At 32.7% G+C, this 72,089-nt stretch overlaps 1 protein-coding gene and 2 pseudogenes across 1 annotated transcript; 1 reads left to right on the top strand and 2 right to left on the bottom strand.

Moving 5' to 3' along the window:
* Nucleotides 1-33,620: 33,620 nt before the first annotated feature.
* LOC145276613 (uncharacterized) lies at nucleotides 33,621-34,262 on the bottom strand. Its single transcript, XM_080127806.1, has one exon. The coding sequence runs from the start codon at nucleotides 34,260-34,262 to the stop codon at nucleotides 33,621-33,623; it is 642 nt and encodes a 213-aa protein (XP_079983932.1).
* Nucleotides 34,263-52,090: 17,828 nt separating this feature from the next.
* On the top strand, nucleotides 52,091-52,215 carry LOC145277290 (U2 spliceosomal RNA; annotated as a pseudogene).
* A 10,786-nt stretch (nucleotides 52,216-63,001) lies between these two features.
* On the bottom strand, nucleotides 63,002-63,138 carry LOC145277177 (U2 spliceosomal RNA; annotated as a pseudogene).
* Between the last annotated feature and the right edge of the window lie 8,951 nt (nucleotides 63,139-72,089).

Genomic DNA, 72,089 nt, shown 5'->3' with positions numbered 1-72,089 from the left:
CTAAAATTCTAGTATAAACCAATGGCCACTTCCAGCGATTAATCAATGGTAAGAGGCTGTTGCGATGATGCAAATTTATTTGCAAATGCTATCGAAGGAGGAGGAGACAGCTGGACGTCTGGAGAAACTTGTTGTCACTCAGCTTCCAGAGAATACCACAGGTCTCCAATCAGATCGTTTGCTGACTTGTGTGAAAGCTCCATGTGAGCCAATAATAATAATAATAATAATAATAATAATAATGTTTTGACCTTTAGCTCTACTTGCCTTAGTTAACACAGATACTACGCTATGATCACAGCCAAAGGGCCACAACATTATAAAGGGACTGATATATAAACAGGAGAAAGTGTGTATTATTGATAATGCTCGACGTCCCTGTGTTTAGATTATACAATTAGTTCACTACAACAATTGCCAGCTGGAAAAAAGTATTTAGTGACCTATCCGTGTTAATGTTTTTTGTTGTTTTTTGTTGTTTTTTGACTGAGAACGGTTTCAATTTTTTTTCAAATCTTATCCTTGTTCCGAATATATATATATATATATATATATATATATATATATATATATATATATATATAGTTACGTGACAATCTTGTTAAAGTATTCATTTTTAAAACGTTATGAATCAACACGACCGATTCGATTAATTCCCTGCCCGATATCATACAGCTATCTCTAATCTTATAACATAACGTGGGATAAAGACATTTAAATAATCTACATTAATAAACCAGAAGTATAGATTAGAGAAAAAAAAACACAGCGACGATGGGAGGAAGAGAAAGGAAGAAAGATAAGAGAGCATAACAAAAGAAAAGAGATTCATACAAGCATCCAAACTGAGATGAAATGCATTTAAATTATATAATATATAAACGCTTATATCTCTATGTACCTATTCTCTGTCTGTTCCATATTTTCAAACTCAGTTATTTTCGAAACAAAAAGCCGCAGAGCGGCCCTAGAGGTCTCAAATGATTGGATTTTTTTACGAGTCGTTATTTTATGTGTCTTTAGCCGGTTAAAATTATTTTTCAAAAAATGGATCAAAATTGAAACACCACTACAAATTTGGTACATTCATCTTAGTTTATGCTTAATTTTTTTTACATTTTTTAATCGCTTTACGTGTGTGTCACGTTGGTACAGTGGTAGCACCACAAGCTTTAAATGCTACAGTTTCGATTCTAGATGATGGCACCTAAATGGTAACTTTTTTCTTTTTAAATCACGACCCTATAATAATGTATACGGAATTTTGGCAAATTTAAATATCCTATTCAAGCGTATTTTACGCCCGGAAAAGCCCCCACGCTGGTCGTATATATAATTAAGTATGAATGTTTCTGTGTTCTTCTGTTTCGGGATGTAGCGGTATTTTCTGCTATGTATCGAAACCCCATTTAAAATATATTATTACAAAAAAAATATTAAATTTAAATAGATTATTAATATGAAATCATCTACTCTTATAAATCTCCGTTGATGATGATTCTGATTTTTTTCTGGTGGCAGTTTTACAGAAAATAACAAAACAATCTGAAATTGCGTTAGTACGCCCTTCATTTTCACATAGTCGGCAACATATGTTCATAAAAGGTCTTAGCAAATAAAAAGTTATACTGGGTGCCTTCCCTTTGAACATTTTTTTTCTTAAGTCATATTTCGGAAGTAAGACCACCACCCTCTACTTCCGTGTACTCCCTTTAAAATAAATGTTTAGTGCGCACACATACACACAAAGTCGGGATCATATACGGATATTCTCTATATACGTCCGCTTCTACATACTTCGGATTTTGTTCTCGTCCTGGGGGAATATCTTACGGAATGCGGTCACTTATGTTATATATCGGATATGGAAAGGCTAATAAGTAGGCCAGTATTTGATCCGGCGGACATATGCGTTCATTCGCAAACTTCCCATTTGCTAGCCTCTCTTAACCTATTTCCACTCTTTTTCGCTAATTATTCTCTCTTTGTATCCATGTGTGTTTTGGTCGTCGGATTTGTTCGAGACTTTTCGAATTCGAAAGATTAAATAATTACAATTGTTATACTATAGAACACTTGCTATAAAACACAGAACGGCCATATAAACAATTGCTATAAACAAGAACAGTCATATAAGAAACATTGCTAATTAAGTTAAGCGACATTTCATAACATACTAATGTCATAATATAGCAAATGCGAAATTTTTTAAGCAGTTAGCAACCAGCAAGATAAAAAATTTTAAAACGAATACTACAAACAAAGGTGAAGGAATAGAAATTTAATTAAATACAATTTAGGTAAATGTTTCAGCAATCTATATCAATATATTAAAATAGAATTGACCAAAACGTAAACAAATTCAAAATACAGTATATATATATATATATATATATATATATATATATATATATATATATATATATATATATATATATATATATATATACGTGTGTGTGCGCGCTAGCAGAGTAACACTACGTTGTTTAGTATTGAATAAACATCAACGAATGCTCTTTATATATTTCGCTTTTATTGGGTTTTTATGACGGTCTTTCTTTTTTGATATATACGCGCACACAAGCACACACAATCACTCATATACATATATGTGTATATATAATACTCACACATACACATGCATACTCATGCAGGCACAGACACATACACACGTGTATACACAGAAATACATGTATATACCCATACATATACACACACGTATATATCCCCTACCCATATAAAAATAAACAAAAATAATATTAAATAAATAAATAAATAAAAAATACATACACACGTACTCATATATATATGTAATATATATAAAATATATATAATAATATTCATATAATATATATAATATATATATTATGTATATTATATTATGTATACTATATTATATATATATTATATATATTACATAAATATTATATATATTATATATATATATTACATATTATATATTACATATATATATATATTATATATTATATATACAGTGATGATCATATTTATTGGCACGGTAAAATAAAAGTTAAATTTTGTCTAATAAATTCTAAAAAAGGGATTAAATTAAAGAAAATAACAAAGTATATTATGTATTTTTAACTGGCCTTTCCGATGCAGCAATCGGATTTTAGAAAAAATAAATAACAGAGGAACAACAAACATAATTGCAAAACACCCTTGTTCAAAATTATTGGCACGATTTATTTAATAATCAATTGTATAGCCTTTGGCCTTGATTACCTTCCTCAGTCGCTTTTCATAGTTTACAACCAAGTTGTTGCACTCTTCAGTAGTAATTTTAGCCCACTCTTCCTGACAATAATCCTCCAATTGAATAAGATCCTAAGGCTTCCTTTGCATTACCCTCAATTTTAATGTTCTCCATAAATTTTCAATTGGATTAAGGTCTGGGCTTTGTGATGGCCACTCCAAAACATTAATATTATTGTCCTCAAGCCATTTCTTAGTCAGTTTAGCCGAATGCTTTGGGTCATTATCTTGCATGCACCACCAACGACGACCAAGTGAGAGCTCTTTAGCAGAGTCTTTCAGGTTTTCATCCAATATTTTTATATAATCTTTCTTTTTCATGCTACCTGTGACCTTAACAAGTCGCCCTGGTCCAGAGGCAGCAAAGGATCCCCAAAACATCAAACTGCCTCCACCGTGCTTCACTGTGGGTATGGTGTTCTTAGGCAGGAAAGCTTCGCCAGATTTTCTGTAAATATAAGACACTTTATTATGGCCAAATAACTCTATTTTCGTTTCGTCAGTCCATAGAACACGTTTCCAGAATGCAACATCTTTATCAATATGACGTTTTGCAAAGGCTAGCCTTGCTTTCAGGTGCATAGGCTTCAATAAGGGAGTCTTTCTCGGACGACATGCTTTTAAACCAGCTCTCTTCAAAACTCTACCAACTGTATGTCGAGATACATTCACTCCAGAGGTGCTCTGTTCATCAACAATCTCCCCAACAGAGATCCTTGGGTTTTGTTTTACTTGTCGAACAATTTTCCGTTCATCTCTTGGGGAAAGAATCCTTTTTCTCCCTCTACCCTCTAAACTCATAACGTGGCCTTGCGATTTGAACTTGTTTATTATGGCTCTAACAGTGGATTTGGGAAGGTTTAGCTTCTTTGAAATCTTATCATAGCCCTCCCCATTGGTATGGCATGCTACAACAAGCTTCCTGACGTCTTCGCTGTGTTCCTTAGTTTTAACCATAGCGATTGAAAATTATAATTTAGTCACTTATAATAGTTTAAATAAATCGCTATCTAAAAATTATCTGAAAAAAATTATTCACTGAATTAGCGTTAAACAAGCATAATATGGCTATAAAAAAGTTCAGAAAGCACGTAAACCGGAAATTGATTGATATTATACTGATACTAAAAGAAAAACAAAGCCGTGCCAATAATTTTGAACAAGGGTTTTTGCAATTATGTTTGTTGTTCCTTTGTTATTTATTTTTTCTAAAATCCGATTGCTGCATCGGAAAGGCCAGTTAAAAATACATAATATACTTTGTTATTTTCTTTAATTTAATCCCTTTTTTAGAATTTATTAGACAAAATTTAACTTTTATTTTACCGTGCCAATAAATATGATCATCACTGTATATATATTATATAGTATATATTACATATGTATATATTACATATATATATATTATATTATATATTACATATATATATATTACATATATATATATTACATATATATATATATATATATATATATATATATATTATTTATTACACACAAACACACACACACATTGCATTGCTTTCCATTTCGCATATGCATTTTCCGGAGTGTTTGTCTTTAACTTTGCTTTGCCAGGTCGTTTGCGCCCAGATATCTCATTTACTACTTGCCAAGCCAGTATGATTGGTTGCTATATGCTGGATTCTGGATTCGATCTATTTATTCTAGAACAGACTTCTTTTTTGTTCGGATAGGTATATTATACTAAGCTCTTAAGTGCCTGCTTCCTTAATTTTGTATTCCGTTGAGTGGGGTGTTAATGTTGCGTTTTGATTATGTATATTTACTCTTCTCGTTTTGATATTATTTTGTAATTTCTCACGGCACTTTTCGCGTTACCTTGGGCTTCAGAGGTATACACTCCTTTGCTACTTCTTGATGCGATCGAACGATGTTATCATAGGTGGTATTAGCTGTTGGTTCCTGCTCTTGTGCTTGTAAAGCATCAGATCTGTTTCGCAGTTCGAATATGAATCTCTGCTTGATCGGATTGTCATGTGACAATGTTGACCAGTTCTAGGGCTGTCTAGATGAATTTTTAGTTTTGTTCGCTCGTAGACGTAATTTCAACATCATAACGTCTAATCTATGATCAGTAGACACACCATAGAAACTGCTATAAGCTTAACGGTTATTACAGCTATTGATCCACTTCTTATTCATAAAAAAGATATTCCAGTTGTGCCTTGTCTCTATTTGGGGATTAGTGGGTCCAGATCTTACCGGGTCTTTTCTGAAAACGGGTATTCATGCATTGTAGGTTGTTTGCAAGATGAAAAGTTAATAGATACTCTCCATTTCGGTTTGTTCCATCATGGAAAGAGAACTTATGCCTGTTGTCTTCCCGTCCTATTTGCGTATTCATGTCACCCCGATAGCCAATAAATTATGTTTGGGGGCTGAGCGCACTATTGCTGAGAGTTCATCGTAGAATTTCAAGATCTATTGCTTGTTGGTAGCTAAAATTACAGTAGTAGCAGGGTTAGCACTGATGGCAGCAAAAATATCCTTTGTGTTATTTTCTCAGCACTGGTCAATGATTTCAAGGCTCGAGGGGTAAGCCGAAGTCCTAATCCCCAATGGTACTATTTGTCAAATTTTTCCATGCTGACGCTGATACTAGTGGCCAGCTGTTACCAATTTCGTGGTCCTTTATGTCCATATCGATGTGGAAGAGACGGTGCTCTTGAATACACACAATATTGATATCGTGTTCTGTGGATGAAGCAACAAGTTCTGATATTTGAGATGTGGGTTGAAGTGTCCATAGATTAAAAGTGGATATTTTGATGAAATGCCAACATTTTGCTAACCTAGGTTTTGGTGCTGTAGTAAACTTTTCGATAGCTGTGGCCAGTGGCGGCACATCAAGTAGCGACCATTGGTTACCAATGTGGCAGTCGATGCGGTATGAAATTCTGGTTTGATTCAGAGTCATATTGAATCTTTCGATAGCTCAAATAATATAATTTGTTACTCAGAAACAAACCAGACATACCAGACAAACCAATTCGGCCGATTCTTGTACAGGAACTCATTCTTGAAAAATGTGATTTTACAATGAAGGAACTTCTAACTGTAATAAAGAAGAAAAAAGAATCGTAATGCTGCAGGTTTAGATAACGTAACTCCTGAAGTATGGAAGACAGGTGGCTTCAATGTATATATGTAATATATATATATATATATATATATATATATATTATATTATATTATATATATATATATATATATATATATATATATATACATATTACATAAATATATAGAGATTACATATAAATTTAATATATATATTCATATGTATTGCATATATATATAATTTACATATATCGCATATATATCATATATATATATTACATATATATATTACACATATATATATATATATATATATAATTATATATATTATATATACATGTTACATATATATAATATATATTACATATATATATATATATATTACATATATATATATATATATGTTACATACATATATAATATATATTGCATATATATATATTACATATATATGAGATATATATTAGATATATATAACATATATATATAATTCATGTATATAATACATATATATATAATACATATATGTATATTACATGTGTATGTAGATTACATGTATATATAAATATTACATATATATATTTATATATGTATATATATAAGTATATAAATATATATATATTAATATATATATATAAATATATACATATATAAATATATACATATATAAATATATCCATATATAAATATATATAAATATTCATATATATATATATATATATATATATATATATATATATATATATATATATATATATATATATATATATACTGAGCGTAATGTGTGTGTTCTATCCCAACCTTTACATAATAATTATCTATATACATAACATATTCATTTAAATCATTGATCTCAAGTGAGTTTATAGAATTTTTATGTTTACTTGGTATCTGATTTAATTATTTTTTTAGCTTTTTACGACTGATGTTTCGATATATTTGAACATATCTGACAAATAAAAGGAACATATTAAGAAAAAGTACGCCATCACATATTTATACACTCATGTATATATATCTTCTTTAGGATACTGGGCAGTGTATAGCAACGGCATCACTGTGTTGTTAAATATTCTTAAACTACTTGTTCAAGAAATGTTTATTTAATTTGGTAACTGATGTGTTTGTTTTCGCAAAAAAAGATTATTTACATGATTATCGTTATGTGGAAGTGTAATATCTACTTACGTTTTTTATAGTCGAACAATACATTTTTAAAAATAGAAATTCAAATTGGATATATCATTTAAGTGAGTATGTACTGCTCTTACCATGTCTGCCCATCAATGTCTGTTTCATTTTTTTTTCGTACGGATTCTGCTTAATCTAATAATATAGGTTTAATCTTATAGAAGTGAGGCAGTTAATAGTATGGATCAGACTAAAACACAGTTTAATAAAAACCGTCACGTTCAGCAAATAAGCAGTGACACTTAATAGATAAAAGCTTTCAGTTTCATGATACACGCACAGTGACCAACATAAAATATGCAGTTGGCATTTTGCGTATACTGCTCTTCAAGACTTTTTAGGGGCGAAGAATATTATAATTACCATCCTTGTCCTTGTGACTCATCTCATAATTCCGAGCTTTACTAGGTGTTATCTTTAGTCTGACTTTAATGCTGATTCAACCGAGTTCTCCTAATTCGAAAAAAATTACCTGTCTATAAACTATTATCTTTACCATTATATTAATGGACCGTAGAAATATGAATAAAAATTTAAAAAACAATGGATTTAAATAAAAATACAAACTAATAGAATCCAATAAATCTATAAATAAATGATGTAAACATCGAATGATACATTATATCGAATAAAGCAAATATATTACAAGTTAGAAAAGCATTTCATCCAAGGCATGAAAATTGTTAAACAAAATGTTTTTACTATAGGCTTTAGAAATAAAGGTACAAGATTCAATTTGAAATTTATTTATCTTCAAAGTGCACTTTTATACATTTTACAAAGAAATGTATAAAAATTTAATACTTTACTTTGTAGAATGTATAAAAGTGTACTTTGAAGATAAATAAATTTCAAATTGAATCTTGTACCTTTATTTCTAAAGCCTATAGTAAACAGATTTTGTTTAACAAATTTCATGCCTTGGATGAAACGCTTTTCTAACTTGTATTCTATCTTTTTAAGATTATATTTTATTTAAGTTATTAATTTGGATTAAAAAAAGATGAATGTGGTTTTGTATGTATTTATAAAAAAAAACTCTCCTACTCTCTATTTCAGATTGTATTTCTCCTCACACCACAACTCATTTTTGCAACCCCCTCTTTGTATTATTCAAGGTCTGAATATTCTCTCTGTTTCAGTTTGTAATTCTCCTCATACCACATCTCTTTTTTGCAACTCCCTCTTTGTCATACATGTCTGAATAATGAGAAAATCTGAATTTTTTTAACAAACACTTTAAAATAACTTTTTTAGATTACATTTTTTTAAACTTCTTTCAGAATAGAAAATCTTTACAATTTTATAAGGAACTTATTTCATATAGGTTTCATTAAAAATATTCATTAGATAACGAGAAAAATAGTGATGAAATTTTCAAAAGGAGTGTATAACTGGCTACGCTCAATAGTAGTCCTCGCTAGCGAAAGACTTTGTTATTGTTATTCTATTATTATTATTTAAAACATTTTGTGTCCTGCGCTTTCGCGCGAGGTTTAATTAAAAATTGAACCTTATAAATAATACAAAGTGTAATACTCTCTCTCTCTCTATATATATATATATATATATATATATATATATATAAATACACATACGCGCGCGTGTGTGTGTGTGGCTCTATGCCTTTCTTTCGTAATATATTAATATTGAGTAAAAAATTGATTACTTGTAAATTACGAATCAGTTTCAAAAGAAATACAAACAAAATCAAAATGTGGGTTAATTTTGTTTGTATTTCCTTTTGAAATTCATTCATAATTTACAACTATTAATCTTTTTACTCAATATTAATATAGCTCTATGATAAATATTCCTATTGAGCTTATTATATATCTACAGTACTATGGAAAATCTTAAGTTTTAATACATGTATTAATATATTAAAATAAACTCTGCTCTCTAGACTCCAGGTCTAATTCCCTCTATAATATATATATATATATATATATATATATATATATATATATATATATATATATATATATATATATATATATATATATATAGCCTCACATGAGCATTAATATGTTGCTACGGATGCGTGAGAATTTTATTCTCATCAGTTACAATTATCTAGAGACCTCTTCAGCTTATATTACATATACACAAGCAAAAAGCTTAATCTTACAGACTCTATTTTGCATGAGAATATTTGGATACCAATTGTAAAAGAAAAAAATCCACTATTTCTTACATGCAAGTCAGTGCGTCTTTGCAAGAAAGAGGGGGCATTACCGACGGTTTTAGCTGAAGATATGGGAATCTTAAATGCTGACGGTAAACAGATATTCGAACTTGGATCTCTTCGCAAAATTATGGTTGCCAATCGCGTGCATTATCAAATTGATATAACTCTGGGCGTTCGAGATGACAACGAATAAAAACCTCTCCCGCGAATGTGGGTTGGGATCCGTTTGTCTCCATATTAACTTACATCGCCAAAAGCTACGGAATTGGAAGATCTTTCTTTCATGTCTGCCACCTCTTCTCTATCAATTTTGCCGTCGACTGATGCTGCTCAAAAGTCTGAGGAAAAAAAACATCTAAGAAAATTTGCTACTTGTGTACATTTTCTACCGTGCTGACTTAGTGTTATTTCGAAAGCCATTCTTAACATGTAAGCGGCGGTGATTTGAACTAATAAAAAAGGGTATCGTGAAACTTCAATATTACCTGGAAAAATTATTTAAAAATCGCGCGGTATAAAAAGTGCATAAGAATCGGAAATTTTCCTGACTTTGAAAAAAAAGATTTCAACTACTCCAAGTCAATCGAGCAAAAAAGAAAAAAAAATCGCGCAAAATTTCGTGGTCAAAAAAAATGCTAACACATATTTATTTGAAAAAATGCTTAAAAATTATTTATTTGACAAAAAAAACCTCTTTACTTTACACAGTTAATAAAATTTATAAATCACAGTAGGTTTTCATTTTTTTCTGTTATGACTCCCTTTATAATTTTTTTTTTTTTTCTTCTACGTAGCATTATTATAGTTTCATCGAAGACGCTCGGCGAAATTCGTCTGTTGATGTCATGTTCCGGAGAAAGCCGAACAAATGCTGTGTTACGTCTGGGTAAAAGACGCATACGTACCTTATATATTGATACATTTTATACAATAAATGTTTTTATTTTCATAGATTTTTGTGTTATTTACTTCGTTATTATATGCTTGTGTTATCGGAGAAACTAGTTTATAATTTTGCGTTCTTGGAGAGATGTGTTTATAGTTTTGCGTTATCGGTAGGTACGGGCAAAAATGTGCGAGCGAAAATAGGAAGACCTAGTTTATCACAATTTTTGTAGGTTACCGACTACTTTTTGATGGTATTTGAAAGATTAGAGACTAAATTTAATAGAAAAAATATTTGTACACGTAAAAGAAAACGTTATGAAAAATGTTTTCACAGCGAACTAACCAATTCAGCGAAATTTTTAAGTTAAATAAATTCATTGTAAAAATCCTTTAAAAGATCAATGTTAGTTTTGTGGGTCTATTTAGAAAATAATTAGTAAATTCCTAAGATATTGAATAAAATAAATAAAACAAACGCCTTCTTTGTGACAAAATAAATTAATTGTCCTTCAAAAAGCAATAGTTTACCATTTGCCAAAAACGCAACAAACGGGAGTATTGTAAACACGATTATAAGGAGACCTAAAATTTCAGCCAATCGAAACGCTGTTTAAAAATGATGTCATGATAGTAAAAGGAGGTAGGTGTGTGAAATTTATTTTTTTCACAGACGTGCATCCATACATTTCTATTCTGAACGTTTGTATCAATTTTTACAATTTTTTAATTTAATTATTTTTTGTGTTCCTGTTTTTAGATTATTTTTTTTATATAAACATCATGTAACGCCGAAAGTTTCACATTTTTGTCAAGCAAGGAAATTATTAAAACTTTGCATATAAAAATTTGGCGAAATCTATAATACAAAGAAAAAAGTAGAAATATTTTTGCTACTATAATTTTTGCGTGAAAATATTAAATAAACAATGGTAATATCGGTTGTTCGAGAAATTAATTTTACTTCGAGTTATATCGAATTAATTAATACGGACTTTAGGGGTTTCTAATTCAAAAAAATAATCAGGAACGAAGAATATCACAATTCAGATACCGGTAAGTAGCACCTCTCATTTAAGGAAGGAAATAACACGGTTCAAATGCAGGAAGTCAAAATGATCAATGCAGACAGGCCACACAATAAATGATACTGAAAACTAGATCAATGATACTATTCTATTAAAAATGAACTACACATAATGAATCTACCTGAATTGAATAACGATTCCATGTGAAATCTGCACTGATTACAAAGGAAGAGAATGGATGATCACTGGTTAAACGTGCACGTTTTAAACATCGGTTTTTCTTTGAACCGTAGAGGAAATTTTGATATTTGATTCAGATTATAGTTAATTAACTAATAAAAGAAAGTTTCCGTTCTATGTATTTTCTGTATATACATCATTTATTTAAAAAACTAATACAACTCAACAGTATGCAAGCTTAATGCTACAGGAAGAAAGGAGGGAATATGATGGAATCTTTATCAGGAATAAATGTACATATTTCTTCGGACGGTTTTGGTTATGGATCAGTAGGGCTGTGACAACGACATATTCTTTTCATTGTTTTGTCTCTTAAGTATGTACCCGTTAATATCGTATATGTTTTTATACAGATGTGTGTGGCTCTCACTTGATAAAGTATCTGACTGTGTCAAAAGAGTCAAAAGAATGAAAAGATTATTCTGTTTTCACAGCCCTAATACTCAGTCGTCATTAGATTTGAAGACGGGTAAGTCTTAATCTGCAATGAAACAGCGCCTCTGCAATGTGTTCCATGAAAGATTTTCCTATATATCGGTTGTATATTTCGACGGCATGGTAAGATTTTAGTACGAGTATGGTATGCTTGTATTTGTTGTTTGGAATGCTTAACAATGTGTTGCTAATTTAGTCGCAACAGACAAATTAATTGTCTGTAACTTCAAGAACATATTTGATAAACTCTTCAGATTTCTGCTAGTAATCCGAACTCAATAAAATTGGATTGCTTATAAAACTATAGCATTATTTCACTTAATGTTACACTAGACTTTTTATAGTTAAAGTCGGAAACAGGTCGCAGTGCATTGAATCTCTACTAATTTTGAAATCCTATTCACTCTGGGTAAAAGTCCGTATCTAAGTAGACGGGCGGTACTCATATAATTGTCTACGACATAAAAACCATGTTTTTTTGTCTCACTTAAATTCGTACATACTTATAATAAACTTGTTTAATATAAGAACAAACAAAACATAGATAATTTAGTTGAACTAGAGAAAAGTAAACGACGAAACGATAAACTTAAACTAAAACATATGCTTACGTGAGTGACATAATTTTAAAATAAGATATTTATGAATTTTATTAGCAACGGGAGATGACTGACGGCGACATTTCACGGGAATCATTGTATTTCTGTTACGTATTTTTTAATGTTTTACAAAAGAATTTGAAAAACAATAGAAAATAACAAATTTGTACGTGAAAATAATCCCAGGCAATGCAGATCAGGTATTTTTAATATATATATATATATATATATATATATATATATATATATATATATATATATATATATATGTATATATGTATGTATATATATATATATATATATATATATATATATATATATACATACGAGCAAACAGTTAATAAAACATGTTAAAACACTTTGAAATGAGTTACAAATATATTTAATCTGAAAAGGAAACACTAAATAAGTGGATAGTCCTTAATCCGCGGAGTTTCGAAGAAATAATTTCCTTCTCATCAGAGGGTAGGAATTAGCAAAATGCGGGATCGGATTTTGCATGCAAAAGTATTTGAGGAAACAACAAGTAAGTCAAAAATCTTTACTTATTTTATATATATATATAAATATATATATATATATATGTGTGTGTGTGTGTGTGTGTGTGTGTGCGTATATAAATACTCATGTTTTTTTTCGGTTACAAAAAGTTTCTCTATATATAGATGACTGTCTGATGGTTCCTTGTTGCACATTCTTTACTCTCATGACAAGTGTATGTCTGAGCTCCAATCTATTGTCCCCCTCGCCAAACTGTCACGCGAAACAATTGCCCAGCTGAAAACACTATCAATAATTTCCCCCACTCTTTATATGTGCCTAAACCTAAACGAGGATTCCATAAACAAAGTTTCTTTTTTTAGAACTGCACGCTTGTGGAACTGTCTTCCGTTTACCTGCTTTCCAGCTGACTACAATATAGTTGTCTTCAAGCCCAACGATGATGATGCGTTCCATTTAAGTTCACAAAAAAAACGGAAGAAATAATATATTTTTTGCTTATTGATATATTTTTCTCATGGAAATCGACTCAGGCTAGGCATTTGACAAGGGCTAAACAATAAGAAAAGAAAGATAACAATAAATTTGATAGATTCTGGCCAGGATAACTACAATTATATCATTTTTATTTGTAAACATCACTCATGGAATATAGAACTAATGAACAAAATAAGGAAGGCAGGAGTTACGATTCTGCCGAAAGTAGAGACAATGCTATTGTCATACTTTCAATCAATACGTATATATATATATATATATATATATATATATATATATATATATATATATATATGTATGTAACATTTTTTATTTATATATGTACGTATATATATATATATACGTATATATATATATATATATATATATATATATATATATATATAACATTTTTTTATTTTTAAAAGCTATTCTGTGGTGGTGCTTTTCACTCTCTGAGTGTTTTAAAGGGATCGGTTATCTGCCCTTTGTTTACATCCTAGTTTCCCCTACATTTTTGGGAACGTATTATTTGTAATTAGTTTATTATTTAAATATTTCCTATGTGCATAAAATGAAGTTACATATATATATATATATATATATATATATATATATATATATATATATATATACATATATATATATGTGGGGGGCGCGTGTGTATGTGTGTGTATATTGATAGATTAATTTCAGAACTGAAGAGAGATGTGTGTTTTATTTGTTTTTCAACATGATTTAACCTGCTAAGTTTACAAGCTTAGATCAGAATCCACAACTCAAACAAGCCTTAAATCATACGCACCTGTACAAATCGCACTCCAATTAACATACTCACCTTCAACACAAACTGATGTGACTCAGTGTATTTGGTGTTTTTGCTACAAGTGCACTTATGTTCTTTAGAAAATTGTAGGCAATAACATAGCCACTTAGATTTTACAGGTGCACTTTTGTGATGACTTAAAATATTAACCATATTTCTGTGAATTTTCATCTGCAATTGCAGATTGACTTCGCAATAAATTTAGTTGTAGCAATTCGAATACGCATCTGAGTTTAAGTGGTGTCCCCTTGTTATTTATTTACTTAAGTTTAGAAGGCGTGAATTGTAATTCACGCCTTTTAGACTTAACTGTACATAATGTTGTTTTATACATCTTATGAAAATAAAGAAAACGAGTCTTACATTTTAAAAGTATTCATAGCCTGGGGGAGTGACATGTATTGCAATACTGAGCAAAATATGTTTCTAAATGCGCACTGAAGCGTGCCCATATGTACGCTCTTTTACTATGTAATAAATTAACTTTAACAATAACTAGAAAATAACTTGTATATAATAGAACAAGAAGTATATGGGAAACAAATAAACATACCTATTCGTCTATGCCAGTCAAACAAATAACTGAATATTCACTGTTGAATAAATTACAATTAAATATACATTTTGGAAATAGATTTTTTATTCACTTTCAAGTTTAGTCATAACTTCTTATGAGCAGATGATAATATATTTTTCAAGTTCCTCCATTTATTAAAATCTTTCAAGACTGCAGAATAAAAATCAATGAAATAACGGTCTTAATATATAAAGTTGTCTCGAAAGATATCGATTCCCTGCATTTCTAATTCTCTTTTTATGATACTTCCTTTTTTCTCAGTCATACATAAACTCAGAAAAAATGAAAAACATTTTTTATCCCAATTAACTCTAATAATTTAATGTTATAATCATTTATCCCTTTGTTTTATAATAAAGAAATTGTTTCTGACGTTTAATTAATTGTGCAAATATTAATGTATGTGTGCGTGCGCACGGGTGGGTGATTATTCATTTATCCTTTGGGTAATTGATTGTTAATTTGAATAACAGATAGACAAACACCGAAAGAGGGAATTTTTCTCCGATAATTTCACAAAATGAACTGTTACATGAAAAGGGCTGTTCCTTGCTCATGTAAATAAGAATACATACTAGATAAGTAAATATGATATTAGGATAAGGTTAGAATCGAACCCTGTAGGCAAGTGTTAAAGATAATGGAAAATGGAATGCTAGAAATTTAGTCCATTGTTTTATTAGAACTAGTTAAATATTGTTCATGTTAGAAAATGAGTCGATTGCCCATTCTTTTAGAAATCTGGATATTAAATATGTCAATTAAATGAATGCACAATGCGAGTTTAAATATAGTGTTTAAAATAGGTAAAAATAATAATTGAGGATTCTTTGTTTACCAAAAGTGTGTTGGGCGGACATGTGTAGAAAACGTGATATAGTCACGTTTGTAAAGACACTTATGACCTCATAAACAAAGGAGATTTCTCAATATAGAAATTCGAGGGTTCGAAGTTAGTTGATGAGAGATGATCAGATAATCAGAGCAGATCACACACGGTGATAGAGTTTGAGAGTGGAAGCCCCTTAGAGGCTAAGGGAGAAGATTAAACCATATAGTCGAAAAGGCTGGAATTCCTGAAATCACCGATCAGTGATTGAATAATAAATGGAACCATCTATGGTTTTAATTGGGTTCTCTCGTGTCCTCATTCCTCACAACCGAAAGGGTAAATGTGTTTTTATCATCATCTAGTAACGAACTTTGTACAACCCTTTCAAGTATTATGTGTCCCCATCCTTCATCATAAGTGAAGTATCTCCTCCCCTATATATGTGTTAAGAACTGTTGCATCATATATCTCCCAGTTCGTATTAAGAGAAAGTCCTCAAGAACCATCCTAGTCTGATATAAAGGTCTCACTCATTATCATCGTCATCTGTTCTAGATCTCCGTTAATGTGTCTCCAATATGTACTGCTATGCGACCGAACGATATAATTTGATTCTGTTTTCCAAATATAACTTTCGTTAAATAATGAGAGATTTGTAAGCTTTTTCTCAAAACATTAGTTATCATTTGGTGTGCACGCAAACATAGCTCATAAATAATGACCTACCGTCAAATCCTTTTCAATTTTACGAAATGAGTTTAAAGTACCTTCAACTCCAAAAATGAAACAATTACCATCCGTCAACATATAATTCCAGGAAACTTCCTAAGAAATCAATTTAAATGTCTTCAGACGAAATAATGATACATTTACACCCATTTCCAAGAATATAAAAGATTGTTTGTCGACTATCCTAAAAAAAATTAAATCCGTTAAAAAATAAATTAGACAAACTTTATTTTATAATGAGCATTTATTTGAAATAATTTTCTACAGTGCATTCATAAGTCTAGAAAAAGAGATATATAAATGTTAAATAGATTAAGATTCGAAAAACTGCATTCTTCCCTATTAATTAGAAAACATTGCTTATGGAATGTTATGATTATATGATTAAATAACAAAATTAGAAAAATTAGACCTGCCAAGCTTTCGAAATGAAAACACTTGTCTACATTTCTACTCTTTGTTATGATATATATATATATATATATATATATATATATATATATATATATAAACAAACAAACAGACAATAGCCGAATGGACAGTGTCCTTGCTAATGAAGCCAGGGATGGCGTCTCTCGCCGGGTTCGAATCTATTGACTTGTGTTAATCGTAACATCCTGCAGTGAAAATTTTCGAAAGGATGAAACACTAGTGTCTGTAGGTATTTAGTAATTATTAGAGGAAATAATTGTATATATATATATATATATATATATATATATATATATATGTGTGTGTATGTGTGTGCGTGTGCGTGTCTCTGTACGTGTGTTTGCGTGTGTGTAAAGAGGGAGATATGGCTTCGTAGCCGGCTCTGAATTCCTCGACCTGGGTAATCGTTACTACCTGCACTGTTGAATTAGGAAGAAATAAACACTAATGTATCAAGGTATTAATAATAATTATAGCAGTAACTATATATATATATATATATATATATATATATATATATATATATATATATATAAACATATATATATGTATATGCATATATATATGTATATATATGTAAATATGTATATATATATATATATATATATATATATAAAATTTTAGTCATTCACTGAATTTCAAAATTTCTGACGTGAAATGTTTAAAGTGCAAATCAAAAGATGTTTTATTATTCTATGCAAGCAAAGAATACTTTTTAAAATCAAATATATATATATCTATGCATATATATATATATATATATATTAATATATATATATATATAATGTAAATTGTTCGAATAATAGCGTAGCCTTTTGAAGGCTTGTGGAATATGAGTGATATCAGTGTTTTTAAAATTAGCTTGAATATTTACCCTGATCATTTGGAAAGTCTATTCTAGAATAGTAAGAAAGCTCAACCATAAACATCTACACAATTCCAACCGTAATTAACATAACTGAATTGAACAACTAACTGATATGCAGTATTTTCTTCAAGTACATTTACACTAATCAGTTCCATTACATTCTAGACAATTTTATGGTGGTTTAGATTTTGTCATATGTCCTTTTTTGGAGTTGAGAGTTTAAAGTTTGTTAACTCAATTTTCTTCCTGTGATAAGTGCCTTTCGCAATAAAACCTGGCGGAGCAATGAGAATGCGCATCTAAGTTCAAGTACTTTCACGGCGTTGTGCATCACATGTATATTCTAAACGTTGAACGGTTCCAGACAGTGTTTTATGTAACCTCTTCTGACAACAAAAAGGTCTTACTTTCACGAGAAAATGCGGTAGGGATTACGTAAGATGCAATGCTACACAACAATTGCAGGATCATAATTTCAGGACAGAAAAGATAAAAGCAAACACATCAAGAGTGATGACAAACTTTAGGAGAAAAAATTGAAAAGAAAACTACAACATGAGATTAATAGCTAAAATGAAATGAATATATACACTTTGGGTAAATCTGTGTTTTCCTTATATTACTATTTACGGATGTTGACATGTATTTTCAGCTAAAGATTCGAGGAAGTAAATATGTAAGTATTAGATACGGGGAGTAAACGTCAAGTGGAACGAAAAATAATACACTGGAATGTCTTTCCACTACTCCAATATTTATGCACACACACACACACACACACACACACACACACACATGTATTTGTGTATATGTGTGCATATTTATACATGCATAGATAGACGTATACACACATTCACACAAAGGCAAACACAGACACACACACATATACGTGTGTATGTGCGTATATATATGTATAGATAGATGTATGCACACATTAATACACTGAAACACAGGCACATATATATGCATGTGTATATTTGATACCTATATATATATATATATATATATATATATATATATATACACGTTTATATACGTTTACACACATACAAACACGTGTGTGCATAGATAGATATATAGATAGATGTAGATATATAGATAGATGTAGCCACATATTCACACAGAGACGCACAGTATCTTAACCTGTACGTATGCTTCATAGAAGATACCCCCCACACACACATATATATATATATATATGCATATAGTGCCGCCAAAAAGAAAGTCCGCGCTTGTCATTTTTTCCAGAAACCTTAAATTAAGCTAACTTGAATGTAATTTGTAAGAAACGTATACCTAACTTGATTCGCCGTTTATGCCTCTATAATTTTACTTGTTCATACTCGACTTCACTTGAAGTATCGTAGTGTTAACCTCAATTTAAAAAATAGCTTAAAATCGAGTAGGCAAAAAGAAACTCCGCAGTAATAAAAGAGAATAAAACCAGCTTTAAATATCCACCTTTTAGCATCTCTAATTATAAAATATCTACACTTTAGCATATCTAATCGTAATTGTTATTGCTTCCAGGTTATACAACATAACATTTATTTCATATACCTCGAGTCTGTCTTAGTTATCGTTAGGACCTCATTAATCTCCATCTCTCTAGTTTATCCAAACCATCCGCAGATTGAAATGTGATGGGGAAAAGGACGAACTACTGTGTAAAAACACGAAAACACTGGCAGTGTTTGTGGTGCCTCTAAATCTGGTCGTCCTAAAGTTACTACTTAAAGGGAAGACTCAGAAACATCAAGATCCGCAGCCTCAGAAATAGATTAAAAACAGCTCCCAAAATCCAATAAGAGTACAATCTTCTTAAAAAAGTGCTCATTTTCTACAGTCAATAACATATAAAAGTAATTTGATTTGCGAAGCGGTATTCCAAGACACAAGCCAATGATTTCTGGAAAGAACAAAAAGTGCCGTCTGGACTTCGTCAGGTGCAATAAAGATCATGGGCCTTCATATTGGTTGGAAGTGAGGGAAAGATGAAGAATGTAATCCTAGATGCAGAGTGTCAACGCTGCGAGTTGGTGGAGGTAAAGTTTTGGTGTGGGGCGGTATAAGTCCCAACAGTTAAGGGCCTACAGGTCGCTTGGAAGGTCGAATTGATTCGACCAAGTGCATTAGTATTGCGACCGAGCATTTTCTACTCTAATTTGGTCCGAATTTATATGATAATCCAATCTTCATGCAGGGTAATTCACAAAGTTGGCAATGAAAAGAGGTTCTTTCAGAGCATGATATTCCATGTTTGTATTGGCTTCCACAATCTCCAGACCTTAATCCTATCGAAAATGTACTGTATTACATCAAACAACAGTTACGCAATTATAAAACTTCAATGCTGGTAGAACCTAGGACAAAAATTAAAGAGAAGTGGGATGCCCTTTCACCAGAGTATTATCGCAGACTAATTAAAGAGAATGCGCAAAAATTGCAGTCTGCCAAATTGCAGAAAAAACTATGCTTCTATATAACAGCTATTTCATTGTGTTCCTGTTTTATTTGTGTCGAGTTAATGTTCTAAAGTTACATTTAAATAACAATTCTCCATTGTGCGGTGTTTATTTTTGCCTTCCTTATTTGAACTTATATATATTTTTTATTGACGTGCACACTAGGATCCTTCCATTACAAGTCAATTATGAAAAAATAACATAATAGAGGAATAAAAGGCGAATCTAATGGGGTATAAGTTTTTAACAGTTATATTCAATTTAACTTTATTTGGGGGGTTGCAAAAATGATGAGTGCCGACTTTCTTTTTGGCAGCACTGTATATTGCAGGTTGCCCAGCATAGCCTATCGTAAAATACGTATGAACGTTAGTGATTTAGTTCATGCCAAATTCTTATTATTGTGGTGTTACTTGATTATTGCCCAATATGTAGTAATTATTTCCAAAGTTATAAAAAGTACTATGACTTGGACACGATCTGTAAAAATCGAAACCAGAACATTTTGCGCTTCAGCTTATTCGAATATTCAGAGGGGAGTTTTAAACATAACCTTCGCACAGACAACAGCACTTACACACACACATACACACACACACACACACACATATATATATATATATATATATATATATATATATATACACACAGGGTGACCCCCCCCCAAAAAAAAAAGCTAAATGGAGGCTATCTAGAACATATGTTGTAGAACGGAGAAAAAAGGCCAAAGACCCTAGTGTTTTCATGTGATGTTTTGAATATAATAAACTAGTTATTACCAAAGTGTCATTTCATTCGGAAAAAAACCACTAAGAAACGGGGCCTAATTAGAGTTGGGAACCGTTTTTGGCGTCACCCTGTTTGCATATATATATATATATATATATATATATATATATATATATATATATATATATAGATAGATAGATAAATATAAATAAATATAGATAAATATAATTCGTCAGGCTTATGTGAGGTGTTGTGGTTAATGCACATTTTAGAATAAATAAATGGTATTGAATTGGTTTGTAAGCCAATCAGCTTCTTAGCTGTAAGCGCACCATGCCTAATCAAAAAATGGGCATGCATTTACAAGACAAAGGTAACGTTGACTTCAGGTTCACCCTTACCCTATGTGTTTTTATGGAGAAATTTTTAGTGTATCATTCTGTGCGTGGAGTGCTAATCTACGTACAAGCTAGGTGTAATTAGACATATTATTTTGTGTTTTGGCTTATATTTAAGATATTATGTTAGTTTTATTTATAACATTATTGATCCTATAGATATATATGTCTATTTTTTATATTATATTTTACACACACACACATATATATATAATATATATAGATGTATATATATATATATATATATATATATATACATTTTTGTTTTTGTGGCACCTATAATAGCTATGATGCTATATACATACATATCTTTTTGCGTGTGTTTTTGTGTGTGTATGTATGTATATATGTATATATGGATGTATCCACACACACGCACATCTCTCTCTCTCTCTCTCTCTCTCTCTCTCTATATATATATATATATATATATATATATATATATATTTATTTATTCATTTGGATTGCAGAAATTCTCTTCTGGACAAAATTACCGTAGTTTTCAACAATAGATGCCACATAAAAAATTATTATGTCCTCTCCATTATCCACCATCTTGCGTAACTTTTGTTTTTTATAATAAAAACATAATTGTATCCTAGAAACGACACCATCACAATAGAAAATAAGTAGTTCGTTTTTTCCCCTCTCAATACCAAGTACTTTTACCGTTCCCAGTAATTACTCGAAGGTTTTCCTCACTCTCGACGGATAAGGGGGGCCCATTTATTTACTGCGCTATATAATCATGTTCATAAAATATTCCTTCCATTTTCCAATACAAAAAGAATAAATCCTGTTTACTTACATTCAACCTAATCTCACTTACTATTCGTTCATTCCAGAATATAACTCTTATTACAAAACTGAACGCTCCAGAAATTTACCAATATGCCGTTACGCTATACAATAGGTTTTATGTAAAATACAGTTAATACAAGCAGTAAACAATTGCGAGACATCAAGACAATGTTTATAAGCCAATAATGCTTTCATTTATCCATTAAGTATTTGGTACATCTTAATGTTTATTAAACAATTACGCTAGCGTGCTAAATCTTTTATGTTTTTCGAAACATCGGCATTGATAATCATATTCTTCTTGATTTGTAAAAGTTTGATAAACTCCTCTTTTAAGTACGATTGACGAAAATTATTTATTTATACGCTAAATAAAATACAAAAAAAGGATTACTCGATTACCTGGGTTTGGGTATGCAATACCAGCTGCTACCGTTCTCTCGCTTTTAATAACTCTAGCCGAGAACTCTTTTAAGGGCATTTTTGTCTCTTTAAGTGCAATTATCTTGGTCTTGCTTTCATTTATAAATGCTATAACGTTGAGACTCGTACGGTCTATTGCTTACTACTGTGTTTAAACTTTTTTTCGTGCATACATCAAACATAGTGCTCTTAAACACATCCTCAAAGATAACCATTATCTCTTTCTTTTATAAAAGACAAAAATTCTTTATTTATATGTTTTATAAAAAAATTAAAAATTTAAAACGATTAACCGACAATTATAGTCTAAACCCGTGTACTTGCGTTTTTTATGTGTACATTAGTGAGTGCGTGTGTGTATACGTGTACGTGGAGTTTTCTGTGTGTGTGTAAGTGTATGCGTGTATGTTCTGTGTCTGTGTGCGCATACATCATTGTGTGTGTATGTTTGCGTATGTCTGGATGTGACTGCGTGTGTTAGTTCGTGCTTATGTGTATATGTGTTCGTGTGTTTACTTATATGTTCGTATGTGTGTTTGTGTGCGTGTGTATGTGTGCGTGTTTTTGGTTGTACGTGTCTGCGTGCGTGTGTGATTGCATGCATGTTTATGTGTGTATGTGTGTGTGTTGCATCAAGCAGACTACGCCACGGCAACACATAGATTGGCGTGTACAACTAGTATATATATATATATATATATGTATATATATATATATATATATATATATATATATATAGTGTCCGAAATGTATTTACGTTTTACATAGCAATATATATATATATATATATATATATATATATATATATATATATATATGTGTGTGTGTGTGTATATAACTGCATGTATATATGTATATATATGTATATACATATGTATATATGTATATATATGTATATATATACGCGTATATATGTACATATATGTATATATATGTATTTATATGTGTATATATATGTATATATATATAAACATGCATATATATATGTATATATGCATATATATGTATATATATAGACATATATATATGCATATACACGAATATATATAATTATGTATATATATGTATATATGTATATATATACATACATATACATATATATACACACACACACATATATATATACACACACACACGCACACATATATATATATATATTATATATACATATATATATATATATATATATATATATATATATATATGTATATATAATATATATATACTGCCCGAAATGTATTTACGTTTAACATAACAATATATATACACATGAATATTTTATTTTAATTGATGCAGATCACTAATTAATTGTTATAAACCCAATTGATAATGAATTATTATCCAATTTACAGCAATGATTTTAATAGATATAAATATATTGAAAGCTGCTGGAATGGAATTCAGAGCAGTTAGCGTTTCAGCCTTATATCCCTTATTTACATCGTTCTCACATATGCAGCCGACTGATGTATACAAAAGGTAAAAAAAAAAAAAAAATACGGGTCTTTGAGCAATGAATACCAAAGACAGACATTTATTTTCTTGAATTTTCGCCTATTAAATACAAATTTTGCCCATTAAAAACAAACGTCCCCAGCTAAAACCAAGATCGAAAATGTGTTTCAGGTAAAGATACGCGATATATCAAATTTCATATCGTTTGACTAAATATTCGGAAAGAAATTTGGTAGATAAAAATATATTTCATGTTTTACTGTGTATATATATATATATATATATATATATATATATATATATATATATATATATATATATATATTTATATATGTACACTTCAAGAATAAAATATACTTGGACTATACCTCCATAATGCCAACGTATATACAAAACCGATAATATGAAACATTGAAAAACTCAAAAACGTATTACAAACAGAAGCTTTCGCTCATCTTACGCAATGTCTGGTTAAATAAAAAAAATATGCAGCCGAAATAGACGCAATATATACTTTAAAAAATATATAAAATATTATATATATATATATATATATATATATAATATGAAGCTGAATGTGTGTGTGTGTGTGTGTGTGTGTGTGGTCACGAATAGGCTCCTATATGGTTGACTATTTAAAAAAAACTGATCACATATAATGATAGAAGATGTATCGAGACACAGGAATGCGTATGTTTGATCTGGCAGGACGGTTGTTCATTAAAATTGTGGCGTCTGCGTTCGCGCCTGTCCACAAAGTATAGAAATAAAAAAAATGTTTACAAGTGATTTTGATATAGATGTACATAAGAATACTTTGATAAGTGTGTTTTAACTTTAATAGGGATGGTATAATAAAATTGTGGGGTCTGCGTTCGCGCCTGGCTTCCATAGAATGGAAATAGGCACATACTTTAATAAAGACTTTTCATATCTATCTGCGTAAGTATACTTTGATAATTATGTTTCAGTTTGCAGAAATATGGTATAATAAAATTATGGGGTGTTCCTTCGCGCCTGACCTCCGTAGAATGTAAATATGTTACAAAGTTTAAAAAGGTCTTTTAATATAGATCCACAGAATATTGTGATAAGTGTTGCAGTGTGAACAGGTATGGTATATTATACATTTCGTCGAACTATATATATATACATATATATATATATATATATATATATATTAGGCGCAAATCATCATATAATGAGTAGATCACTGTGATGGACGTTAAAAAGCATTTAACTAATATGTGTTTTAAATTCAACATCATTTCTCGCGGTTAACGGTAGTCGAATGGATCAGGTTCCCGCTAATAAGCCTTGGATGTCTTCTGTCGCCGGGTTCGAATCTATCAACTGGTGTTTATTATGACAACCTGCACTGATGACTCCCGAAAGGATGAATCTCTAGTGTCTGTAGTTATTTAATAAGTATTATAGCAAATAATTATGTCAACCCCTTTCAGTTGAGCACTTTCAGTTGAATGCCAGCCCCTTTAAGTTGAGAACTTTCAGTTGAATTAAAGTCGGTAAATTTAACTCTCATGGGCAGATCATCATATAATAATTAGATCACTCTGACAGCTGTCAAAAAGCATTTAACAAATAAATGTATCTAATTCAATAGCATTTCACGCGGTTACACCGTGCACTGATGATTCCCGAAAGGGTGAAACACTAGTGTCTGTAAGTTAATAATTATATATATATATATATATATATATATATATATATATATATATATATATATATATATATATATATATATTCTGGCCGACTATCTGGCCTTGCTCCATCGTAAGATGCGCTTCAATATTATTAAGATTTTTACAGATTACGTATTTCGATTATTATATAAAACCTAATATATAGCTGTGAGATACAAAACGTCATTATATATATGATATGGCTTCCATCAGCTAAAATCAAAGCCAAACACATTTAACTCTCCACCCTCATTCCTTACCTTCTGGGCCACGCATATATATATATATATATATATATATATATATATATATATATATATATATATATATATATACCTCCCATCCTTTTTTGAATCGCCCGATCGTGTGCGACAAGGCACAAGCAAGCAAGAAAAAAGCTAGGGCCCTCACAGTTTTCAAGTTATATAGGGAAAGCGAAAAGTAGAGTATAACAATAACAAAAGAGTGAAAGAGAAAGGGAAGAGGTGAGATAGATAGATAGATAGATAGATAGATGGATAGATAGATGGATCGATAGATAGATAAATAGATAGATAGATAGATAGATAGATAGATAGATAGATTGCGATTACACAAACCCCTGATATATTAGCTGTGACTGATACTGTGGTTTGCTCGGTCAAATTATATGAAACAATATAATACCAATGCGCCTATGTAATGGGATTAACCTTATTATATAATTTGTGCTATCATTTCAGGTCTATGATAAATTACCGGCACGTATCACGTTATAATAACACAGATATGAAGACCTTAACGCAGTCGAATAATATATTTCTGCTGCTAATTATGGGTCACTGATTGCGGTTACAGGTCATCAACTTTAAATAAAATACTCCACAATGGAAATTATTAATGTTTACTCGCTATTTTGTTGTCGTTGTATGTTTTGTAAATTGGGTTATTTGATTTTTTTTCGACAATTTTCGCACAAGTATCTGGTGGCGCTGGCTGTAGATCATATATGAGCAAATTCTTCAAATTCTGTTCCAGATTCCTGCAAGCAATGTAGCTGATTTTTATAATGTAATAAACTAGCAGCCTCCATTCATCATATGTTTCCAAATGCTTCCATTGAATTTTATCGGTCACTCCCATTATTCAGGGGAATCTGTTATCCTTATTTTGATATTCCATTCATTTTCTACTCTTTATTCTCAGTAGAACATACGTTAGTAACCCAATAGTGCGATCAAAGAAAATGCACCCCCACACACACACAGGCACACACCAACACCCACACGCACACAGAGGCACACACACACACACATGTAACCGCCCGTCGATTTCGAATTATGAGCTTCGTCATAAAACTAAGTTGTTAGCAAATGCACACAGATGATTTGTTTATAGTGGTGAACGCATTTTTCGGTACAAATGATAATCTCTGTCGGTGGATTAGCTGCCACACGGCAGAGCAGAAGTAAACCTCAGGTTTTACATCAGAGATTTCCTTCTTCTAGATAGTATTAATGAGGACTAGAGGGTGTATCTCTCTCAGTGAACGAAACGTGCCTCCAGATGCAAAGTCGACAATTTTACGTCACCGGCGCGGTAAAAAGGACACGTAGCTTGCCCATATGATCAGCTATTTTGCATTGGCCGCGCTCATCATTACTTTACTGAGATTATTTCGCGAGATATAATATATATATATATATATATATATATATATATATATATATATATATATATCATTCAACCACGGTAGTGGTTGAATATATGCTTAAGTCCGAAATTGAATGAATCGAAACACATTCAAACCCCCACCACTAATTCCGTTCGCAACCAAATATCAAACGGGTTATATAGTTGGATAGAACACCTAATTAGCTACATTTTGAAAATAAAATTCGAAAATTGGTTTAGTAGAAAAAAAGTTACAGCAAAATATGTGGGTTCACAAACAGGAGAGTAAGTACATACATAAGTGACTAACGCTTTTTTTTTTATTTTGCATAACTTTTTTTTGTATATAAATATTTTTTTACTGCGATTTTGCCAATATGACATGTTATCGTAACGGTTAGAGTACCGGGGGTTGGTGGAAAGATTTTAGGTTCAATCCCGTGTATCGTTTTTTTTTTATAATTAAAAAATCGAACTTTTTTTTAATAACTAATTTTTTTTTAACTCTCCTTATGAAATAGATATGCGGTTTTCTTTTCCTAGATGGGTTAGATTTTCAATGCAGCACAGTACGGTTTGGGATCTTACGGTACTATTCTCCAATGCTTTAATAGCTGCTTGACTATCTGAAAGGATAGCTATTTCCTGTTGCTGAACCTCTTCCATGATCAGAACTTCAGATTCAAAAGCCTTAAACATGCGCTATCTCTCCTTCTTCTTCGGTTTTTGTCGTGATATTTACCGAATGTTAGAGCTGACTTGTCAGACTTAGGTCTGAGATCCTGATCTTCGGTGAAGGCGGGGGTGTTGTTTGGCACAACATCCAATGGTGCCAGCTCATGACTGGTGTTTGGTGTTGTATCCGATGATATCTGTATGGTGAAGACTTATGTCTGGAAGACCGTCCTCAGTTTACCAAGATAATAAGATTTTTGACAGGTGAGGTGGTTTGAGTATTCTATATAAACACTCGCACCAATCCTATCATTCATTTTAGATCCATCAGTATAGCATTTGATTACGTTGCTTTCCAGCTCTTTTTCGTAATCTCTTGCGCCTGTTCTGTCATAAACCATACATGTTAAATGCTTTTCAAATGATCTGGTTTTAGTCATAAGGTCACCCGGCCGATGCAAGAGCGGTAGATCCTTCCTAGCCTCATTACACAAATCCACGTGACTCTTTGTTTTTCCAGTAGTCCCAACAGATCTTGACCACCACAGACTCATGAGATCTATTCTATAGGATCCCCGTATCGTTTCTGCCTTCAGGAATTCTTTAATCGGAGGGATATTCAACAGCATCTCCAATGCTCCAGTAGGTGTGCTCGGATATGCTGAAGAAGTCATTAAACAAGCAAGTCTTTGTACCTTCTGGAGTTTCTTCCTCAATTACAGTTTCTCTGTCCTTCGGATCCAGGAAACACATGCATACGACAAAATGGGACATACCATAGCAATGTATATCCACCTCATTACATGCAGGTTAACTGCCCAGGTTTTCCCCACAATTTGTTTGCATTGCATAAGGGCTGCAGTCGCCTTGGAGGAAATATTTTCTATGTGGCTTTTCCTGGTTAGCTTACTGTCCAGGATTACCCCTAACAGCCTTGCCTCCTGCGAAAATTTCAATTTCTGTCCACTCAAAAAAAGGTCACCAAGTTCGCAATTCCTTTTATATGTAAACAAGACCATTTCTGTTTTACGGCTACTGAATTCTAATTCATTTCGATTAGACCATTTATTAGGAATATTTAATGCTATTTTGGCAATGCGTCTAACCAATGATGCATTTGAACCTGCGACCAGCACTGCGATGTCATCAGCATCAGCCTGGGCATAAATATTCCTATTTTTAAACTCCTTTAAAAGAGGATTCAGCATACAGTTCCATAGTAAAGGTGATAAAACCCCACTTAGGTGGTTTCATTTAACTACTTCCCTTTTAACAGTTGCCCTCAGTAGTTCTACTTGAACTGTTCTGTGCCTCACCATATACTCAATCAATCGGATGAGTACTGGTGGCACATTGAGTTCTCGTAGCAATTTGAACATACTACTGAAGGGTATGTTGTCAAAAGCTCCAACAATATCTTAAAAGACACCGAGTGCCATCTTCTTTTTTGTTAGTTTACGCTCTATACAGATCACGAATTAATTAACCGCAGTCTCGGTAGAGACTCTGGCTCGGAACTACTGTAATTGAATGATAAATATTGCATAAATGTGTGTTTGAGAGCTAATTTTGTTGACAATCATTAATAAATATTATAAATTTATATATTAATACAATAGCAATGCCTGAAAAAATCATGGATTATATGGAAAAATGCGCACATGAAAAGTAATATTCTTAAGATTTTATCAAACCTGGAAAAGTAAAGGACAAGAACTTCAACCTGGAAAAGTAAAGAACAAGATATTCTATAAAGTAAAAAATAAGAATTTTTCAGACTTAAAATATTGCAGCTAAAAATAAAATTTGAATATTGATAAATATTTTATTTATTATTTGCATATGTTGTTGTTTATTGTTGAGTTAGAAAGGGTGTCAGTCGCTGGATTGAAATTAAGTCCCCCATATTATTTGCATATGTTTATGTAGTGAAAATTGTTTGAATAAAATTAATTCATTAGTTAGTAAGTTAGTAGATGGAATTAATAATTTTATAATTTACATAAAAAATAATAATTTTATTTTATCATAATTAGGATCACTTAATTCATTTTAATGTAAATTATAAAATACATATACATATATACTTATATATATATGTATATATATACCCTCACACACACCCATATATATATATATATATATATATATATATATATATATATATATACATTTCGTAATGAATTATATGTACATATTTATTTATTGGGATATATATATATTATACATATATTATATAATATATATATATATATATTATATATTATATTATATATATATATACTATATTATATATATATTATATATATATATATATACACACATCAATATACGTATATAAATAAGTGTAAAAATTGCTCCACTTTTTTAACTTACAAGAATAAAAACTCCCTATTCCAAGCGAAGTAAAATTAACAAATAATACAAAAAACAATAATTTTCAATATAAGCCTCAATTTTTCGGTTGGTGCAATGTTGTGAATGATATTGTCACTTACGACTACTAATATTTACTTACAGTTAAGATCAATAGTAAAAATGAGCATTACCAAGTAGATGATAGTATTTATTTAAGAACCATTTTGCTATTGCTACCGACAAGTTTGCCACGTGATTTGAATACATGAATAACAACTAATTTGTAGTGTGTATGATTATTTATCGGACCACTGTTCTCGTCGTGCGTGTAACTTTCACAACGTTTCAGTCGATATGCCTTCCGACCTTCATCAGATGTATCTTAGCGAACTCGGGAATGTTTGTGTCGAACTCTGGAATTTGGACGGAGATATCGTGCTCCTATTCCATCAGTCATTACTGGATAGAGTCATAAGTAATTCGTAAATGTGTGAGTATTGAACCTTCAACCTTCAGGAGAATATCACTTTTACAATTGAGTTTTTGAACCACTACACCAGAGATACTTGCAGACAATTATAGAACGATTTTTAGGAGCCTTCAACCTATTTTTATTTCTAGTGTTAAATATCACTATTTATTTCTAATTATTAGTATATATTAATGCATATCCATCTCTATGCTTATTACTTGCATACATATTAATGTTTTTTGTTACACTTATTACTTGTATATATTATCTATTGTTTATAATTAGTGGTTCCCATATCGTATTAAATTATATATTAGGTCTACTGGTGTTCAATTGTGTTACCATTTTTGTGTGTGGCATTGTGATGAACATTGAAAAATAGAGTATTGTTGTATTTCATCATGAGAATGTCTAGAAAGGAGGCTGAGTGATTTTCCTCTGTTTCATAAATAAACTTTATAAAGAGTCTGACTGTGTATAATATGTTGTTTTAAAATTATGTTCTATTCGTTTGTTTCTAAACGAAAAATTAAAATGTTGTCAACACATATAAGTATTCTGTATTTAAATATATTCTACATTTTAAAAGGCCTAGATTCTATGAATTCGATGAATTGGAAAGCTACTTCTCTACAAGAGGGATTACTCAAAGTTTAAGTGACGTTTTGGTTTGTAAGAATAAGGTTTGAATGAAAACTTAAATGTTGGCAATGATAAGTTTGATAATTTTTATTGGAGTGTTGGGGGAAGCGGAAAGTAAATGTTGATTTTTATGTGCGCATGGAATACATTTAAGCAGTTCTTAATGAGGATTTTAGTGTATAATGATATTATCTTAGCTGTGTATAGTTTATTTTGTACATTAATGTTTTTATTTGTTAAGTAAATCGCTAAAGTGTTTATTTTATGTAGTAACTGCTGATAATGCTCATTAGTGGGGTTAGAATATTGGGTATTGCTCGTCCGATTTTGTGTGTGGTGATATCGATGTTGGATACTGTGAGGCGCGTGAGTATGCCCGCTTTGTGGCTTTTGGGGAGGCCATATAATGTGGAAATATTAGAGTAGTATTACATATATGATATAAATGTTTTATCGTTTTTATAAGTTAGTTTCAATGTTTGTGTCCATTGTTGCCAATTCTTTGTTGGTGTATGTATTTTGGTTCTCTAGTAGTGTAGACATTTTCTTTTAATGCATGCTCTTTTCTATAATTACTACATTCATCTGCTAGTGTTAATATTTTATTATGATATAATATAACGATGATGATATTTTTCTTATTTACCAATGTCTATACATCGCTTCAGTAAAGCCGAATCATAGGATTGTGTTAATGTGATTGGTATAATTTGTTGTATAAAACCTGTTTTGATATGTGTCTACATGTTTGTAAAATTGTGTTATTGATGATGTTTGAGTTTATGCCAGCTACCAATTTTAGTCCAAAACAGGGAGCTTCAATTTATATATCTTCGAATGTTGGTGGTGACATGTATTAGAAGCAAGCGTCGCTATGGTTGTCCATTTGCTGTTGACAATTATTCCTTTACAGTTTGTTTCTAGCCTGCATATCAAACAGATGTTGAATGTTAACCTGATTTCTAAACGTTTGTGATTTAATTGTGTACCAGTTTGTTGAGGCTTGAAAATATACTCTTGTTCTCTGCCTTTTTGGAAAAATGTTCGGTTGTTATTTTCGATTTAGCTGCGAATAAATGTTTTAATATTTCTGTTCTTTTGCTTGATGATTTGGTTTTCCATTTTGACAGCATGATTCAAATTATACAAATATAATTCCAACGTTACTGATTACGAGAAAAAGAAAAAAATAATGAAAATTACTTAAATACTCATCGACGTTTCATCTTTATTTCCAGACTTCCTCATGAGTATTGGCTTCAAAGAACACAATCTAAGTACAATATTTGACAATATGGTTGTTGTCCATCGGATCCGATGATGACGTTTGTGTTCTGCATCTCATCTGTGCACACGGAGGTGGCTCTGTAGCTCCAGTATAGAGGCACATAGTCTAGAACATTGGGGGCACTGGAAGTCAGTTGCTGTGATTACCGCTGAAGCTGCTCTGTGGTGCCTCTCTCTTGCAGCAGTGAGTTTCTGGCTACAAGCCTCTTCAAAGTTGGTATCAGCCTTGTGAGTTGAGTCTCGCCATTTTGGTCTGTCCATAGCAGGTGTTTCTAGGTCTCCCGGTTTGATACGACACCATTGAAGATTGGTTCTAACAATGTCTAACAGTGTCTTTATACTGCATGTTTGGTCGACCTTGGTTTCTTTTTTCGGCCTGGAGCTCTTCTTACATCAGGCATTTAGGCACCCGACATGCGTCCATTCGAATCACGTGTCCAACCCAACGAAGTTGGGGCTTGATGATGATGGCCTCTATACTGGTGGGCTTAGCTTTGTCAAGGACCTTACGATTGGTGATACGATCCTGCCATTTGATTCCCAGGATGGAGCGGAGAGATCGCATGTGGAAGAGCTCCAGTTTCTTTATATGCCTGCGGTACAGTGTCCACATCTCACAACCATAGAGCAGGGATGGAAGGACCTTCAGCTTCGTAGATAGGCGGATGTTGTATTCATTAAGCACTCGATTTTCAAGCCGAAGAGCTTGGATGCCCCAGACAAGCGATCCAGCATCTGTTGCAAGTCTTGTTCCGTATGGGCGACTAGTGCAGTTATCGACAAAGAAAACCTCTTGGATGAGAGTTTTCAAGCTTTTTGTCTTTGCGGTTAGTCTCCGTAAGTCGAAGAAAGAGTCATCTAAGCGGTAACGAATGTAGACACCTCTCTGCAAGTCTTGGCCAGCATGGGACAGCATACAGGTGAAAAAGATGTTGAAAAGGATAGGTGCTAACACGCAACCCTTCTTCACACCTTTGCTGACATTGAAAGTGTCTGTGATATTACCATTTGAGAGGACCTGACCAGTCATGCTATCGTGGAAGAGCCTGATCATTGACACAAACTTTGGAGGACATCCGATGCGTTCAAGGACGGTCTAAAGTGCCTCTCTGTTGACGGTTTCAAAAGCTTTGGTCAGATCGATGAATACAGAGTAAAAAGTTTTTTTTTCTGTTCAATGCACTTCTCTTGAAGCTGTTTTAAGGCAAAGATCCTGTCCACAGTACTTCTGCCAGGCCTGAAGCCGCACTGTACCTAAAGGAGGGTCTGTTCAAAAACTTTAATGAGTCTATTAAGAATGACTCGTGCAATGATCTTTCCAGCAATTGAGAGGAGGGAGATGCCCCTGAAGTTTCCGCAGTCCGACTTACTTCCTTTGTTCTTATAGAGCGAGACGATTAGGGCGTCACGAAAATCGTCTGGCATTATCTCCTCCTCACAAACAGTTAGCAGGACGTCACAGAAGGCCTCAAGAGCATTGGGGCGCACTGCCTTGTAGATCTCAGTAGGGATGCTATCCTTTCCCGATGCTCTGCCTGAGGTTGTCTGGTGGATTGCTTTCTTGATCTCCTCGATATTAGGGGTGTTTGCGAGTGAATCCTGTATGGGTTGTTGGAGAATCTGATTCAGGACCTCTGAATCAACTGATAAGGGCATGTTCAGCAAAGTGCTGAAATGATGCTGCCAGCGGATGCTGAGACGCTCCTGGTCCTTGATGAGCGTCTTCCCGTCTGACGACAGTAGTGGAGCACTGCCGGGTGCAGAGAGACCGAAGACAGATTTCAATGAGCTGAAAATTTGTTGATGCTATTAGTATCAGCATGGTGCTGGACTTCAGATGCTTTGTTCTGCCACCACTGATCCTGCATTGGTCGAAGATCGGTCTGAACTTTGGCCTGGAGGGCCTTGAACTTTTCACGCTTGGAGATGGATGATAGGTCATTTAGCCTTTCTATGTGAGCCTTGTTTTTATTATGTACGGCTTCTCTGATCACTTTGTCGTTCTCATCGAACCAGTCCGCATGGTTTCTGGTCTTTGCCCCAAGGACTTCCTTCGCAGTCTCACTTACTGCTTTCTTTAAATAGGCCCATTTCTCTGTGCTGCCTTCAGTGGTCACACGATCTTGGGGTTTCTCATCTAGCACTTGCTGAAATCGTGCCTGATGGGATGGCTCGTTAAGCCTGGCAACATTTAGGAGGGGCTAACAGTTTTGGGTAAGTTTCCGTGGAGTGGCCCTATGTGTAGTGTCAGTACAGTCCTGCCCAATGTGTGGTCAGTCCAGCCATCAGCGCTTTTCATGGCACGGGTCATACGGACGTCCTTGATGTCTCGTTTGCGGACAATGATAAAGTCAGTCATGTGCCAGTGTCCTGACCTTGAGTGAATCCAGGTGTTCTTATACTTGTCTGCCATTCTGAACGAGGTGTTCGTGATGCAAAGACTGTGCTCTGCACACATGCTGAGAAGGAGCAGACCATTGTCATTGATCTTGCCTACTCCGTGTCTGCTCAGAACGCCTTCCCAGCTGATGTAGTTTCTCCTCACCCTTGCATTAACGTCTCCAAGGATGACTAGTTTGTCGCTTGGTGGGGTTAATCTGATGACTTGGTCAAACTGTTCGTAAAACTTCTCCTTGGCATCATCTGGGATTGTGAGTGTAGGGGCGTAAGCACTGATGATTGTGAGATGTCTGATCTTGCTGAGAGGGATGCGTAGGCATGCTCTTCAGCAAAGGTGTCCAGATAGCAAACCCGACACCATGAATCTTGTCTTCTGTTTGCGGCTTTCATTTCCAGAAGAAGGTGTATCCACCTAGCTCTTCTCTCAGAGATCCCTCGTCAGCAATCCGGGTCTCGCTAAGTGCGGCTATATCTATATGGTAACGCTGGAGTTCCCTTGCAGTGAGCGCTGTTCTTCTTTCAGGTCTTGAGGAAGTAGCTCTATCCAATAAACTTCGAATATTCCATGTCGCGATTATAATTTTTTCTGTGTTTCTGTTGTTCGACCGCTATGTGGATGAGTCCGCCAACCGCGGTAAGCTGACAAGACACTATAAGGGCAAGCATTTGTTTTAGGTACTTTTTCTAACCCCCTCCTTAATGTGAGGGTGGTCAGTGCTAGCCTAAAGAGGTTGCACAGTCGCCCACAGGTGCTGTCGAACTCTCCTGTTGCCTTTCAGGGAAAAGAGCGACCACTTGCTCATCGACCGCCTACGTGTAGGTTTGTGACTACAACTACCAGTGTTCACCTACACCTGTTGCTTTCGCCACGTGTCCATCGCCGCAGGACTTGAAGTGTACCTTAGACAGATTGATAATCGGTGATAGGTTGCAAAACAGACCTGTGCGTGAAAGTTTTATAGTGAGAAGGCTGGTGCACAGGGGCAGTCCCACTCTCTCGGCCTGGGAAGTCTTGATTCAGTGGCACGGAGAACCGTCGGACAATTTGGACACGTCGGCTACTCTATCCTGGTTTAGCAAGCTCGCCAAAGCCAGTATCCAGGGCGTGGTCGCTGTTGCATGCGTCAGCTACGGGAAGCCACAGGTGAGAGCTGAGTGCCAGGTGAGGTCCAGTGGTAGATGGGCTGCCCTACGAAGAGAACGTGGCGAGCCCCCTACCAAAGGTACTAACCACTCCCTGAACACCCCATACACACTTGGCACTATATTTCTTGTGTTTATAACGTAAAATTAAGGTGTTTTTATTTTTAGAGAGGAAACATAACAAAAAAATCATCCAATACACGTTGCAAAACCGGAAAATATAATCGCAAATATTGTACTCGTTCTTTGTACCTTCAAACAAAATACAAATAAAATATTTCGCCAAGAACACTTGAAATAAAGACGACACATTGATGAATATTGCAATATTTTATTCTTATTTTTTCATTTCTCCATATATATATATATATATATATATATATATATATATATATATATATATATATATTAGCTTCCTTCAGTTTGACAGACTATGGATTATAAGGGATTCTGCACGTGTGATATTTGGGACAAGAGTAGTGCAACCTTTGCAACCACACCGCTCTTGAGTCGTTGTTGTTAAATACCAGTAGCGAGTAAAGGGGCAGTACGACTGGAAATAATGTCAAGATAAGAGAAAAGAACTTACCGCGCCTAAAATTTCCATTAAGTCACCCAACTCGTACTAGTCAGGTTCAACGTCATTTAACTTCGGTGATCTGGCGAAGACCGGTGGGTCAACTTGATTGTGTGTGTGTTTGTGTGTGTGTGTATGTGTGTGTGTGTATATATATATATATATATGTATATACATACCTATCTATCTCTCTCTATGTATATATATATATACATATATATATACATATATATGTATACATATATGTATGTATACATTTGTACATGTAGGTAGCAAGTCATTATACGAGCACGTCTGATTGAACACGAAAAGTTTTTTTTTCCCCAATTTTTTCTGGATGTCTTTTCAATTCGCCGAGAGTTTTTTTTTTCAAGGGTTTAGACTCCAAATTGGCGGAGGAGTTTGGTATAGTGTGCAAAGGTACACGCTGTCAACATTTCCTCCTGACAGCCAAATTTTCGCTCAAAAACTGATTACAAGGCTTACTGTATGTCTGAAGAGCATTTAGATAAAATTTCGAATAATTAGACTCAAAATTGGTTAAATAGATTACTAGGGACGGCAAATGTATTTTTTTTTTAATTTGACCACTTGAAAGAAAAATTTATCAGAAAAAAAACGATTTAAAAGCTCTTAATACACTTTATATAACATTTCAAATTTTTAGACCAAGAATTGGCTGAGTAATTTGATAGAGATCACAAAGGTAAATTTTTTAAAACTTTGGCCCCAATTATGACCCGTTAACATGTATTGTTTTGGGTATGAATCAAATCATAAAGTTAGATCCATGTCCAAGTGTTCTATATCTAAAATTCCAAGGGTTTAAACCCAATATTAGTTGAGGAGTTTGGTAGAGTCTTAAAGTTCAAAACGTTGAACTTTTACATATTAACCGCAAGATTTCTGGCCGAAAACCGATGAAAAAGATTTTCCCAAATCTCAATACACTTATATCATATATCGAGTCTGTAGATTGAACATCGACAGAGTTATTTGGTAGGGAAATGTACACACGTACACACACACACACACACACACAGAAACACACACATATTTTAATATTTATAGATATACTAGCAGTCCAGTCCGGCTTTGCTCGGGCCCTATGTACTGTTCCTAACTTGCCATACGTGTGAATACACTTTATGTAAGATTTCAAATGTTCAGACCAAAATTTATCAGAGTAATTTCGTAGAGACAGCAGGGGTCAATTTTTTTTTAGCTTTGACCCAAATTTTGACCTCCTAACATTTATCATTTTGGTGTTAAATCTAAATACAAAGTTGTACTCATGTCCAACTTACCTACAGCAAAAATGTCAAGAATTTGGAAATTTACTTATGTCAACCAACATTGCCGGAGGAGTTGATTGAATCTGCAAAGCTCGACACTGTCAACTTTGACGTTTTGGCAGCTAAATCCTCGCCTTAAAATTGATGAAAATGCTTGCCGCATGTCTGAATACCCTTTATGTAAAATTTTAAATGTTTGGACCCAAATTGGCTGGTTACACGGCAAAGATAAAATCTTTTGAACTTTGACCACGAATTAAAAAGCTTGCCCTTTCTCTGAATACTCTTTATGTAAAACTTCAAATGTTTAGACCAAAAATTGGCTGAGTAATTTTATAGAGACCGCAGAGGTCAAATATATTTTTAACGTTAACCCAATTTGGACCCTTTAACATTTATTTTTTTGGGCTCAAATATATATTTATATATAAAAACATGTATATTTTAGAATTGAATTGGTTTAAAATTAAAGGGTTTTTTTTTTATATTTATAAAAAACTTTTATATAAAAAATTTCAACCGGAATAAGATTCTAAAATAAAAAATAAAAAATTAATATTTCATGTTATCCTTGAAGCATCATTTCGCAATAGTGGTCCTCTCAAGTGAATTTAGCTTTAACTCAGCAATTTGTTGAGTCCTACAGTTCCTTGTTCGACTAATATATATAATAGATAAATAAATACTACTTTTAAACATAATACATTTGAAATATTAAAAGTGAAAGAGCTAAGTGGCTGGTTTCTCAACTCGCCCAACACAGCTTAATCGAAATATGATTACAAGTAAAAATAATATGAACTGGAAATATGGCGGCGGACACGAAAAATAATCAAAGGGGGATTTTTAAGCAGAGTACTAGTCAAGGCGAAACTATATTAAGCCCTAGAATAGTTTCTTTTTGCTTAAAAAGATAAAGTCTAAAAACTTAACATAAGTGGTTTCTAGGATGTTCAAACAAAACAACCGGTGTGACTTGCTAAGAATTGAATACAAGTAAACACTAAACCTGGAAGCTCAAACACGGCTATTTCTCAGGTATTCACATATGGCCGAACCGTATAAAAGATTCTCTAATGCTGAAAAAATATGCATAACAAATCTCCAAACGAGAATGTAATCTCTGCGACGTCAACTAAACATATCGTGAACATTTAAATAAAGAACAATAGAGGCATTATGTTGGAAGAGAAACGTTTATTCTGATCTAGTAGAAAAAACAAAAACGCAAAGCTTCGAACCAAAATAATACTGTCTAACAACGCATGTAAATTACAAAATGTATCTACTGTAATTAAGATGTGTTTTTTTTTGTTTTGGAGACAATAGTACATATAGTTTGTGTGACATTATAAAAAAAGAAACTTTATTTTTTATCGTGGAGTATACAATACCTAACAGATAGTTATTGTTACAGACAGATGTAACAAATTGAAATTCATCATCCAGATACGGCTTAGAGCAAACTATTAACGCCCTATGTGGAAGGGTCTTCATTATTTTTTTTCATTTAAACATTTTTAAAAATACATTTATATTAAGTCTTTCAGTTTTCTATTTAAGAATCCCAGAAACCATTTATATTGCTCGAGAATACTTCTCTTTGTAAGTAAAAAGAACATCTTTTACGATTTAATGTTGTTTCTTATTTGATTCTTTACCTGCGTAAGCATTTTTGCTCCGTTGTTTTTGTATATTTACCCCGCCGTATTGTTAGTTCAATGTAGATTTTTTATATCCTAATTATACGTTGATCTAGCTCTGTTGAACGAGGCGCGAAACCGGTCAGTTGGCTTTTCACTTGTTTTTATTTTTTAAATTCGTTATTCTAAAATTGGTCTTTATTTACCTATTATAAAATTCGTTTCCCCTCAAAAATATCTGTCTTCCTCTCTGTCTGTCTGCCTGTCTCTCTCCCTCTCTCTCTCTCTCTCTCTATATATATATATATATATATATATATATATATATACTAGCGGGGGTACCCGGCGTTGCCCGAGTGTTTGTTTCCGGGACGGGGGGGTTACAAAATGTTATGGTAGGTAAGTAGGAAGGATCAAACCCGGAGTCATGAGTAAAAGTAGGAAAATAAAGTGTGAAAAAAAAACAAAAAAAAAAACATCTGCAACGTTAACAGTTCGGCCACCAAGAAAAGTCCATTCCAGTTGTTTAGGAAAAAAAAAAAAAAAACGACTACGATAGGTTGGCGCGAACGTGAAAATATCATGTGAATTGTTCAGCACGCTAACCACTACGGCACAGAGCACTGCAGCTTAGTTTAGTGATTTTAAATAACTCCACATGAAAGAACTACGAAGCCAAACCGGTGTTCTCTTCTCAACTGTTCCTTGTGAACGATCCCCAAACGGTGTTAAGTGGTGGCAGGGGGAGGAGGAATTTATTAGAGAGAAAATATTTTACCACTTCCATTTATCTTAACCGATTTTGGCCGTGACTTCTCAGCAGAAAAAGTATAGAAATCTAAGATTATCGAGGAATTTAAGAAATAATAAGCCTATAACACACCTCAGATATTGTTCTGCCGTTTGTGCATATTATATTTGCATGAAATATCTTGATTTTTAATCCTATTAATGTCAAAATCAGACGGGAAAAATGAGTTCATTTTATTTATATAGAGAGAGAAGAAGAGAAGATAGATAGAAGATAGAAGAAAGAAAGAAGAGAAGAAGATAGAAGAAGATTGAAGAATAGATAGATAGAAAGAAGATAGAAGAGATATGATATATCAGTCATTACAATGAACGTTTTCTCTCTATTCATTTAAATTTTGATAATTTCTTATTTCTAACTTTCGAGTATTTTTCAATCCTCTTCGAGATTAATCATGAAGGATTGATTAATCTTACTGGTTTTTAACAATATATATATATATATATATATATATATATATATATATATATATATATATATATATATTTAAATAGCTTTACAAACAATGCAGGTTGTTACTACCATTAATGATTTTTTTTATTTATTACTAGTAGGTATTTTAGTTTTTCTGGCTTCTAGTATTTCAAGTTTTTATTTATTTTTTGTCTGTTCAATTATAAATGTGTTATTAACTAAAAGCAGGCTTAATTGGGACAGGGAACAGGAATTTTTATTAGCTAATGGATTAATATAGCACTGTTTTCCTGGCGATGCATGGGTTAACTCCTCGACAAAGTGGTGGTAGTAAAACCTATGCATATGGTTTCGCCCTGTCTCTCGGAAATACTATCTCCCAAAGGGCATTTGAATATATAAGTTAGTCCAGTCGAGCACAACAATGAAATTAGAAGTATACAATTTATAATAGTGATTGATGTATTTAATTTTTTTTCCAGTAGGGTCTTTGTGCTGAACATTTTATTAATATTATTGTTAATACTTTTTTCATGTAGTCTATTATAATGCATTTGCTTTTTATAGAATAGGTTTATATGTGCAGTATGGGTAGTCTTTTGAAGAGTGCAATGTTGAGTATGGGCAGCCAAACCAGCTGCCAACATTACCCTACTTTTTATTGAAACCAACAGACATCTCTTTTTAGCATCCTCCTAGTTCCCTTAAGTGCAATTGTCTGGACCTATTTTGCACTTGGTTCGCCAGGAATATTAATAGGTAGGACTTCAGGTTCTTCTTAATAAGCCCTGTGGCACCTATAATAGCTTGTATGATTGATATCTATCTCAGTTTCTTTTCATATTATACATGAGACCTTGCTATTTGGTCTGTTTCTCTCCTTTTGCTCTGTTCAGACCTCCATGATTAGGGACACTCACTTCAACCAAGGTTGCCACTCTCTCTGACTTATTCCATATAACTCTGTCAGGTTTCACGGCAGCATTTTCAAGGTAGGTGGCTGTAGGGATTACATGGTCGTAATGTATAGTATATAACTCATTTCCAACTGTTCTTTCAGGGTGAAATTCTATATTCTGTATTACTTCTGATATAATATTAGCAGGGTGTAAATGCATTAGGAAGTTGGAAAGGATCAAACCTAGAGTTAATAGACAAAAACGTCTATTTTATTTAATAGAAATGTGGTCTATATATTCACTCGTTATTTATTGAGTTCGATTACATAGGTGCATATTAGTAGCATCTTATAAGCAGCATTATCATAAATATTTTATTCATAATCCCTTGCATACATCGCCAGCCCCTTGTGTAGATTTCTGGTCTGTGTATACATCTAGCGTGTGCTTATGTGAGCCAATAATCAATCAAATTCGTAAGTTTTATTCCTTTTTAAAGCGATATTTATATGCTCAACAAATGGGTGTCGAATTTTTAGTTTGTGATTCTTTTTTTTTGGGGGGGGGGCGCATCCCCCGTTAAAGCTAACACATATGGAATTAATCTAACATGTGGAATATATATAATATTTCAGTTGTATTTTTCTGGTTATTTTAGATATAAGAGCAATAATTCATACAGTAAAGCTGTTATTTTCTCTGTACTGAAACATAAGTAATTATATATAACATTATTGCCACATATATATTTAATGTGCCCGCATATAAAGAAAACTACATATACGTAATCTTGATTACTACAGCAAACAATGAACTCGTCTGACACCAGCGCAATAGAGAAACGTTAAAAGCTAATCATTATGGTGACCGCACTAATGTTTAAAAAACATTTTGTAGAAAACATAAATATATTAAAATGCGATAATTACGATCAGAGACTAAGGATGTTAAGGGTCCAATACAAATAAAACTACAAAGTCATTCATTTATAAATTAAATGAAAATAAGAGTAAACACACCGTAAAGTTAGTTTAATAGTTATACTAATACTTTCTTAATACTATAACAAGCCTCGCTCTTTTCACAAAAAAAATCATTTGTAAATATTTAAAATGCAAATTACTTGATACCTAACTTTTAAGACAGTTCCGCTCAGAATGAACTCAGATGCATTAAACCAAAAGCAAATACGTCTGCCAGTTCCATATTTGCTTTATGTAATACTAGTTTGGATGCCCGACATTGCGCGGCGTTACCCGGGTGTTTGGAGGAGTGTGTTGAGCAAAAAAAAAAAAACGTTTAGTAGGCAAGCAGGCTCGAACCTGGGATACGAAAAATTAATTTTTGTTGTACAATCATACTTTAACATTAGTGTTGATGTTCAAAATATCCTTCAAGCAAATAATACGACACGCTTAGTCAAGTGTGGCTAAGAAACACATCTTTATCTGAACGAGACACTGGCCTTTCTACGCGACACAAAAATGTTGTGGTCGAGAAGGAATGTGCGTAGCGTGTGATTTTCTACCTCGAATACAAAAGGCGAACGTTGTTTCGTGGGCTGTGCATTGTGCAAATGTTACATAATAACGTGATTAAACAGATCACATCAACGCTAACATTCACTTCAGCAATCGCGTCGTGACACAGCAAAGTTTAAAAACAGCCGAAGAATGAAACAATAATCACATCTATGTTTTAGTGGCGACAGCATCTGAATAAGGAACGCGAAAGCAAGGCGTCAGGTTAACCTTCGGCCTCGTATGAATTCCCGAACGGCACGACTTACTCGATTACTAGAACCTATAAGTGTCAAGATTGTGTGAGTTAAAAATATGACTTCAAATACTACGAACGGTCTAATTCTTTCTCTTCCCAACGAATATAATGTATAATCACGTTGCAAAAATCATTCTTATTAGATTACGGAAGTTAAGGAACTTTGAGCCTTGTCTGTACAAGATAAGTGACTATTTAAGAATAGAAACCATTACATGTGGGAGGACGTATATACCTACTTGCACAGACGGCAAAATTTAACTTCATTTTCTCTGACAGACATATACATGTGATCAAAGATCGCGTTTAAATTTTACACACCCTAGAAACTTCTTCCTTCATTGGAAGCTGAATAATCTCGTCTTGGATGAATGTCATTACGTTTAGTTTTTCGTTCCATCGAGAGAAAAGGTTTATACAAGTTTTGCATTCATTGTTTGGAAAACCCAACTTCTTCAAACAGAAATTGTAGACAGATATAAAAGAAAGGCACTATTATTTTCAATTATACTGACAGACTATCCTGATAAATATAAGAAATATAAGAAATACTAATGTTGTTTAGTTTCTTTCGCTGATGAAGTGGATAATTACTGGGATAACAATGAGAAACACAATCTCCTGCTTTTCTCCGATTTAACGCTCGTTACTAATCTTCCCTGATAAATTTAAAATATAATTCTTCTTAAAATTGTACTTCTAATTTATCTTGTATCAGTGCCGTTCTTAAATGATACATTTATTAATAAGTGAAAAAAAAAACAATATCAATTAGTATGAAATTAAGACATTTTAATTTTTTTACTGAATGAATCCGAGTTTTCGAGTTCAACGACAGAAAACAAAAACTTAAACATGTATAATTTATTTTGGCCGCGGGTTAATTTACTTCTTTATTGTTTTTATAGCCGTGTAAACACTTCACACTAAATGATGACGATTCGGGTCGAAGATATTATAATTTCAAAGGCACAAACATATTCCTGTGATAATGATATTTAGAGAATTACCAGATACTACGCTTTTATCTTACAACGAGGACAGAGAACATGTTTGATAGATGTGTACACGTACTAAATCATTTTATGTCAAACTTAGGCGCAAGAGATATAAGTGAACTCTAATTTCGTCAAACGTCAGTCGAAAGTGTTATTTTCTTATACCAACGGATATTTCTACTTGTATTTCTTACGAATATATTTTTATTAGAAGTTATGAAACGTGCAAATAATTACATTGAAAGACACTCAAATATATTAAACAACATATCGGTGATGGTTAGTTTATAGAAATAGTTCATGAGAGTCTGTATAAAATGGTATATACAGGGTGACCAAAGAAAAAAAACAGAGGACATTCAATTGTTTTTCTGGGCATTTTACAGTCAACGGAGAAAAAAAAGGCCAAATACCCTAGTGTTTTGATGCGATGTTTTGAATATAATAAACTCGTTATGACCAAAGTTTCATTTCATCCGGACAACACACTAAGAAAAACGGGACCTAATTAGAGTTGGGGCCCATTTTTTTTTGGGGGGGTCACCCTGTAAGATTTTAACAGAACCCGACGGGGTAAATGCTATTGTGATCAAATAGTCGAAATTGCTATTAAAAATCTCTACCTCTATCTCTACTATTATATAAAATTCACTTTGCGTGTGTGAGTGCGTGTGAGGTCCTTCCTCATAGGTTTCGAAACGGCTGAGCCTATCTTCTGTCAATTTCCTCCAAAACTAACATATGCCTTCCAGTGGTTTTTAGATATGTTTTATACAGAAATCATTTCGAGGAGTATCAAAAATCGAAATACTGCGATCCTAAATATAGTCTTTCTTCTCTAAATATAAAAAAAGAACATTTTTTTAGAGGAAAATAATTTACGTTACACTCGCCGGTGTAACGTAAAATATCACATTGTAAAAAGTCTTCTTTGAGCGTTTTTTTCACGTTTCTTTTCTCCTTCGCGGTACGGGTTAGAGCCTGCCTGCCTACTACCACTTTTTCTTTTGATCAACAAATCCGGGCAATGCCGGGCACTCAGACTAGTTAAGAAGCAAGTGAGATACTAAAAAAGTAGAAAGTAGATGAAGAACGGTACTAGAAAAAGAGCTACAATTGCAGAATTTCATGCAAGAAATTATTTGAGTCTCAGACAGTTACAGCGTAAATGGTCTTACCACTTATAAATCTTATATTTGACCAAAATTAAAACGACAAAAAAGAATCGTTACAATAGTAATTGTTAACAACTATATTCTGAAAAGTTTGACTAATCATATTTCTCCAATAATCTTTACATGTTCATGATTCAGCCCACTTTTCATGTGACAATGTTTATTGCAGTACTAGTATAAAGATACAAATTGATTTCAAGTTCATTTTAGCTATATATAAAACGACGAAAAGACATGTACGTCGAAGTACACACAAATATATAAAGAAAGCAAGAAACATTAATACACACTAAATAAAATATTTAAAAATGATTCGAATAGGAGAAGAATATTTAGAATACTCATTTTATGTTATGATCTAATATTAAATCCATATAAAATAAAAGGAAATACATTTACATTATAAAAAATATAAAAAGAAGGATGAAAACAATTTTAGCTAGTAAAAAGAAAGAAAAATACATCCTATGAGAATAACAGAGAATAATTTTCAAAATAATTGAAGGTGTTTTGTCAGAAATCCATCGCATGCCAATTAAAAATGACAAGCTCAACTGATATTAGAATAGTTGATTAAAAAACGAACACATTCGGTTTCTACAGTGCATGCATGCAATCTGGTTGATCACATATCTTTTTTTTCATTTCTCAATGCAAAGCAAGCTAATCTCTCGTGCAATTTATAAGTGCAATATCGGCATTTTGCACTTTTCGAGTGCAAAATCAGCATAAAAATATTTATTTGTTGTTTGTATTTTTCCTCATCTTTTATTAATTCAAATAAAAAACAAACAGAATTCGTTGATTTTTTATGCAAAGTGCATACAAGCGTATGAGTTACACCTGGTGCTAACAAAATAAACAAAACTACAACTAAAATAGATCATTAAAAGAGAATGAACGTGTTAGCTTTTCGGGTACGTTTAGCTATTCAGATTCTCTTCCTTAAAAAAGTGATTTACGGTGCATCTTTTAAATCAATGACTTCAAACATCAATCAATTTGTTTTTTTATCTCATTTAGATGTTCAGCAATTTGGAAAAGAATTAATAATCATGAACCCTCTCGATAGTGCATGTTGATACAAATTGCAAATAATTTTACGTAGATTGCACTGCACTTCTTGATATCCAACTTTGATTTTTAATCATTAAATGTTACCTACAGTGTGCGTTTTATATCTGTTTCACGGCATATTTAACTCTTTGTGGATATTGAATTTTTTTATCGGTTTTGCCTCTCTTGGGTATCGCCTCATGAGTTCATTTGACATAGTCGATAAACGAAGGTTTTGAAATGCATATAAACATCAAACTCTGTCGCAAACTTAAATGTTTCTTATTTGTAGTTTATTTCGTGATTTTGACAGGAGGTATTATTTTCATACTGAAGTATCCAGTTGTTATCATATGCTATACAGCTTATTGAAAAGAAAAACAGTGTCTGCTTTGTAAAATATCATAAAGAAGAATGTGTCAAATATATTATAAAAGATTTCATCGCAATTTATTTCTTAGAAAACTTATTCAAGATATTATTATTGGTCGCTGTTATAACGTTTCAGAAATAAAACAAACCAAAAAACAAGAATACAAATCAAACTCGGAATTTTAAAGTGCACATGATATGCAATAATTCCTTATTCCTCCAAAACTACGCAGTTAGCTATCTTGAAACATGTCCTTTCGCATACACATAATTTTTAAAAAGGGTTTCTCTGTGCCGCTTTACGCCAGCGGTCATGTTATGTAGGGATTACATTAGAAGGGATGGCGTATGTTATGTTTGTTGTTGATTGTTCATAATAGAATGTTCATATTTGTGGAGTTATCGCGTATATATAAAGAGACAGGGTATATATAATAAGGGTATATATATATATATATATATATATATATATATATATATATATATATATATATATATATATATATATATACAAATACAAATATGTTCTACAAATACTTTAATGGTGAATGCTCTGACGAACTGCAAACACTTGTACCTCCCCGACGTAATTTACCCCGACAAACCCGACAAGCTACTTAGTCTCATCCCTTTACAGTAGAGATCCCTAGGTGCAAGAAAGCCTTTTACTCCAATAGTTTCTTCCCCAGAACTGCGGGTCTTTGGAACTCTCTTCCGGGATTCTGCTTTCCCAACTGCAATGATATGCAGAAGTTCAAGTGTAATGTTAACAAACATCTTTCTACTCTTCTCCCCTCATAATGATCCCGCTAATTAATTCCCTAATAGTAGCCCCCTGCTTCAAAGTGGCACTGTGCCTTGTTTGGGGTGAAAATTGAATATATATATGAAGAGAGATAGATTGTTAGAGACATTGGCATTTATACTGTTGGACAGTTCCGGGAATGTTTCTATAAATATTATCTTTCTTTAACATATATATTTTTTAGATGAGGATTTTCCGTCTTTTATCATAAGTAAAGAACATTCATTCTTTCTTTACACTGAGAAGGAGGCACATTCTTAGATGAGAGAGACACTTTCTTAGATGTGTTTATACACGCAGTTGTTATAAATACAGATGAGTGGAACACAAGTCTTATCATACAAATTAACAATACCCTTGTCTGTTGAATAACATAACACGAAGACGACAGTTACAAAAATATTATGTTCGTTTATTCCATTCGACCGGTCAATGGCTTCGCATCAAGGAATTCAAAGTTTCTACATTATTTCAACCTCTACCTTCCCTTCCAAGGCGGATGTCAGCTCTGTCTGTCCGACCCTATCCGAGCTCTGACTTCTGTCTTCTCCCCTGTTTTTCTGACTCCCTTCTCTCTGCCAAGCTCTTACTATATTGAGAACGCATGACCAGCAACGTGCATATCGATCGCGTGGCCTGCCATGCCTCCGTATCTAAGCATGCATTGTTCCTCACATGTTTACAAAGACCGATTTCTCTAACCTAATTTTCGATTGACCCACTTTACAAATATGTTTTATTTTTTTAATTTTCGGATTTAGATAACCTCAATGTTAATTTCATTTCATTACCAGAAACAAAATTGCATCATCACATTCCTTTTTTCAATAAGATTACTAGCAACGCATTCCTTTCCAATTACATTCTGTATTATTTATTTTAACTTGTGATCGGAATACTCAATTCGAAATCTAGCTTCCCAGGTTCGAATTCTCGGCTATCCTATCTCATATTTACTCACTTACAAGAACAGGCAACTGTTCCTTAACAGTTAGCCGACGCTTTCACGTCCTTGATTTACGCGCCCATCTTGCCCGGTGGGCATTTTGCTTCTCTCTCGACAACGTGGTGTATTTTCTGTCTTATTTTCTCATGACGCAAACTCGCGCACACTTGTTTATTTGCATAGTGCTTTATCGGCTGTTGTTGCTAATATTTTAACTAGTCAGCTATGCTTCGGCTGCTGTTGATTTTCGCACACCCGCTTAGACGCGACCTCTTACAGTTGTCTGGAGTCTGATCAATATATTTGAAATAAAAAGGCATACTAAAGATGGGATTAATGGTACATATGAATAGTTGTTATATTGGAAAAATTTTGGCATTGTGGATAAGATGGAAAACTTAACAACAGTTTAGGAAACCACATGATTTCTGTACGGGGATCATATCCCATTTCACCTGACGTGACTTAAAAAAATAAGATCTGTTCGTTTCTCTAAAATTTGAGAAAGCAGGTGAAGTGTGACTTGCTTTTGTGAAATTTATCTATCTTATCTCTCTTACGCATAAAAGTTTTCTTGTACTTTCCCTTGAATAAACCATGTATAATTTTACTTTCGTGTCCAAATCGTGTTGTACCAACAATCAGCCTGGGGTCACAACGATAATGTCGGCGAGGAAAAAGCCACGTTGTGTGTGAAAATGATAGTAAACACAAATTTGTATTTTTATATCATAAGACATACGGCTATATCAGAAAATATTTAAAGGGAGAACTTGCAACGTTAGACATATGAGATTATATAGGTTTAATTGTAAGGAACTATAAGCATTTGGTCAAATATTTGAATTCATTTAATATTATATAAGTGAAATGTAATTATAAGTAAAATCCTTAGAAGTGTAGTTATTCTGGCGTTATTCAAATTATTTATTAGTGTCCAAATCCATAGGAGCGTTGTCCTTCTGGCGTTGTTAAAATTATTTATTAGTGTCAAAACACTACTACTTTTTGACTGGTTTCTAAAAGCTGACCCATTAGTACCTAAAATTCTTCTTCTTATATTGATCAAATGTAACGGAATTGAAATTGGTCGATGTATTACTTACAATATCATGCAAAAATAGATAGTCTGAGATCATAAACCTTCAGCAACAAATGACTTTAAACAGCCACATATGTTAGATAATTACCATTGTTAAAAGTTAATTAGTTATTTTCGATCTATCTGTCTATATATCCATTTATCTATCTATTCAATAATATTCTAAAAATAGTTTGTATGGGGAGTTATTTGTGGGTTATTGAACAAAGTGTAGCAATGGGTTTTAGCTGAAGATGTTTACAAAAATTAGCTTAAGTAAATATAAACAAAATAACCTTGTACATAGGTCACGTTAAGGACACGTGTTTTTTAATCGGTTACGTTATCGGAACTGAGATCAAGAGGTCGGGAAGTTTAGAGTGGAAGAAATAGGGGTTAGTTACTAGAGTGAATAGACGTACTTGAATCCAGGAAGCCAGCCTTTTAGGAATATGTATGTAGACGAAATCAAGACCGTTTGAAGACTATTTAAGACAACCGAAATAAATTTATATTTTAAAAATCTAAAGTGTTTTTCTGTGGTCTTAAAAAAGAACAGAGGCCTCAATTGATTATGGTTGGGCGTTTAAGTTCTCATCAGGGAGCTCATCAGTGAAGATAAAAGAACTCTTGAAGAAAGAAAGGTATGAGGTACATATCATTCTTCTTATAAAAATGATACTTTATGTAATATAAACTGTAATATATACCCGTGTGATAACTCTCCGTTACAACATGACTCAGTTTTATACGTTATGTCATATATTCTGACTTAAGAACATATATACAATTTATACGTTTATAACAGATGTCAAAAGAAAATATCTTCCCACCTCACATGTAACATATATAACTGTTTTAATATATAATCCACTTTCCCAACTATATAACACATATGTGGCACTAAAAACAGATGAGCACTTGAGTAAAAGGTACAATTGACAGAAAAATAAACGAGCAATCATGCGAAAGTTAAATTGCTTTTTTCTTTAACTCACTCATTGCTAATTACCATTTTTTCTTTCATAAACGAGCATGAGGAATACTATATTCATGTAGAATACACATTAACACACACACACATACACACACGCACACACACACAAACAATACTAAATTGCTCATTCGAAAATATTTTTAGTCGCGTGCAAGCGACTCTATAAGTCACTCCGTCGATCCGGCGGTCGGTCGGTCGGTCGGTCGGTCGGTCTGTGAGTCGGCCTGTCCGTAACACTTATGTGCTTGGCCTTTTTGGTTAAGATCAAAGGTCTGTTGTTAATAGATGTTGTTCTTAGCTTTTTAAGTTTTTCTTGGTCTTGGTCAATGTAGGGGCAACCCTTCATACAAATTGTCACTATCCAGCTCCCCTGGTCCCCGGGGAGTTGGTCCCCATTTTCCCTTCACTCCTCACATAAAAAATCGGCCTTGTGCCTAATTTGCTCGGTGGGAGGGAGCAAATAAATACCATTTTCTTGGCCTTTTGGCCAAGATCAAAGTGTAGTATCTGTTCCGGCAGATACTACAAGAAAGGACCATATGTGGGGGCATCCCCACATATAAGACCTTGGTCAATGTAGGGGCAACTCCTCAAACCAATTGTCATTATCCAGCTCCCCTACTCCCCGGGGAGTTGGTCCCCATTTCCCCTTAACTCTCACATTAAAAAATCACACTTGTGTCTACTTTGCTCGGTGGGGGAGCAAATAAATACAGCGTTTCTTGGTTTTTGGCCAAGATCAAAGTGTAGTATCTTTCCGGTAGATACTGCAAGCAAAGACTATACGTGGGGACACCACATAGAAGACATTGGTCAATATAGGGGCAATTCTTAATACCAATTGCCACTATCCAGATCCCCTACTCCACGGGGAGTTGATCCCCATTTCCCTTCAATCCTCACTTTAAAAATTGAACTTGTACCTTATTTGCTCGGTGGGGGGCAAATAAATACCCTTTTCTTGGCGTTTTGCCCAAGATCAAAGTGTAGTATCTGTTCTCACTACATGCTGTACTTATGTCTTAACTTTGTGATATTAATAGGGGACACTTTTCTGTATATAATGCAAAATGATCACCCACTTTACAATCAGTTAATCTCCAAGTCATTCAAGTCATTCTCTAAATCATTAAAGTTGTTTTTGAAGGATTCCACTTATTTTTTAAGCATTCAAGTCATTCTTAAGCTCATTCAATTCATCCTTAAGTTCATTAAAGTCATGCTAAGTCATTTATTTTTTAATTATTTAAGTCATTTCAGCCTATTTTTCGGTCATTTTAGTTTTATCTTTAAGAATTTCATGTCAATCCTACATTCACGCATTCATTCACTACACAAAAGCATGCGACTAATGGCTATCGGCATTGTTTCTCAATAAATCATTCTATTTATCCTTTTTAGTATCGTAACTTCTTTCTTATCTTTTTTTATTCCTTCATTGTATTTTATTTGTGCAATTTACAAGACCTGCAACATATCTATTTATGACGCATGATAATGTCCGAATAAAATAGTGAACAGCATAAAACAATATGTATATAAAAAATAATTTTTATCAAATGCTTGTCTTCTTACTTAGGGGTGAACACCCATATCGATATAGTGTAAATGCTGGGAAGATTTTATGGTAAAAATTCTATGAAAAGTGGTGATAGAGCTATGATCATATCGAATACGCTTAAGTTTGAAATCGCATTTCTGACTCTCAGTTACGCTCCGTAGACATTACATAAATAACAATGTGATCTGCTGGAACTGGAATTAAAATGTTCGATTTTGAATGAGGCTTTTTAAAAATAGTGTTTACTTCGGTCTGTTACAATTGAGTTTGAGATTTCCGTCTATTACGTGGGTGTGAGCAACAACATAGCGTTCATGTTGACCTATTACACTTGCATTTGGAATGCATTGTTTTTAGTTTAGTTAGACTTGGTGAACATAGCGTAATATTGGTTTGCCACGCATGAGATTACAATGGCATTTTCGAGCATCATTTACGCTTGGTGAAGAAAAGTTTTTCTCTGCCTGTTATGCTTAATTTGAAATAGCACTTTCGACTATAAATTACGCCTGGTCAATATAGTGTATACATCGACAATTTATGTTGAATCTGAAATATTTTTTTTACGGGGGAGTAATCGATTATCTATGACTAATGCTCCCCACTCGGTCCTGCTTATGCTTGTATTTCTTTTTGGGCGAGTTTGTTGCATTTGAATACTATACAGTTTATCGTTTCGTCTTCTTGTCCACAGAGTCTGCATTTGCTGTTTTCTTGTGTTTTGTAGATCTATGCTTTGATGTAGTTGGTTATTATCAAGTTATCTTGTGTTGCAGTTGTGAGGAATTCAGTTTCTCGGTTTAACTGTATATTTCGAATCCATGCCCAAGTATTTTAGTCATTCTCATTTTTTGCCATCATTATAAATATTTCGTATTGTTGTTTTTCTTCCTATTTTTCTCGTCATATCCATTTTCTCTCTTTTTCGGTTTTCTTGATACTTTCAGTGTCACTCACTACATTAACTATCCTTTCAGTTTCCTGGATTATGTATTTTTCTAGTTCTTTTATTGTGTCATTCACACAGTCTTCTATACAAGCTAGTCTTGTAATCGTCGTCCATCCTTTTCACGCAGAGTCGGTCAGCATCATTATTTCCTGTGTAGTTCATTGTGCATGTTAATGAGTTTCCTGGTCTTCTTGTAGAGCTGTTTCATTTTTTCTTTAGCCCACCCTATGAACGGTCCAGAATATATTACTAATAACACTTCTCATGTATTATACATTTTCTTAGGTTTCTGATATATAATTTCGTTTCCAGGAGTATTTTTTATTCGAAGGTATTCCTTTCCAATTCTCTCTTTTATAATTATTATAAGTTTGTCTCCGTTTGGTTGGGTAGTTCAACACCTTCTGTCATCTCCAATTTTTTAAATCCACTTCTCACATTCTTTGTCAGACTCTCTGGAGCTCCGTCACATTAGGTACTCCTTCTACCTATTCAAACTTCCACAATCTTTGAATCTGTCTTTTTTAGTCTTGGTATTTTTCGACGTTCTCCTTTGCTTTTTGTTCCACCTTCACATTAGCTGCCACCGCTATATCAATGAGTATTACATTGTGTTTTTTCCAGCAATATTAAATCTGGACTCCTTACATCAATCACATTATCAATTTAATTTGCGAGGATATATTGCAAGACGCAAGCTAATAATTTCTGTAAAAAATAGAAAGCGCCGTCTTGACTTCGTCAGATACAATGAAGATCCTGCCTCTTTATATTGGTCAAAAGTGCTTTTTAGCGAGGAAAGCAAGTTCAATAGAGTAGGCAGCGATGGTAGACAGTACATCCGTCGGAGGAAAGATGAAGAATTTTATCCTAGGTGCTCAGTTTCAACGCTTTTTTGTTTGGTCTTATTAGTACCTATGGTCCAGGCCTATCGTTCGCTTGCAAGGTCGAATTAATTCGACCAAGTACATTAATATGTTGACTGATTATTTTCTACCCTACTCTGGTCGGAATTTCGATAATAATCCCATCTTCCTGCAGGGTAATACTCTCATTCACACAGCTGACAATGTCAAGATGTTCCTGGAAGGGTATGATATTCCGTGTCTTGTTTAGCCTGCATTACTTTCATATTATGTCTCAAAATTAAGACATAAGTTTAAATTTTAAAATATGAATAAGTTTTTCTAAAATTCAATGCCAATGTAATATATTTGAATTTATACATGAGAATGTTGTGCAAGCATTTTGCCTCCGAGAACTTATTAATGGATTTCAAATAATTATCTGTGAATTTTTAAAAAAATTAAGGAGACATTACACTTCCGTTTTACTCTTTCCTGTTTAAAATAAAATTAAAGCGACGTTGCTGATTTATCGACATTTTCTTTGGCAGGTTCTAAATTGAGCCTTATTCTATGATTCCCCTCACAAATCGTTCTCAACAAAGACACACCCAAGTACAACAATTGTTAAGAATTTCCCCTACTCTATATCAGTACCTGAAATATACGAAACTTCCATTAACATGTTCATTTCCTAGAACTGCATGTATTATGTACTCTATACCGCGCGTCTGCTTTTCTAGCTGACCACGCCATTGTAATTTTTAAGCCCAATTTGAACAAGTTATGGTTAAGCAACCCCCCTTAAACAAGTGAATTTGTTAAAAAAAAATATGGCAAACAAATATAAACTGAAAATTGGCACTTATAAAAACGCTGTAATTTCCAGCTATCGCTAAACATATAGTGATTGAACTATTTGAAAATGTCTTAAGGGTTAAAACCTTATATATTTGTAGAAGAAATATTTATAAAGTATAGTTAAAAATTATAAAACAATTATAAAATTAAAGTTATCCGCCATGTTTAAGCGCAACAGAGATGCTCCATTTCCATTTTCTATTTCAGTAATATGAACAATCTCCTTAATATGATTCTTTTTACCCCTTATTTTGATCTCATACGGTTTGGCTTTTAACACGACTGCATCAGACAACTTTTTAGTGACTGATACAACTGGACCAAGGATTGAACTCCGGTCTTCTAATCTATGTTTGTAATTTTATCATCTCAAACCATATAATAAAATTTAACTGTAAACCTGCATACTATATTGGGTATATGTTATAATTATATACAGGGTGACCCCCCCCCAACGGGCCCCGACTCTTATTAGGCCGCGTTTCTTAGTGTTTTGTCTGAATGAAATGAAACTTTGGGCATGACTAGTTCATTACATTCAAAACATCACATCAAAATACTAGGGAATTTGCCTTTTTTTCTCCATTCTTCAGCATATGTTCTAGATGGCCTCCATTTAGCTTTTGTTTTTTTGGGGGGTCACCCTGTAATATCTTTATTTTTATTACTTGCAGATTATGACATTTTATAGGAATGCTTAGAAGAAATTATTATGTTTATATATTTTTTGTTAAATTAATTAAAAATATTTCAAAATTAAATTATATAAGTATTTTGATGGTTTCTATACTTATTAGCCTTGCTTTACATCTATTTTTGATCTCTTCAAAATGTAATTAAATTACAATGTAGCAAATCCATTTTACTTGAATATCTTAGAATTTAAATACCCTCCAGATTGGTTTTGTGGATCACATAAAGCATGCCCCGGGAGAGTTGTGTTTTCATAAGATAGCCATCCCATGTTCGTAACTTCATACCATTTCAACATAAAAGTAATAAAATAACTGACACATGTCAAGAAAAGTGTACATATGTAGACAATTGAAAGTAAATACAAAATACGCGTAAAAATCCAAATAATAAGAACAAACATTTCCTTATGGACATCGGATTTGTAAAGTGATGATAGTTTTACTCTATCCATGGCGAACACTATTCCAGTATACTTACACGAATCTAGCACTGAAAACACGTGTATAAATGCAGAATATATAATGTTTAGCGTCATGAAATAACTAAATAAAAGAGTCAGTGTCGAAGAAAACCAGTGACATTAAAGAAATTATGCGATGGAAAATGTGAAATGATTGCTCGAAAACTTATACACATTGCAATTGAGAGTAGAACGTCCCCGTTAATGAAATAGTATAAAATGCTCTACTGATACCCATATAAAATCCAGAGGTGTACCTTTTTTAACGTGCATGTCTGTCGTTCTTAATTGTAGTTTCCTTTAATGATTATCAGGCGCAAATGCAAATTTCACAATAGTATTTGGCAAAATCTGTTTAAATATAAACATACTCATTGAAGTTTTTCTATTAATGAAATTTAAGTATATATCGTGGTTATGTTGTAAATATTTGTAACATATTTGCGTTTTATTTATGTTCAGTGTTATTGCAAACTACACGATACTATTATACCAATAAGGAACAGACCATATGCAACACTGTAACCTAAGTAAAAGTATTTTAGTTAAAGTTTTACGTTTGGTATAATCGGTAAACTTATAAAAATTGGTGTTATTGCTTTCATATTCAGCCAGTAAACGATCTTACTTTTTAGAAAATGTGTGCTGAGTGATAACGTCACTACTAACATGAGTTTGCATTCGCATATAATTATATCATATGTGAAGATGTTCGTAAAACAACAAAAAAGACATTTATCGCGTACAATAGATAAGGAATAATACGACAAATTAGTCCCTAGAAAATTAGTTTATGTTCTTGAAGGAAAGGATGTTTCGTACAGGAAGTCGACGATGGAGAAGATGGAGAGTTATATTTTGTCTTTAATTTAATCACAGCATACTTTATTTTCGCAGATATTAAGATCACACGTAATATGACAATGAAAATGCGAATAGCAATTTATAAGAGACTAGCGGGGGTACCCGGTGTTGCCCGGGTGTTTAAAGGTGTGTGTGCTGTTAAATAAAAAAGAAACCGGAGGGGTAAAAGTTGGAACGATCGAACCCGAAGCCCTGAGGCGAAGTTTGAAAATAAAATCGGCCATCCAGAATGAGTTACTGAAAGATGTTTGAATTTATTTAATTAAGAACCAAATTGACAGGTGCGCGCACGGAAGTCATAGAGCGTTATGACGACGACGACGACGACGACGACGACGTCAGCAATAGCTATTCAGCAAATGAGGTCAATGACCAGGTTTGTTTGTTATAAGTGAAGTAAAAAAAGAAAGCATAAAAACGAACGTTAAAACTTAACCGGTGGGGGGGGGTAATCAAAAGATCGAAATAAAAACACAAAAACTAACGTAAATAAAACGAACGATGTTAAATGTAAAAAATCGAAAAAAACAAAAAAAGAATACAGAAAAACGAACATGTGAAAAATGGCTTAAATAAGCCTGTTTCGATATTAAAATTTAAATAATCGGTGGGTACCCGGTTGTTTTGGGGTGTGTGGTTGGGGTGGATAAGCGAAGTAAAAAAAAAACAGAAAAACGAACGTTACGTGAAAATGGCTTAAATAACACTGGTTCAATATTTAAATTTAAAAAAATCGAAAAAAAAGGCATCTCACACCACTATTCAAACCCAAAACATTTAGATAACGAACCAACGGACTTACCAACTGAGCTTCCGCGAAGTACATGAAATTTAGTCAATTTTCCAACTATTTAAAGTAAAACAGGTTATGACGTCATCTGACGCATGCGTAGAATCGGTCGTCGTCACGAGAGGAATGTCTTTGTTGACCCCCCCCCTGTCGAAAATTGTGGATATCGGAGTAAAAAAACGAAAGTTTTTGGCCGATTTTGCGATATTTTTCGAGCGAAGGATAGAGGTTCAATATGATATCGAGTTTGTCAATTTTCGTTGTGTTTGTCGAAAGTTTTTAGCGGACACAAATACAAACATACAAACATACACACATTTTCTCTTATATATATATATATATGTATACATATATATATATATATATATATATATATATATATATATATATATATATATATATTTAGTAATGGCCAACGAATGTTTCAATCTCACATATTCTTATTGCAATCGGAATCGGTGAAACCGCTTATTTTTCAATCAAATCAATTGAATTACTTCTCTACTTGAGGACCATCGCAGTACACCAGAGGACAGCTTTACATGTTGTCTACATTGACCTGTAGGGGAAATAATATTAGTTCGATAGAATTATTTTTTATATATAACGGTTTGAATCCGAAGTTTAAAATGCAAAAAAAAACAAAAAAAAAAGTATAATTATTCAGTTGTGTTCTAAACAGAGATATTCACTTCGAACGCGACATATAAAAAGCAACTGTTTATTTTATATGACTGACTTTTCTTCTTCTGCGGTTTAATTGGTTCTAACTTTTATTAAAAATGAAACATATTCATAATTCAATAGCACTTTAAAATACTTATTCAGAACGCGCTTCTATCATGTCATTTTTGTAGTGATAAAACTTCTCAAATGCAATTGTGATATTAGGTAGTATAAAAAATTTAATTCGGTCAAAATAACCAATTCCTTCTGCCATTGGATTTTTTTAAATTGGTATTTATTGAACACATTCCGCTGCCAAATCCATATAAACACTGACCGATAAATCCAAAACATTTGAGTGCAAATTGATAAAAATCTGCCCAGCTCAAGGGAAAATCGCACACCCACATACACTGTCAAAGTTCTTTTTATATAATAGTAGAATACAGATAGACAGTATATATATATATATATATATATATATATATATATATATATATATATATATAACTACTTCATTTACTCACATAAAATTAATATACGAAAGTATAGATTCATGCGTAAACTTTAAGTATTTACTTCAAAAGTGCTCAATACGTAGGTAGAGCTAGTTAGTAATTTATAAATTACTATATATATATATATATATATATATATATACAGAGAAAGAGAGACATCTATACAAATATCTATATATATATATATATAGGTATGCGTATATATATACATAATTATATATATGTGTGTATGTATTTGGTTGGTGCGAAATTAGTCGTATAAAGTTGAACGTCAGAAAAATGAACTTATTTTTGCGCCAACATATTATATAAACATATATACATACATATATATATATATATTATATATGCATATATAATATATATATATATATATTATATATGCATATATATATGTATGTATTTGTTTATGTGTTTATATATAATCATATATATATATATATGCATATATATTTGCTTCGTATACATGTAAATATATATATATATATATATATACATTTTTATTTATATCAGTATATATATCTTTGTATATATACACATAAATACAGGCGACAAAAAGAAAGTCTTAATTTTATGTACCTGTTTAAACAAATCATACCACATTAGATTAGCCTTTTATACTTTAATTTTACCTGGTTATATTTGACTTTTCATTGAAATATTCTTGTGTCTACGTCAATTTAAAAAAAAAATAACTTCGAATTGAGGAAACAAAAAGGAAGTTCACACAATGGAAAATTGTTATTTCAATGTAAATTTCGGACATTAATGCAACCCAAATATTACAATAAACTAGTTAATATTTATTAGCATATCCCTTCTAGAATTTGACTGCCTGAAATCATTTAGGAATTTCTTGAATGAGACAGCAGCAATATTCCGTTCTTCCAAATTTGAAATTTTTGCATTGCGTAGATCTTGCTTGATGTAATGCCATACATTTTCGATAGGATTGAGGACTGGGATTGTGAAGGTTAAAGAAGACACGGAATATCATGCCCTTCCAGGAACCTCTTGACATTGCCAGCTGTGTGAATGGGAGGATTACTCTGCAGGAAGATGGGATTATCACCCAAATTCCAACCAAAGTAGGGTAGAAAATGATCAGCAAACATATTAATGCACTTTGTCGAATTAATTCGACCTTGCAAGCGCACGATAGGCCTTGGACCATAGGTACTAATAAGACCCAACAAAAAAACTGAACCCCCGCCAACTTGTAGCGTTAAAACAGAGCACCTAGGATTAAATTCTTCGTCTTTCCTCCGACGGAATTACTGCCTAGCATCATTGCCTAGCCTATTGAACTTGCTTTCCTCGCTAAAAAGCACTTTTGACCAATATGAAGAGTCATAATCTTCATTGTATCTGACGAAGTCCATATGGCGCTTTCTATTCTTTACAGAAATCATTGGCTTGCGTCCTGCAATATATCCTCGCAAATTAATATTGTTGGAAAAAACCACAAAGCTTATGTGAATGCGATGAAGCTCTGAAGAGTGTGAAAAAGAATTTTAGAAGTGGATTTAAAAAATTGGAGATGGAAGAAGACATTGAACTACCCAACCAAACGGAGACAAGGATACTAGGGGATCAAGACGTCTATAAACACTTGGGAGTTCTGGAAGCAAACACCATCAAAGCAATAGTTATAAAACAGAGAATCGGAAAGGAATACCTTAGAACAAAAAATACTCCTGGAAACGAAATTATATATTAGAAACCTAAGAAAATGTATAAATACATGAGTAGTGTCATAAGTAATATATTCTGGACCGTTCATAGGGTGGGATAAAGAAGGAATGAGACAGTTCTACCAGGAAACTCATTTACATGCACAATGAACTACACAGAAAATAATGATGCTGACCGACTCTGCGTGAAAAGGATAGACGGCGATAAAAAGACTAGTTTGTATTGAAGACTGTGTGAATGACACAATAAAAGAACTAGAAAAATACATAATGCAGGAAACTGAAAGAATAATTAATGTAGCGAGAGACACTGAAAGTATCAACAAAACACAAAAAGAGAGATAATGGATATGACGAGAAAAATAGGAAGAAAAACAACAACACGAAATATTTATAATGATGGCAAAAAATGAGAATAACAAAAACACTTCGGCATGGATGCGAAGTAGACACTTAAACCGAGAAATTGAATTCCTCACAACTGCAGCAGAAGATACCTCGATAATAACCAACTACATCAAAGCATAGATCTACAAAACACAAGAAAATAGCAAATACAGATTCTGCGGACAAGAAGACGAAACGATAACCTATATAGTATTCAAATGCAGCAAACTTACCCAAAAAGGAATACGAGAATAGGCAGGACCGAGTGGGGAGCTTTAGTCATAGATAATCGATTACTCCACCGTAAAAAAATATTTCAGATTCAACATAAATTGTCGATGTATACACTATATTGACCAGGCGTAATTTATAGTCGAAAGTTCCATTACGAATAAAGCATAACATGCAGATAAAAACTTTTCTTCACCAAGCGTAAATGATGCTCGAGATGCCATTGTAATCTTATGCGTGGCAAACCAATATTACGCTATGTTCACCAAGTCTAACTAAACTAAAAACAATGCATTCCAAATGCAAGTGTAATAGGTCAACATGAACGCTATGTTGTTGCTCACACCCACGTAATAGACGAAAATCTCAAACTCAATTGTAACAGACCGAAGTAAACACTATTTTTAAAAAGCCTCATTCAAAAACGAACATTTTAGTTCCAGTTCAAGCAGATCACATTGTTATTTATGTAATTTCTACGGAGCGTAACTGAGAGTCAGAAATGCGATTTCAAACTTAAGCGTATTCGATATGATCATAGCTCTATCACCACTTTTCACAGAATTTTTATCATAAAATCTTTCCAGGATTTACACTATATCGATATGCGTGTTCACCCCTAAGTAGGAAGATAAGCATTTGATACAAATAATTTTTTTATATACATATTGTTTTATACTATTTTAATCGGACAATAATCATGCGTCATAAATCGATATGTTGCAGGTCTTGTAAATTACACAAATAAAATACAATGAAGGAATAAAAAAGATAAGAAATAAGTTACGATACTAAGAAGGATGAAATAGAATGACTGGAGGATTACTTGAATGGCTTTGATACTGACTGGTCGTAAAGTGGTTGATCATTTTACATAAAATTTATACAGAAAAGTGATACTTACTGTATATCACAAAGTGAAAAACATAAGCACAGCATGTAATAAGAACAGATACTACACTTTGATCTTGGCCAAAAGGCCAAGAAAAGGGTATTTATTTGCTCAGCCACCGAGAAAATTAGACACAATGCCGATTTTTAATGTAAGGAATGAAGGGGAAATGGGGATCAACTCTCCGGGAGTAGGGGAGCTGGATAGTGACAATTGGTATGAAAGGTTGCCCCTACATTGACCAAGGTATTATATGTGAAGTTGCCCCCACATATAGTCCTTGCTTGCAGGATCTGCCGGAACAAATTGTATTCATTTGCCTCCCAACTGAGCAAATTAGGCACAAGGCCCTTTTTTAATATGGAGAGAGATGGAGGGGGGAAGTGGACCAGCTCCCGATGGGTTGAAAATAGGAGTTGGAAAGTGACAATTGGTATGAAGGGTTGCCCCTACATTGACCAAGGTCTGATATGTGGGGTTCGTATTTATTTGCTTCTCCACCGATCAACTTAGGCACAAGGCCGATTTTTAATGTGAGGAGTGAAGGGGAAATGTGGGCCAACTCCCCGGGGAGTAGAGGAGCTGGATAGTGACAATTGGTATGAAGGGTTGCCCCATACATTGACCAAGGTCTTATATATGGGGTTGCCCCCACATAGGTCTTAGCTCGCAGTATCTGCCGGACAGATACTACACTTTGATATCGGCTCGAAGGCCAAGAAAAGGGTATTCATTTGCTCCCCCACCGTGCAAATAAGGGTAAAGGCCGATTTTTTATGTGAGGGGTTAAGGGGAAATGGGGGGGCACCTCCCCGGGGATTAGGGAAGCCGGATAGTGAAAATTGGCATGAAGGGTTGTCCCTACATTGACCAATAACTTCTATGTGGGATTGCTTCTACACATGGTCTTTGCTTGTAGTATCGGCCCGTACAAATACCGCACTTAGATCTTGGCCAATAGGCTAAGAACAGGATATTTATTTGCTCGTGAAGTGAATGACTGTGAAAGCAGGTAAGAAAACAGAAAATAATTATTATAAAGCATAAGCAAGTCCATATACTGGTGTTCGTTAAATTACTTTTTAGTTCAATGTAGCAGTTGTTCAGAGAGTGGGATTGTCTCGGTGCAAAGTCTTTCCTCCCCATGAAAAACTTCAAGCACAGACATTACTTGATATGTAACGCAATACACATTTTACCATCAGTGTGTATCTCGATAACAAAAAGGCTGGCTGTAGCCTAAAACGGCAAACCGACACACAGTGAGGACTGATTCGGATATGACCCTCAATGGAAATAAAGGCTCTAGAATTTCCAAGGTTTGGCCCGGCAGGTGTTCAGGGGATCACAACCTGGACCGGCCATTAGATGTGCAGGACTGTAGAAGGTTCATAAAATTTACCGTCGTGCACGTGTTGCTTGTGGCGCTCATGTTTGCTTCATTTGAGCCAGAGATGTATTAAGTAATGGAAATACTCGAGTACGAGTTTACTGCCATCATGTATATATATATATATATATATATATATATATATATATATATATATATATATATATATATATATATATATACTAGCTGTACCCGGGGACGCGTTGCTGTGGCTCAGTTTGTTAAAATGGAACACATGTGAAAGTAGAGAAAAGTTTGATTCTTTTTTTCAAGGGAATGTACAAATTATTTTTTTTTAACAGATGTTAAGAAAATGAACAGAAAAATACTTCTATCCTTAATTATGCGAAAAAAATAAATAAAATGTTGATTTAGTGTTTCAATATGCTTATAAATTACGATAAAACTTGCTGAGTATGCACTGTTTTACGGTTGTTGTAAAAATGGAACGGAAACTTAAATTTCGCTTGATTTAATCTTTCTTAATTTTTTAATTGTGCCCCCCAAACGAATATAATCAAAACAGTAACATTCAACAATTGTACTTTATGTATATAAAACACAAAATGGGTGTTTGTATTACTGTACACATAGATTCGAAAAAGTTGTCAAAAAACAAATATATAACAAATAAATGTTATCAAAGGCAAGATAAGTTACTTTTCTGCCAAACTGGATATATTTTTCGTGTTTTTATTCGATGTAACATATTTATTCAGCTCGAAAACCATACAGTGTTTACCGATGTATTCGAAAATTCAAGATGGCGTCTCTAACCCTCTTAAACACCGTAAGTATGGAAAAAGGTGTTATAAATAAAAAACTATTCAAAACTCTATTAAAAACCCGCCGAATTTATGTCAACCTATGTCACGGTAACATTTATTGAGCGAGTTTTTAACAGTATTTTATCCGTTTTTTTTTATTTATAACATCTCTTCCCACACTTACCGTGTTAAAGAGAGAATCAGACGCCATCTTGAATGTTCCAATACATCACATCCCCCCAAACAAATTAGAGTGGTCGGTGTTCTGTAGTAGCCTATCTGAATATTTACCAAAAAAATATTTAGGTTTGGCTATAAATTCCTAAACTCATTTCACCCTAAATAATTTAGGTGACTGAAATAGGAATCTAATTGAATCTTTAATTTTTTGAATAGTATGTTAGAAATTCATTTTTATTCGAGTTCTATTGAATTCATTAATACGGACTTTAGGGGCTTTTTTCGTAATGTTACTGTAAAAATTATTTTTTATTGTTACAAATTACGATGCTTTAAAAAAAGCAAAAATAAATTCTTGCGTTTTTTATTTACTACTGAAAACCATAACTTTAGTAAAGGAATTTTTGTTTAAACAAAATAAACATTTTCACTAAGAGTTAAGTAAAAATAATTAGTTCATTATATTCTGCGATCATTATTTAAAAAATACTGCAATTTCCTGATTTTTGGTGAATTTTTAAGTAAAGGGAGGAGTCAAAATGTGTATACAATTTGAGTGTCGGCATTCATTTTGCGACCACGTGTGGTTAATTTAAATTAAAGTTCAACCACATGGTTACATTATCAATAATCATGTAATTAAACCCATTGAAAATTTACCGATATTGTAAACACATTCTGTTTACATTAAGCCTGTAGTGGTATTTTAGTGATGCAATGTTGTCAACTGAGATTTTAAAACACCCCCTCGACAGATCAGGAGAAAGAAATGTTCAGAAAATCGCTAGACTTTTAACTTCTCGTCTGAAATTTTCAAAAATCGCTTATTCCCCCCCCAAAAAACTCCATAATGTTCCGTGTTTTCTCACTATGGGTTTGTATTACTGTACACATAGATTCGAAAAAGTTGTCAAAAAACAAATATACAACAAATAAATGTTATCAAAGGCAAGATAAGTTACTTTTCTACCAAACTGGATATATTTTTCGTGTTTTTATTCAATGTAACATGTTTATTCAGCTCGAAAACCATACAGTGTTTACCGATGTATTGGAACATTCAAGATGGAGTCTGGTTCTCTCTTCAACGCGGTAAGTTTGGGAAAAAGATTTTATAAATAAAAAACCGGATAAAATACTGTTAAAAACTCGCTCAATACATGTTACTGTGTCATAGGTTGACATATATTCGGCTGATTTTTAATAGTATTTTGTATAGGTTTTTATTTATAACACCTTTTTCAAAACTTACGGTGTTAAAGAGAGTGTGAGACGCCATCTTGAATTTTCGAATACATCGGTAAACACTGTATGTTTTTCGAGCTGAATAAATATGTTACATCGAATAAAAACACGAAAAATATATCCAGTTTGGCAGAAAAGTAACTTATCTTGCCTTTGATAACATTTATTTGTTATATATTTGTTTTTTGACAACTTTTTCGAATCTATGTGTACAGTAATACAAACCCGTTTTTTTTTTTTGCTGTTGTTTCTTGCTTTTTACACTTTTAGATCGTATTTTAAACTAAACTTCGGAGGTTGGAATGCCTCTACCCCCACCTAAAATGTACTTGGAAAAATAGATTTTATAGTGAGATTTAAGAATGGTTAGTCGAAAAAAAGGTGAAAAAACAAAACAAATAATTAATAAATAATTGTTACCAAAGGCAATAAATGCTACTTTTTTTACTGACATGAATGAGTTTATTTTATGTTTTAAAGTATTTTCAAGCGCTTTTCTTTATTTTTAAATAATCTAATGCGGGTGTTTGGGTGCCAAATACCTCAAGATTTTCTAGAATTTCCCGCTAGATTGTAAACGAAATCTCAAGATCTAGCAGGAAAACCGCTAAATTGTAACACTGGTCACGTGACAGGAAGCGGTAATAAATAATTGTCCCTAAATAAAAAAATGGCCTCTCGGTACAAAGAAATCCACCTATTTATCATAGAAAAATTAAGTATAATGTTATAATTAAAAAGAAATATATAAAAACACACATATTATACCAAAAAGTGGAAGCCATCCGCCCAGTGGTTTTTTAGACAATTAATTCCGAACGATACAACAGTTACATTTTTATATATATAGATATATATGCTACTATATATATATATATATATATATGCCACTATATATATATATATGCTTCTATATATATGTATATATATATATATATATATATATATATATATATATAAACAGAGATGTGTGTGCAACAGACGATTTCTGATTGGTTACTCCAATAATCATATCTCCTAAAAAACTATGGTTCGTACGCTCTTAAATTTACCATAAAATATTATGGCTTTATTTATTGTCCATCTTGGAAGGGTTTAATATTTTCCTAACTTGTTATTTACAAATTACAAAAATACGAAACTTACACAATCTAACAATCCAATCTCCGACATCACGTCCGCCATTCTGGTGTTAGCCGCACACACGTACACACAACACGAAAACAATGTTTTGAAAATCTAGCAAAAATTAATTTTTCTGAAATTTTTCAATATTTATAAATCAATTATGCCGGCTGATAAAATTTTAAAACTTTTTTTTAAAGCTAGAAAGATAAAATTTAAAAATACTTATTTATATATATATATATATATATATATATATATATATATATATATATATATATATATATATATATATGAAACTGAACTAAAAAAAACGCGCGTTCACTCGTGGTCTTTTCATTTCGGGTTTGTATTACTGTACACGTAGATTCGAAAAAGTCGTCAAACAACAAATATATAACGAATAAATGTTATCATAGGCAAGATAAGTTACTTTTCTACCAAACTGGATATATTTTTCTTGTTTTTATTCAATGTAACATATTTATTCAGCTCGAAAACGGGTTTGTATTACTGTACACATTGATTCGAAAAAGTTGATAAGATACGAAACAATATGCATAATATAAACACAGCACGAAACACGCGCACACACGCACACACACTCACGTACACTACCGTCCTTGGCTACGTCACGTGGTTATGGCAACACGATAAACACACAGTAAATTTGATTTTCTTCATTTCTACGCAAATATTACGCAAATATAAATCATATAGAATATCTGTATGAATATAATTACACGTAATAGTTAAATAAAGATGATCATCGTATAAGAGAACCGAAAAAAAAACTAATAGGGAATTAATTAAAAACGATAAAAAATATGCACATTAGCTATATCTTTTGCAGATGAATGCAATTCCACGACTAATAAATAACAAAGTTGTATTTTCTTTTTAAATAAATAGAAAAAAGGGGTGTTGATAAGACTATCAATACACACAAAAATATAGATTTATTTTTGGGTAAAGTTCCCCCTGGTTTTCCTTTCACATCAGTAAATAATGGTCTTTTGTTATATATATATGGCGTACTATTATCCTTATATATATGATGTTTATGTTTATATATATATATATATATATATATATATATATATATATATAAGTGATAGTGTATGTGTGTGTCTGTGCGTCTGTGTGCATTTCCCTACGTTAAACTCTGTCAATTTTAAGCCTAGAGAATCGAAATTTGATATACAGGGTACTGAGATTTGGGAAAATCGATGTGATAGTTTTCGACAGAAATTTGGCGATTAAGTGGTCAATATTCAACGATTTGACCTTTGAGAACTCTACCAAACTCCTCCTATAATTTTGGGTCTAAACACGTGATATTTTAGATATAGATTCCTTGGACATGGATCTAACTTATTAACTTTACTTGATCCCTAAATAATAAATGTTAAGAGGTCATAATAGGGGTCAAATTTTAAAAAAATTGACCGTTTTTTTTCTCAGCATACACTTCAAAACACCTTGGCAACGTCGGGCACCGATTGTTAGTATAAAATAATATTATAAAATCAACCGTAGGTTCTCTACAGTGCCTTGTAGACTATCATGTATTGTGAACTCACTGCTGGGAGGCATGTTAACTTCCTTCTGGTGCACCGCGATGAGTCCCCGACTGGAGCATGCAATCAATTGATTGGATTTTAAAAAAAATAATGATTTTACCGATTTGGAAAACATGTTTTCGCCTTTTGGCTAGAAACACAGTGTAGTATCTGTTCTGATACTACATATCACCTTTTTTTGTCCTAGATCGGTGGAGGAGAAATCCTTCAAGACTGAAATAATTTTTATTTTTGTTCCTATCCAGGGTGCACCATTTTTGGGGAGCTCGATTTTCCCCACATAAAAATCCGACCTTGTGTCTAACTCTGTCCTCGTAGGGAGGCAAGTGAATAGGAACAATAAAGTATTGTATGTGTAGAACAACTGTTGATCCTCATTCGATCCCGGACAACGTAGGGTCGACCAGCTAGTATATATATATATATATATATATATAATATATATATATATATATATAATATATATATATATATATATATATATATATATATATATATATATATATATATATATAGTAGCAAGTCGCCGGTCGTTGCCATGTCGTAAAATATGCTTAAATATGATATTTTGATTAATTCAGATTTCTTATTCCTTATTATATTATATTGAACCCAATATATAGTAATGATTTAAAAAGTTTTAAAAAATAGCTTGTGCGCCACCACCGAGAATCGACAGCTTATAATTTACTTTATAATTTCGCTTGTAATTTACTTTTTCTTTTGACGGTAATGCCTGAGCCATAAAGACATGTTTGCCGCAAGGATAAAAATTAAAACATAAACGAATAGCTATTACGTTACGAATGCATATTCGTAATGTCTTCTGATCCTTCACCTGTCAAATTCTATTTTTTATTTTTTTTTTTCACTTTTGCACCGATTTTCTCCGGCTAAAACACAAATATAAAGTTTTGCATGGGGTTAAATACCTTATATATTTAGTTTCATGTCTGGAAACAAAAATCTGGCACACGAGTTTCGTAAGCATTTTTTAAACAAATATAGTTAGAAAGAGATATGTGTTTACTATAATCTTTTTACGCAAATATTCTGTATATATAAATCATGTAGAATAGCTGCATGAATATAATTACACGTAATAATTTACAAAAGATGATCATCAAATCAGAAAAAAGAACAAAAATCTCACAGGGAATTAGATAAATAATTTTTTAAACTAATATACAAATAAGCTAGATCTTTTGCAGAGGAATGCAGTTCCACAACTGATATATGGCACGGTTGTACTTTCATTTTAAATAAAAAGATAAAAAGGGGTTTAACATAAATATCAATACACACACATAAATATAGGAGTATAGATATAAAGTATTTGAATAGATTCTAATAAGCGTTTAAGACGACGGCAAAACAAAGATTCGTTATAAGCATTAACATGGTTTTTCGTAGAGATATTTCCACTCTTCTTAGTTTATCCAATCTTAATAAAACGGAGAAAGTGCAAATTGCATTGTTATAATAACTGAATTTACCCATTCATCATCTAAAAGTTTCTTATTTTTTTGCAGATATTGACGATGCCAAGAAAGCGTCCCCTGTCATATACGTGCGTCCGAAGTTGTGATTCGTCAGTGAATACCTGGGAAAATTACATTTAGAATATTGTTGCCTACTTAGAAAATGTACGAAAAAAACAACCAAATTCTGGATAACCAAAGATCACTCGTTTCTTTTATATCACTCTACCCTTCGTAGTTCTTCAACATTCTCAGTTAAGAAAATAAAAACTGTTACTTTTGAAACACTCCTCGTATGTTGTTTTTCTTTTTAAATATTACTAAAAGAAGAAAAATTTCGAGTAAAATCCATATAGTATTATGCAAGTTAATTGGGCAGAACAGGCTTGAGATGCGTGAAAATTATATAAATAAGTGAAACCGAAACTAGATGGCGACCGGATCTTACTTGTCATAAATTTCGCTTATTCAGATTATGTCGCCACATTCCCACATGTTTTTCTGAAGTTTTTATGCGAAATAATTGATGAATTTTAAATCAAAATGTGTCCTTATTTAATACTATAATAAAATAAAGAACGGCAGCGTGAAACTATATTCAATGCTTATACTAAATGTTGTATCGGATACGGCTCTGGTCGCGGCTTTTAGCGTTTACCAAGGTTTTATTGTATCGACGTTTTAAATAGAATGGACGATTATTTATATAGATATTACATCGAGATATTCTCCAGATGTGAACATTTCAATGCTCGACAGAAGTAAATAACATTTACTCATGGATTTATTATTTAACATCATAAATATTTCTTTGGTCTACTGAATAATTATTACAGACGTTTTATTAGCAATGTTTATAACATTAAACAGTTCAAGTTTCTTTTTAGTAGTTGAAGCTGAAGGATCTTGTTACTGACACTAAACTAAGAAATCAGTAACTTATATTAATATGACCTTTATGAAAAGCAAGTATATGAGAACTTTCCAGCCCTGGAAAATATTACTTCGGGAATGCTTCCTTGCAAATTATAACATTGTTGTATTTATATATATATATATATATATATATATATATATATATATATATATATATGAAGCTGAAAGTCTGTGTGTGTGTCTGGTCACGAATATACTAATAGGCTCCTATATGGTTGACTATTTAAAAAAAAAACTGATTGCATATAATGATAGATGTATCGAGACAGAGGAATGGGTATGTTTGATCTGGCAGAACGGTGGTTCATAAAAAGTGTGGGGTCTGCGTTCGCGCCTGGTCCATAA

The sequence above is a fragment of the Euprymna scolopes genome, chromosome 5 (genome assembly GCF_053919585.1).
Source record: "Euprymna scolopes isolate OS-2025 chromosome 5, ASM5391958v1, whole genome shotgun sequence".
NCBI lineage: Eukaryota > Metazoa > Mollusca > Cephalopoda > Sepiida > Sepiolidae > Euprymna > Euprymna scolopes.
The sequence above is the reverse complement of the archived record's forward strand: the minus strand, read 5'-3'. Positions and strand labels throughout refer to the sequence as shown.

Coding starts and splice junctions, on each gene's coding strand:
- LOC145276613 (XM_080127806.1), bottom strand. CDS start 34,262: ATGACTGGTCAGGTCCTCTCAAATGGTAATATCACAGACACTTTCAAT.